This window comes from Helianthus annuus, chromosome 15, assembly GCF_002127325.2.
Source record: "Helianthus annuus cultivar XRQ/B chromosome 15, HanXRQr2.0-SUNRISE, whole genome shotgun sequence".
In the NCBI taxonomy this organism is placed as follows: Eukaryota; Viridiplantae; Streptophyta; class Magnoliopsida; order Asterales; family Asteraceae; genus Helianthus; species Helianthus annuus.
The window spans coordinates 15929681-16001769 of NC_035447.2; the positions used below are offsets into that span (position 1 = coordinate 15929681).

General features: G+C 35.6%; 3 long non-coding RNA genes across 4 annotated transcripts; 1 reads left to right on the forward strand and 2 right to left on the reverse strand.

Annotated features, from left to right (window-relative positions):
* The first annotated feature begins 9519 nt into the window (after positions 1 to 9519).
* On the forward strand, positions 9520 to 30513 carry LOC110911081. 2 transcript variants are annotated; one of them, XR_004881728.1, is made up of 21 exons: positions 9520 to 9800; positions 10472 to 10851; positions 10934 to 11035; positions 11273 to 11362; positions 11529 to 11634; positions 25851 to 25898; positions 26666 to 26738; positions 26809 to 26905; positions 27112 to 27239; positions 27346 to 27377; positions 27730 to 27905; positions 27977 to 28053; positions 28184 to 28266; positions 28368 to 28447; positions 28545 to 28602; positions 28754 to 28903; positions 29089 to 29153; positions 29388 to 29521; positions 29619 to 29632; positions 29776 to 29877; positions 30205 to 30513. It is a non-coding gene; the product is annotated as an uncharacterized LOC110911081 (long non-coding RNA). The 2 variants fall into 2 exon arrangements; XR_002576714.2 differs by having other exon boundaries at positions 10472 to 10832; positions 29388 to 30513.
* A 6636-nt stretch (positions 30514 to 37149) lies between these two features.
* Positions 37150 to 38087, reverse strand: LOC118487389. Its single transcript, XR_004881729.1, has 4 exons — positions 37922 to 38087; positions 37729 to 37840; positions 37499 to 37580; positions 37150 to 37409 (listed from the first exon to the last, which is right to left on the reverse strand). It is a non-coding gene; the product is annotated as an uncharacterized LOC118487389 (long non-coding RNA).
* Positions 38088 to 39317: 1230 nt separating this feature from the next.
* LOC110909500 lies at positions 39318 to 43175 on the reverse strand. The gene is made up of 3 exons (XR_002575405.2): positions 43031 to 43175; positions 40958 to 41350; positions 39318 to 40875 (listed from the first exon to the last, which is right to left on the reverse strand). It is a non-coding gene; the product is annotated as an uncharacterized LOC110909500 (long non-coding RNA).
* Between the last annotated feature and the right edge of the window lie 28914 nt (positions 43176 to 72089).

Consider the following 72089-nt stretch of genomic DNA (forward strand, 5'->3'; position numbering starts at 1 on the left):
CGTTGGTACATTTGCATGGGAAGGCAGTGGTTGTTCGGATGGCGTCCCTTTTCACTCTGCAAAATGTGCGTACTATTCTAAAGGATTTGAAGTTGCATGAAGGCAAGATTCAATGCTTGGGGGGTTTGGTGGTTTTAATTGAATTCAATTCTAAGGACCAGGCGTCATTGGCTAAAGATGAACTTGTTGGTGTACCGGAGCACTTTGTGGCTCCGGAAATTTGGGAAGGACAGTATGTGGCTTTTGAACAAATAGCATGGTTGAAAATTTATGGTACTCCGATGTCTTTATTGGATAATAAGGTTGTTAACGATGTGGGGGGTTTGTTCGGAAAGGTGGTTAAAGGTGCAAGGGTTGAACGTATAGGGTTGGATAATTCGTTCCAGTTCATCGGTGTTTTAGTCAATCATGGAAACCAGATACAAGAAGAGGCATTCCTACGATGGAGAAGGAAAACGTTCAAGGTAGAGGACAGTAATGATTGGTTGGAGGATTTTGTCATTGATGTTGATGGGTATAACAGTGAAGAAGAGTCGAGCAAGGCACCGAAATCTGCTGCTGAAGTTGTTCGGCCGGTGGTTCAGTCGCCGGTGAGTGGAGTTAATGTTCAAGAGAATTTTATGGAAAACGGAAATTTGGGAATCAATTTCGTCAACGTTCCCGAAATTAACGGAGACTTTCCTTTCGTACGTAAGGAATGTATGGGAACGGGAGTTATGACAGAGAATCTTCAGGGGAATGTTATTAAAGAGGATGGGAATTTGCTTAAAAGAAAAAAGTCTATTAAAAAAGTGGTGGATATGGGCCAGGCTAGCTCAGGGGGCTATCCAAGTAGTAATGAAAGGCCCCATAAAGAGCCCAAAAAGGTTAATGATAAAGAGACCAATTTGTTGGGGGATGATCCTTTTAATTTGGCCCCATTCATTTTGGGCTCAGATGTTAATGTTGTCAAAACTAGAGGTGAAGGCCCTGTGACTACTTCCAATTCTTTTCAAGCTCTCATCGTAGAAGACGACAACGTTCTGCAAGACATGGAGGTCAATCGGGTGGATGAAACTGAGAGGTAACTTCCGGTTCGATCTCTGATGCTGATGTCCCCAAAGAAGTTGAAGTAACTAAAGTTATTGGAGGTAAGCTGGGAGTCCAATTACAAGGATTCGAAGTTTTGCTAGAGAACTCCATTCAAGGTGCAGGGTTACAAGCAGGTTTGAAATGAATTGTTTGTCCATAAATATAAGAGGCTTAAGGGTTGGGGGTAAGGTGAAAGGGGTGAAAGAGATGATTCGTAAATATGTGATTGACTTTGTAGCGATTCAAGAGTTTTTACTTACGACTGATTATAGATTTGATTTTGATTCTCTTTGGGGTACGGGGGATTATGGGGTGGACTCGGTCTGTGCTACTGGGAGATCGGGTGGGTTGATTAATATGTGGAATGCTCGTAAATTCATTAAGGTGGGATCGGTGGAGGATAGGAATTTTTTGATTACTAGAGGGACATTGGTTGAAGATGGTTCGGTTTTGAACTTGGTTAATGTGTATGCGCCTCAAAAGGCTATCGAGAAAAAGGCCCTATGGGAGCGTTTGATTGGGATTATTCAGGGGGGAGAGGGGACGTGGGTGTGTATTGGTGATTTTAATTCTGTCAGGTGGAAGGAAGAGAGAAAGAACTCAAAATTTAATAAAGGCATGGCAATCGATTTAATTGGTTTATTGAGGACTCTAATTTGCAGGAATATGTTATGCAAGGGAACAAGTTCACTTTTTCGTCTGGCAATGGGAATGAATGTAAACTGAGCAAAATTGATCGTGTGTTGGTGTGTCAAGAGTTCTTTAACAGATGGTCTGGGGCTTGTTTAAGGGCTTTACTGCGGTTTTTGTCGGATCATAGCCCGTTGTTGCTTTTGGTGCATGATTCTAACTTTGGAGCTAAACCTTTTAAATGGTTCAACTCTTGGTTAGAAAGGGATGGGTGTGAGCAGGTGGTTATTGGGGCCTTACAGGGCTCTTATGGTATTGGTTCGGCGGATGTTATGCTTCATAGGAAGTTGGGCGCGATTAGAAGTGGGTTGAGAGATTGGTGGAAAAAGGTGTCTAATAAAGAAGAAGATCACTTGGAGCTGATTAAAAAAGATGTTCAAGATTTAGAGCGCTTAATGGAGACCCGGGATTTAGAGGAGGAGGAAGTTTAGGTTTGGGAGGAAGGAAAAAAGGAATTGGAGAATATGTTGATTTTAAAAAATCGGGATCTTCAGCAGAAATCTAGAGTTAAATGGGCTTCTTTAGGGGATGAGAATTCGGGGTTCTTTCATCGGTGCATCAAAGGGAGGAGGGTTGCTAATGCTATTCCGGGGTTGGTAGTAGATGGTTCTTGGATCTCTAAACCGCCTCTAGTTAAAAGGGAGGTTTTGAGATTTTTCAGGAATCATTTTAAGGAGCATTGCTTTCACAGACCCATCTTTGGTTGTGATTATTTGAAACAGGTCTCGGAGGAAGGTATTGGGGAGCTTACGAAGCCGTTTTCTAAGGAAGAAGTTAAGGCGGCGGCTTTTGATTGTGGTGCAGATAAAGCGCCTGGGCCGGATGGTTTTAACTTTAGGTTTATTATGCACTTTTAGGCGTATCTGGAGGAAGACTTTATGAAGGTGTTTGAAGAATTTTATCATTCTGGGGAAATAAGCAAGGAGTGCAGTTCTTCTTTTATTACTCTTATTGCAAAAACTAAGACGCCTTTGGGATTGAAGGACTACAGACCTATCAATCTTATTGGGGTAATTAGTAAGATTATTTCTAAAGTGGTTGCGGCTAGATTGAAGAAAGTCATTGGGGAGGTGATCTCGAAATCGCAATCGGCTTTTGTGAAGGAGAGATACATTCTTGATGACCCTTTGGTGCTTAATGAGGTTATTGGGTGGGTCAAGAAAAATAGAAGACAAGTATTTCTGTTGAAATTAGATTTTGAAAAGGCTTATGACAACGTGAGTTGGGAATTTCTGTTATCTGTCTTGGCTCGTATGGGTTTTCCCCCGAGGTGGTGTATGTGGGTGAAAGGGATTCTACATTCTGCTCGGTCTGCGGTCTTGGTAAATGGCTCGCCTACGTTTGAGTTCCAATGTCAAAAGGGGCTTAGACAAGGAGACCCTTTATCGCCGTTCCTTTTCCTTGTTTTTATGGAGGCGCTGGCTTGCTTGTTTGCTAAAGCTAGCGATTTGTGGATGTTGGAAGGGGTGAAGCTCCCTAATGGCGGCCCGGTTGTGTCTCATATGTTCTATGCCGATGACGCACTAGTTTTGGGAAATTGGAATGCCAATAATTTGTGTGTGACGAATCGTATTCTGCGGATATTCTACTTATGCTCCGGCTTGAGAATTAACATTCACAAGTCGGTGTTATTTGGGTTGGGGGTGGCGGAAGAGGAGGTTAGTTATATGGCGAACTTTTTGGGATGTAAGATTGGGAGTTTGCCTTTTACGTACTTAGGCGTTAAAGTGGGAGCGAATATGAACCGAATTTCAAATTGGGATCCGGTGGTGGAAACGATTCAAAATAGATTATGTTCTTGGAAGTCTAAGCTTCTTTCCATAGGCCGGCGGCTTACTTTGTTGAAGGCAGTTTTAGCTAGTTTACCGGTGTACTACCTCTCTATTTACAAGGCCGCGGTTACTGTGGTTGAAAAGATTGAGAAGATGATGCGAAAATTCCTTTGGGTGGGGTGTAAGGAGGGTAAGGGTATGCATTGGATGTGTTGGGATATCGTTACAAAGCCTAAGAAGGAGGGAGGTTTGGGAATCTCTAAACTTGTTGAGGTAAATACGGCTTTGCTCGCTAAGTGGGCGTTTAGATTTAAATCCGACGTAGAAGGTATGTGGAGGAGGGTTATTGAGTGCATTCATGGAGGTAGAAATCGGTGGGTGTTCCTTCCGATTAAAAACTCGATCCCAGGATGTTGGAAGAATATTGTTAGTCACTTGGATAAGGTGGTTATAAAAGGGACTTCGCTGAAATCCCAAATTCGGGGTAAGCTTGGGAATGGGGATTCTATTCGTTTCTAGTTGGATGTATGGCTGGGCACGGTGCCGTTAAAAGACAGATGGCCAGGGCTGTTTGAAGCGGATAAGAAGAAAAATGATAAGGTGGGAATGCGATTGATGCAGGTCGATAGTAAAACTGTGCTGGCAGGCACGTGGGTGATGGAAACGAATACTGTTCAGACCATTTCTGAAGCGCAAGAGGCTGTATATTTGCTTTCTCAGGTTAGTTTCGCTGGGGGAATTGATAAGTGGGTTTGGGAACCGGATAAAGATGGGTTGTTTAGTGTTACGGCTGTTAAAAAATGGATGGGAGAGGGCGGTTCTACAAGGCTTAATTCGGTTTTGAAGTGGGAGTCTTGGGTTCCGGTTAAAGTTAATGTTTTTGTTTGGAGAATGATCCTGGGTCGTTTGCCGACCCGTGATGCGCTGGTTAGAAGGATGATTAACATTTCGGACGTGTGTTGTCCTTTATGCGACACAGGATACGAAACATTGCAGCATTTGTTAGTTGATTGCGGTGCTTCTTTTGGAGTTTGGACCTTTATTTGGAAATGGTGTAGGATAAATGGAGGCATGTTTCGAACTGTTAAAGATATTATGAATATGGACTTTGTGGCTAAGGGTACTAAGTGGAAGATGAAGACTTTAAGAGGTATCTTGATGGTCTCTTGGTGGGTTATTTGGAACGAGAGAAATAAGAAGGTTTTTCAAGGTTCGTCTCCCCGGGTGGTGGACATGGTGGCGAGGGTGAAAGTTTTATCCTTTTTTTGGTTTAAACATCGAACTAGGTACAATAATGTGGTTTGGAACGATTGGGTTAAATACCCTTTGTATGGTTTGTAAGTTCTGGGTTCGGTCCTTGATTTGAGGTCCGGCCTTTTTGTTTTAATGAAATTTTCTGTTAAAAAAAAAAAAAAACCACCAAGCAGAAAATAACAATTTGAAAAGAAATTAAAAAGAGCTATTGTTACTTTTGATTAAATGGCTTCTTATTCGGATATGTTACTTATTCGGATCAGAATCCAAAAAAACAAAATGCGAATTGAACCGAATTACTTGAATTTTGAAGTTTTGGATCGGGCTAAAATCCAAATTCCGAATTCGGTTTTCAATTTGAATTCAAACGAGTTGATATTAACCCGCGCGTTGCGGCGAGAAGTTGATTATAGTTTCTCATTTTCTAAACTGAAACCAATTAACCTCTAGTGTGAACTGGAATTGATTTTATTATAATCCAAGTACTTGTATTGCAACTGTCATGTACAAAGGATGTAAGATGCTCATGTACGGAAGCTAATCACATTTTGCATGTTAAAAATATACATTTTTTGATAATCGATTCAACATGTAAATACATTTATTTTTTGAATAGCATGTAAATACATTTATACAAAATATATTAAATGATTAAAGAAATTGGTACATTAATCGGCAGATTAATGAATATTTCCTACAGAACTTCAATTCTACAATGGTACGAATACGTAGAATTCAGATGAACCCCTTAAAATCAAAGAAATGAAGTAGAATTCATTCTTTTAACTCATTCATATTCTCAAAACATTATTATAGTTTAAACATCAAAACGTCTAAACTAGGTATGAGCTCGGTCCGGTTCGGTACCGAACCGGTACCGGTACCGAAAGAACCGGTACCGAAAATCCTCAAAAGTGGGTACCGGTACCGGTACCGAATATACCCGGTTCGGTACGGTTCGGTACCGGTACCGGTTCGGTACCGGTATTTGAGGGTAAAAACGAGCAAAATACCGGTCCGAACCGGTACCGTACCGGACCGGTACCGAACCGGTACCGAAAATGTCAAAAGTGGGTACCGAATCGGTACCGAATAGGTACCCGGTTCGGTAAATTCGGTACCGGTACCGGTTCGGTACCGGTTCGGTACCGGTACCGGGTCCATTTTGCTCATCCCTAGTCTAAACCCAAAAAAATTGTCAATTTTTTTTGCCAAAACGCCTTCGTACTCAACCACATGACAATCCGAAGAGAGAAACCACGTTATATATCGTCGTGAAGACAAAGACGCATTCGCAATACGTGCACTCGTTGTTGCCGATGTTGACTTGTCATCATAGAATGTATTCAGACGTCTATCGGGCGGTGTACAAAAATTGTTGTACGGAGATATTGTTTCATACATAAACGTGACGGTTACGCAACCATACTTCACTCGTCGGTTACGACGGTTAAAAAATTCAATGATAGAATCAGAGTTTTATCTTTCTTGGAGAAGGCGATGAAAATCACGACATTCCTTCTTGTTCCTAACGTGTTATCAATCACAATAACAGTCAAATCTTCAACGCGTTTGAGAACGCATCGCTGGATTCTGCCTTTAGACGAACGGCATAACAAAAGCCTAACCGTTCGCTAAAATGAACCGGAGACAACGGAGAAGAAATACAACAGTTGATAATCGATTTAGAGTGGAAACACAATAATACCAAATATATCCGATGAGTAAGAAAATCAGTACATTAACATAGTGGAAGATGAGGATTAAACAACATAAATATTGGTAAAAAAATGCAAGTCTACATATGCATGCTTACTTGAAAATGTCCTCCGTACGTGAATATTCTGTTGTATGCTTACATTAAATTCATGTCTACATTATTGAAGATTCATAAATTATGTATTCTTATGTGAATGGGCTTCTTGGTGAAAATTCTATCGCAAGAACCGGTGAAACTATGGAAGACGGTTATGAATGGAGTAAATGGCCTATTTTGGGAAAAAAAAGAGAAAGTGGCAGTTAAATTATAAAATATTAAATTAGTCAAACGTTAATTGAAAGTGTTGTTGGAAGGAGGTGAGATTTGTGAAATGGAATAATAATTATCTCTTTTCAAAGGGCATTTGCTGAAGGTTTTGTTGGAAGGAGATGACGTTTCTGAAACGGTATTGTAACCGTATCTTTTCAAAGGGGCATGTAGGTTTAGGAGTAAGATTGAGGCGTCATGTCTTAAGTTACTATTTGTATTAGTATATCATTTGTGATTTTCAAACCGGTTCGACTTCGACCTTAATATTTTATTTCAGTTAATTATTTTTTATTTAATACAAAAAATACATACTATTCTTAGTTATTAAATTAAATATATGTTATGTATTACCTATGTTTTCCTCTAATTCGAATTATTCGAATCAACCAGAATTCAAATTGTTGAACTTGAATCAGTTTTTTGAGTTCGCTTACCAAAAAAAAAAAAAAACTAAAAACGAATTCGATGGACACCTCTAGGTCAATACAGTCCAAAAACTTCTTCAGTCTTGCATATTATATTATGGGAAAAGATCAAATAAGAATTTTATTTTCACTAGAAAGGATAGGAAGCAATAATAGAGTGACAAATGGCAAAGATAAAAAACATAGGAAAGGGCATTTTAGTCAAACATAAATTAGTCATATAACTCATAACCCTACTTCTAAAAAAACCCAGATCATAGTTCAGCCCACCACCAAAACCACCACCACCACCACATCTCCGCCACCCACCCCTCCGCCACCAGAAGCGGCACAACCACCATCTTGCGCCGTACCTCCGTACCACCACCACGAGCGTCCACTTCAATCTTCTCTGATGGCGTTTTTCCGATGAACATTCCGATAAGCAATACTAAATCTAAAAATCAAAAAGTGATTTTAACCCGTGAAGCGATACTAATCTTCGTGGATATTGATGAGTTTAAAATCGATGAATTTGAAGTTTTGTGATCAGGATTTTGCAGGTGAGGTGGGTACAATAAAATAATAAATACACATTTTACGTTTGTCTGTGAGTTTTGAATCAATTTCCACATTTTCCTTTTTTATTTCTTTATTGCGTTTAATGGTCATACATGTGAGTGTTGAGTTTGTTTTTATTTTACTTTTTGATGAATGGTAGTATAATTTTTTGAATTCTAAAAGTATGCTCTGCACATGTGAGTTTTGAATCATTTCCACTTTTATCTTTCTTATTTGTTTCTTTGTTGCGTTTTAGCACCTGTGAGTTTTGAATCATTAATTTCCACCTTTTTCTTTTAATTATTTTTTGATTGCATTTTATGAAAATGAGTAGAATCTTTAGTAATCGGGTTTTACAAAAATAATTCATAGTTTTTGTTTCATTGCGTTTTATATTTGATAACTTAGATATCATTTCTTCATTTCTTTTTTCAGTTGCAATTATTATTGGTGAGAAGCAAAGATGGTTTTTTATGATTAAATCATAATTTTAATTGTCATTGCGTTTTACTAAAAATACATTTTTATGTGTTTTTTGGTCTAATGCGTTTTATAAAAACATATTTTGAAGTGTTTTTAGTTTATTGCGTTTTAGGTAAAATACATTTTAAGTGTTTTTAGTCCATTGCGTTTTAGAAAGAACACCTTTTTTTGTGTTTTTAGGCCATCGCGTTTTAGAAAAAAGACATTTTTATGTGGTTTTTGGTCCATTGCGTTTAAAAAAAAACACATTTTGAAGTGTTTTTAGTCCATTGCGTTTTAGATAAAACACATTTTTATGTGTTGTAAAACACATTTTTATGTGTTTTCAGTCCATTGCGTTTTAGAAAGAACACTTTCTTTTGTGTTTTTTGGCCATTACGTTTTAGAAAAAAGACATTTTTATGTGTTTTTTGGTCCATTGCGTTTTAAAAAACACATTTTGAAGTGTTTTTAGTCCATTGCGTTTTAGGTAAAACACATTTTTATGTGTTTTACCTCCATTGCGTTTTAGAAACTACACTTTCTTTTGAGTTTTTAGGCTATTGCGTTTTAGAAATAACACATTTCTTTGTGTTTTCTGGCCATTGCGTTTTTAAATAAGACATTTCTTTGTGTTTTTGGTGCATTGCGTTTTAGAAAATGTCATTTTTTAGGTTTTTTTTCCATTGCGTTTTACGTAGCTGGGTTTTTTCCATTGCGTTTTACGCAACTGGGTTTTCAAAAAAAAATTTCGAAAATATAGCAATAGTATACTCGTTTTAAAGATAAAAAAACGCTCGTTTTTTTGGTGCAATTTTTATAAAAAAAATAATGTCGTATGAAAGAGTTATTAACGTTTAAAAAATGGGGGGAATTGGAGGAGAGAGAAACTATTACCTTGGATTGACTAGAATGCCCCTAAACAAACTCACGCGCCTCTTTTTTTCCCTTTAATTTCCATCATTTAATCTTAGCCCTTGATTAACTAAATGGATGGTCAAGATCACTTCCTAGCCTTCTTAGCCAAATAAACTTCCTATTGTATCTCCACCCATTATATTATATCTCTATATATATATATAAATGAGATGTGATGTGGGCTAGGTGGCATTGAATTTGGGACAATTTTGCTGATGTGGCAACTTATTTTATTGAGTTTAGGAGGGAATACACAAACAAATTCAGTGGACGCGGGATCCGTTTATGATTCGGGTCAGGCATCTCTCAGTTCGGATATAATATAAAAACCTAATTGAGATCATAATCTCAATACCCTATTGACATTTCTCTGAAACCCTAGCCACCATGTTCCTCCTTCTTCATTACGATTCAACTCAATAGCAATCGTGATCCTCTTTTTTCTTAGTTGTTCTACGATTCAAACCCTAAATCGATTTCCCCATTCATCTTTTTCATATATACAATCAATGTCGTCGATCAATTGAATGGTTGAAGAAAATACTAGGTGCCTCTACTTTCAGTTTCTCTCTCAAAACCCTAGATCAACAAGTGCAAGTTCGTGTTCTTCACTTTCATATTCATCAATTAAGAACATAGGTATGTTTATCCCTTTCTATCTTTGATGTTTTTGTTATGTGATTCCAATCATAAGAATCCTGTTTTTTGTTTTTGATTGTCAAAACCCTAAATGGTCAATGTTTACAAATGGTTGTTATTTCTGATTGCTGTTGTTTTTTATTGATTTTAACATTGAAGAAGAATGAAGGTGTGTTTGTGTGACGGCTGAATCTGATACAATTTTAGGGTTACACATGAAGGAGAGGAAGAAGAAAGATGAACTGTTAAGGGTCGTCTAACACAAAAGGTTTGGGTTTAAGAATGATTTTAGGGTTTCGCATTGTAATAGAATTTAAAAAAATCATCATTTGTTAGGTTCAAGATTATGTCAGCATTGTAATAGAATTTAAAAAAAAAATCATCGTCAAGTTTGTTAGGTTCAAGATTATGTCGGCTGATGTAGTTCTGAATCTTTTTTACCTTGCAAGATTATGATTGGTCATTGTTTTCTTTGTCGACCTGGTTGTGTATTTGTAGTTGTTTGGTATCAATTATATTTGTTATTCAACGTTTTCAGATTCTAATTACATGCTGGAAATTTGGTTGTTGATGTTCGGTTGTTATTAGTATTGATTTGGTTTTTTTTTTTTTTTTACTTTGTTCATCTTGGATGAAGCAATTATTGTTAGTTTTTTACTTACGTTGTTCAGTTTTGAAGACTTTCGTGGGACTTGGGTAAATGTGAGGTTGGAAAATCGAGTTCTTTTCAATTGGATAGCAATTGATAAACTTGGTCTACACATTCAACAAGCTATGATAAGTTGCTCCAACGGATTTGCTCTCGATATCTTCCGGGCTGAAATTGCAATATATATCGTATTTATTTGTTATTGATTTATTTTGTGATTTTGATTGTGGGTTTTTGTTTTTGTAGCAATGCTAAGAAGGGCGAGATGTTCATCTTGATCAGGTTAACGGTGCTGCTGGAGTGTGCAGGGCTTAAGTGCAAGTGTGAAAGTGAAGGGATTAATGCTTGGCTATCTTAGTAAAGACAAAGTGTTGAAACAACAGGTCACCAAGATAACCGTTGGTTCATTGATTCTACCTGCAACTGTTTTTTTTCTTGTCATTTTTCACATTTTTGATAGACGATCAATGCTTGGCTATGTCAGGGATTGTTACAAGGAGACCTTTGGTGTTGCAATTGCACAAGACAGAGGGCAGACAAGAGAAGTATGCAGGAAACATTGTGCTTGCACGAACTTATGATAAAGGTTCAATATTAACTCAGCTGCAATAAATAAATTGATTTAATTCCTTAAATTTTTAACCCAGCTGTCCTAATTTACTAAATACCACTAAATTTATTAAATACCATTACAAAAGATTCCAATTTACTAACTAACTTTATTTGTTAAGAGGTGCAGGTTGGTTGGGTTGGCTTTTAAGAGGTGCGCCTTTCATTGACTTTCCACCATATTTTATAAATCTCTTTTTAAATGCCATTTTAGGCATTGAATAAGCAACTTCTAAAGATGGATGCAAATGGGGTAATGTCATGAAGAAAAGCTGTTGTAGTCAAATTATCTTCTATTGTACAGGTACTCCATTGTCCCTTTCTTCTATCTTTTGGTTTGCTGTAGTTAAACTATTGTACAGGCTAATTTTGTGTTTATTTGCCATAATGATACTGGTGGTATGCGACTGCTTGCATTTTTCCCATTTAAAAAAAAAGTTGCTAAAATTGATAGTGATTTGGGTTTGAAGTGCAGGGATGATTTTTTGAAGAGTGTGGTACTAGAATTTACAAGCAAAACATGATGAAATTGATAGCCTGGCCCACAAGCAAGTTTGATGGATCCTCTATAACACGGTAAGATCCTAAGTAGCCCAGCTTGGGTTTTTTTTCGGTTTAAAATTTGGGCCTTCTCTTGGATGTTATGGGTAAAATAGTCAAAAGTCTGACCCCGATTTGTACAAAATTTATATATTCTAACCCGTTAACAGTTAGACATGTTTACTCTTGATTTTTTTTCTCTTCTACATGAGTAAATTTTGAAGATACAATAGTGTAACACCTCGAAAATTTACGTCCAATAATGTATTGACACGTGTCATAGGCTTTGCATATGCGAAAACAAACTCTAGAGGGACTAAAGTTGACAAACGGTGAAAACTATGGAACGTAAGGGTCCAAAGTGTCAACAATGGATAAATAGACTCTATGATAACCCTACATAATGTTTATAACCTTAAACGGATGGATCATGGATCATACGAAGCGGAAATTGCACGAAAGTGAGGAATTACAAACTACAGGGGCCAAAAGTGTCAACATGTTGAATTTATACCTCTGAGTGATCTTTTGGCAGACCCGAAGGTTGGTAACGCTAAAATATACTCACTAGAATATGTGGTAAAAATTTCACGAAGTTTCGTTACCGTATGAGGAAGTTATGGCCAAAACCGTACTTGAGGGGTTAAAAGCGTCAACGTCGAATTTCATGGCTTTTCGGTTGAGCGCAAAGTTAACCAAGGACATTACCATGTTGGTAAATGTCCCAAGGTTCTTAAAAACCAAGTTTGAGGGTTTACGAGTCAAAATAAATGGCCAAATCATCGTAACCGAAGAACAGGGACCAAAACTGCAACTTTTAAGCAAAGTTTGGGATCTGCAGACCTTAGGCGGCCCGCCTGGGCTGCCTTAAGCGGGCCGCGTGACCCTGCCAGCATCAGAAAATCGAGAAAATTGGTTTTTGGGTCTGTTTTGTGAGTGCTTAACAGCTATCATCACCTCCCATTTGCACCAATTGAAGGACATGCAACATTGGACACCTGGAAGCCTCTCCAAACACCTGAATTCCCATTTATATCAGATCAAAGCTTCACATTTTGAGGGTCTTGGGTAGTAAGCAAGAACACAAGCAAACTTTCATAACTCACAAGGCAATTCCAGGAGCATCTGATCGACAAGGCAACTTCCTAGTGTTATCTAGGCTTCATTAGGACCTTTGTAAGCATTCATATCATCCTCTAATCCGTTCTAGCATAGATTATTAGTTAAAAGTCAAACCGTTGTTCATATAGTTTGACTTTTCGATTAAACGAAATTGGCTCTGTTATTTCTCAAATTGAAACCACTTATAAGTTGGTATTTATGTGGGAAACAAACCCTCAAAAGGGTATTCTCTGATTCCCACTCTAAGCATGCTATTTGTCGAGTCAAAGATGTTCTTAAAAAGTCAACAGAAATCGTTTTTGCGAAATATAGCATAAATGGTAGTGTAGATGACATGCAATCAGTTTGATCATCAAAAATAACTTATAATGAATATAAGAATGTGTTTTACCATAATCAACTCGACAATCTTTAGTATAAACTCGGATCGGAACCGAAAGTCTTATAAAACGACTTTTTCGTTGACTCTCGATTCGGATCCATGCATGCATGTTTGAGATCTGTATTAGAGTTTATTTTTGACCATTTTCATTTAAGTTTAACTCTCTGGAATTTTTACATCTTGAGTCTATGCTTAACCGATTCATATGCATGTTTCCGATTCATGCTTAAAGTTGACTATTTTGCCCTTTTTGATATAAAACGTGATTTTTGGAAAAGTGAAAGAGTAGAAATCTTTATTACTGATTTATAAACTTGCACCGAAAATTTGAGATCAGTTGGTGGTCCAGATTTTGAGTTATGGCCGATATCGTAAAACTATATCTTTATGTTAAATAAACGGCGCATTTCGCATATAACCTATTTGAGGCCACTTTTTGATATAAAACTTTTTACCCACTGATGTTATATAATATTTTGGGATTTTTGAAGATTTTTATTTAATTTTTTGGCTGATCGTATCATAGGTCGCTAAGTTGATTCGGTTAATGCCGGTTTTGACCGTTTAAGCCATAAAATGAGTTTTATAAGTCTTTTTGACCCCAAACCTTTTTCTACTGATTTTATTTGTTAAATAAATTATTTTGAGCATTCTGGAAATATAAAAATCTCAGCGTTCTTTTAAAAACCCGGAAACGGCTCTAAATCGCATTTTTAGCGTTTTTTAACGCATAGTAAGCGTTATACTCATATTAAACATATAAGACTTATACCTACTGATGTATTTAGCATACTTTCATATAATAACAGTAAGTATAAGACTTTGAACTCAGATTTCCAGTTTTGACATTTTTGGCCCTTGTGAAATTACTAAAATACCCCTACGGTGCATAGTTTGAATTTAAATGATAAGTTTTTATACGGGTCATACCCTACTGTTATAACATGTCAAACTAAGTATATTTACTGTATAAATCAGACCCGTAACTCAGATTTCCAATTTAACTCCTTTATAATCTTTTAAATGACCAAAATGCCCTTATGAGGCATAAATTGAGTTTAAATTTATTCGGGGCATAATAGAACATAACTTGCTGATATTATATCATATTTAAAGCATATTATCTCAGGGAACTTGCATATGACTCTTTTGCCTACCCGTAACGCTCTTTTAGCGCTCGGTTCGGTTTATGTAACTAGTTTGCATAAATTGACCGAAACGGGTCAAACGTTATCATTTTTGTCTCAAAATCCAGAATGTATTTAGTATACCCATATTATACAAGTATTCAAACTTGTCGGGTCTAAATCACATTCTATCTGGTCTTCGCTTAATCGTGCGCTTGAACCGTATCATCCTTAAACTAACCGGTCTAAGCTTAAACTTAATTAAAGACCCGTTAGTATTCTAATTGGTTATTTATACCATCGTTCCAGACTAGAGCCTTCCGGTAAATTGTACCTACGCTTACTTAAGTTAATACGGCTGAGTTATTATAATTCTTGCTATATAAGACAGGAGCTAGCTCAGGTAAATACTCTTAACTTATTTTCCCTATTACGGGCTTGGGATACGGTAATATAAATACCGCATGGTCAGGTATGGGATTCGAAGACCAATGAGTCGGGAAATCCAAATAACCTGTTTTAATTCGTATTGCTTGACTGAAACATTGGGGGTTAATGCGACCGTGTCCTGGATATCCTTGACTCATTAAATGCAATGGCCACGACCTAAGCACGGGGTGTAGGCATACACCTGACAGGTTCTTTATGCTTATTAATTGATTATACCCAATAAGGGATTCCCAATAGGGGAATAGTGGTGTGTCGGTTAATCTTGAACTGGCATAGAACCGGGCCCCGTATGTAGAGCAAGTTATGTAAAACTGATAACATGAGATATAGTTTGTCCCAAGTATAAAAGATTAATCTTGCCTTGTGCATTTTAATCAAGTGTCAAAATAGTTTTGTGCCTTGTGCGCCTAAACCAATTTTCATAAACTCTTTTCAAATGAGTCAGTTGAGTGTATTTACTAGTGAAAACTGACGTATTTTCCAAAGTCTAAGTGACAGGTACAAGTACGTATTAGGCTGGAAGCTGCTCAGGGCGTTAATAAGGAATCTTGCAAGTTCTAGGCGCCTAAAGTCTGTTGAACAACATTTAAGTTTTAAGATCCGCCTGTGGATCCTCTACTTTCCGTTGTAATACTTGATATTACTTTATATTCGGATTGTAATATATTATCTTTTGCTTCCGCTGTGCATTTATAAATTGTGTTGTTTGACTATGATGTTATCAACTACGTCACGATACCCCACACCGGGCCCACCGGTGACACGTGGAGATCGGGGTGTGACAGGTTGGTATCAGAGCCAACGCTGAGTGAATTAAACATTATCATAATGTGTTTAATCTCAGTGACACAATTGCACATACTTGAGTCTAGACTTAACATAGGAATACCCTCATCTCTATTCGGAGAATTTTTGTTTTCAATTCTATATATTCTTGATATGTCGTCAAGCAAAGAAGCTATAATGGAAATTCTCCCCATTAGAAGCCTAGGGAAGGCTGAGCTTCGTACCGCGACCAGGATTAACGTACGACCAAGGAGAGGACATTCAGAACAAAAATGAAGAAAAGACTCCTTTTACTGAAGATCGTTTTCTTAAAAGTCTTTATAACGATATTTATCTTCTGGTCCCTTTGAGGACAACATCATTTCTTTTAAGTCCCTTTTTGGGCAATTCTATACCTCTTTTAAAACCATTGGGATGTTTTATCTAAATTTCATTTATATCATTTTATATGAATATAATATATGAAGTAAATTAAAATAACAATTCTGTTATAAGATCTACCATTATAATAAAATGGCAAAATCTAAACAGGGACAAGACCTAGCTCAGGTGTCATTTAAGACAGAGCCAAGATGGTATCTCCATAATTAGATTCAGATCCATAAGTAACGTCTCAACTTAGGATTGATCTGCGTTATGTTAAAAAGAGAATCTTAGGGGTGAAACCTAGCCACGTATCGTCGCAGACATGGCCAAGATGGTAGAACCTGTCAAAAAGATTCCAAATTTATGTTAACATCTGAAAGTGTGTTAACATGCTGGGCAAATTGTGATGCAGTATAAATCACACAGGCCATCTTTGAAAATTGGGATTTATTTAAAACTCCCTGTAAGTAAAACAGCCACCCATTAAGGATGAAGTGCCTACGGGTAATAAATTTGAAAATTGGGATTTATTTAAAACTCCCTGTAAGTAAAACAGCCATCCATTAAGGATGAAGTGCCTACGGGTAATAAATTTGAAAATTGGGGTTATTTAAAATTCCCTGTAAGTAAAATAATCATCCCTTAAGGATGAGATGCCACGGGCTATAGTACACTGTCCGATTGCGACATCGACAGTTGTGATCTTTTGAGATTCCCCGTCCTAAGGGGGTGAGCTATGCTGAAAGCCCTCTAGGCGATAATCTGGTCGTCATGTCATTGTTATGACCGCTGAACGACAATTGATTCAAATTAAAGTACTAATCCTGTCGTTATGTCATTATTATGACCGCTGAATGACAGTTGATTTAAATTAAAGTACTAATCCTGCCGTCATGTCATTATTATGACCACTGAACGACAGTTGATTAAATTAATGGCACTGATCATGTCGTCATGTCATACTGTGACCGTTGAACGTATCATCAGTGCAATGACTACATGTCTTAACATCTTACGAAATGTTAATTGATAGGCCCACGGGCCAGAAATTTTAATAAAGACAGTCGTAACCTATGACTCCCTGTCAGAAAAAGGTAATGAACTAAGTTCAAACCTCAAGGCTTTGATTCTCTGAAATCCTAGCTTATAATTTATAAATGTCCTTGTGACTAGGCCTTTGTGCCACCTCAATATCCGTAATGTTTTATAACTAGGATAAATTGTAATGCCTCGATTCTCAGAAATCATGGCTTATAAATTAAACTTGTCTACTCGACTAGGCCATTTGTGCTATTACTAACTTATAAATAAGGATTCGTGATAAAAATCCTGAATAAAATAAATATTATTCCTTCTCTGTTAAGTGTATGTATTAAAAGAGAATCTTAAAAGGGTTGACCTAGCTTGAATGTCATTGAAGACCTTGCTAAGATGGTAAAACCTGTATAGAAGAGATTCAGATCCTGATTAACACTTGAAAACGTGTTAACACTCCCGACAGCAGTGATGCGATAAAAATCACGTTTGTCATCTCTATATTAGGAACTTCCAAACCCCTTAATTAGCCTATATGATCGATAGGAATCATGGCTAATAAACGTCGAACATGATGTACACATCTAAACATCCACCTGGGATGTATACCTACGGGCGAAAATGCATACATGAAAACGATAGTTTTATTTCATAACTTCTTGTCAAGACAATGAATTATGAAATTTTCCGATCCAAAGGAATCATTGATTATGTTTTAAAATTTCCCTAGTGACAAGGCATCTGTGCCATCGAAAAGTCCTATGGAACAAGCCGTTGTGCTATATAAAATGTCACTATGACATTGACAGTCGTGACTTACGTCCCCTGTCTAGTAAGTATAAAGGATTTTATTCCATTTAAACGCCAAAGATGGTTATTTAAAAACCTAGGCAAAACATGATCAAATAAATTTAATACTATCTATTGGTCCATATGGTTGAGTTACACCATGACTATTTAATCGCCACGTTCGCCAATTCGCTGTATAATTAATCAATTATTATTACATGGTTAGTTAGCCTTCAAAGCTTTGTCACGGCTGACTCCCCTGGGACTCACAATCATCCAGTTAGTCAGAATGATGTACATTGACTAGCCTTTGTGGCAAAAAAAATTATCTTCCAAAAGATGACGGTTGTAGTCTTTGACTCTCTGTCCAAAGGTGAAGAACTATGTTCGAACCTTAAGATCTCTGATCCAATAAGATTGCGGCTTATATATTAATGCCTTATGTGCCATATTTTGTATGTCCTTTGTGACAAGGCCTTCGGGCCTATGATTATTAATGTCCTTCATGACAAGCCTTCCAAGTATCTAAAGATTGTCGTTATGACAAGGGCAGTTGTGACATTGTAATCCCCAGTCAAAAGGTAATGGACTCGGTCCAAACCATAAACACAATTGATGGTCCTTTTTGACCTAGGCTAAATATAATTGACATACTTGCTAGTAGCATACTATAAGGAAGTTATAAACCTAACAGCCATTACGATGATTTCATAATAACTTGCATCTAAGCATACGTTATTTTTGGTGTTAGTACCAAAGCTCCAGAATGGAGGTTTCCGACGAAGCACACAGCAATACAGCGGCTAAAAACAAGGATGCAAATATAAATATAAGTGTTAATGGCGCTACTCTTCAGGCCTTGATTAGCGCAGCAATTAGTGAAGTTGTGGATAAGGTCCTTGAGAACAAAAAGGAGCCGAGTGTCACTCACTCAAAGATCCATACGGAAACGAATACACCAGCTCGTAAGGAGAGCTCCGTCTACTCTTCAGATGAAAAGAGCGAACCTCAGGAGTTAGTACTCTATGATAAGCCCCGTTCAACTGAGGGCGGGTGCACCTACAAATATTTCGTCTCATGCAAACCCAGAGATTTCAATGGCGAAAAAGGAGCAATTGATGCTATGGAATGGCTTGAGGAAATGGAAACGGTTGTGGACATCAGCGATTGTGCTGATAAGGACGTAGTAAAATTTGTTTCACAATCTTTTAAAGGAGAGGCTCTTGTATGGTGGAAGGCCATGATGCAGTCCACGGGGAAAATTCCCCTATACCTTATGGGATGGTCCAAGTTTGTGGACCTTATCAAAGAGAACTACTGTCCACAACACGAAGTGGAAAAGGTGGAGACAGATTTTCTGACTCTCACAATGAAAAACCTAAATTGTCAGCAATATGTTACCGACTTCAACTCCCTATCTAGACTAGTACCCTATTTAATCACCCCGGAGCCAAAACGCATTGCGCGTTTCATCGGTGGTTTGGCACCAGAAATAAAAGGGGATGTTAAGGCTTCAAGGCCAACCAACTACAGATCAGCTGTAGATCTATCCTTATCTCTCACCCTAGATGTAGTGAGACAAAAGTCGTTCATGAATGAAACTAATGACAAAAGACAAAGGGAGGAGGATAACTCTCAGAATCCTAAGAAGAGCAAATCCAAGCTCAACAATAACCAACAGGATTCCAACAAAAAGCCTACATGCAAAACCTGCAAAAGAAGACATTGGGGGCAGTGTCGATTAAGCCAAAAGATAAAGCAATGTGGCATCTGTAAAAGAACTGGCCACCAGTCCCACGAATGTAGGGACATGAAGGATGCAAACTGTTTCAGCTGTGGTGAAAAGGGGCACATCAGTACAAATTGCCCTAAGGCTGCCAAGAAAGGAGCAGCTAGGTCGGGAAAGGATAAGAAAGGAACCGCCTAGACTACCGGTTGAATACCTGAGACAGTGCACATCGATAATAGCATTAGGTACGTCCTTTACCATTTAGCATTGATAGTGACTGCCAAGTATTTTTACATTGATGCAAGGGATAATAAACCTTTAGCAAACCATAAGATTAGCAAACTCTGGATTACATTCATAAGGACTTCATATATTAAATATGAGGTATAATTTACCAATGGAATCTTTAATGACCTCTCTCCCATCCTCGGAGATAATCCTTTCATAAGAATCTGGAATACTCTTCCCTAAAAAGAGTACGACAATATATATTATTTATTTTATTTTATTATTTTTCTCATTGTTTTCTATCGTCTGCGAATGCCAAACTATGTTTGATAAGAGTACCATATGAGGATTTGCGTATCCTAGTATGTCCCATAGATTGCTTCCATGCCTGATCAGTATGGAGGTTTAATGCATGGGATCCCCGAAGATATCCCAATGATCATATTGTACTAAAGTCGACTAGTAGTATTCAAAGAAGATATCCAATATAAAATGTCCTTATAAGTATCTCTACTTAGGACATCTTTGCAACGATAAAAGGAATGTGTCATTTATCTGACACTGACAGCGATAGATGAGCCAAAGCCTGAGAATACGGAAATCTCTGACATCTCTATGTGTCATAATTAGCTTCTTTATAAGAATTACCATGTTTACCTTCGGAGAGGCAAGAGGATGTTAGGACAAACATCCCGCTTAGGGCTGCAGTTATGGTAAGAATCTTATATCTGATATTACCAACGAAATAGGAAGAACTAAGAGCCAAATAAATAAGTTTTAGATAAGGTTTCGTAAAGCCAAAATTCAAAGTTCTAAGAACTCCGATTTTTAGTAAATAAGAAAGACGGTTCATCTTGCTTACGCATTGATTACCGCAACCATATTTAGGCAATAACTAGGAATCCCCAATTGCTGCCAGGATCGTCGATTTATTCGACTAGCTGTAAGGAGCAACTATTCTTTGAGATTAGTCAAGCAGCGGTTGGAATAGCCAGATCGCCTTAAGATAAGCTTTTTGGTAATGGTTGTTATATAAGTATCAATGCTGCTCCGTTGGGAGACCTTGTTTAGATAAGATGTTAAACATCTATTGCTAGACAGAAAATTGGTAAGTCCAATTATCAGGATCTAAAAGTTGCCTTGGAAACAACGAATAAGATCGAGCAAATCCATAACCATCTATAAGTTGCCAGTATTCGGCAGAGAATCAAGGATCCATGGAAATAGCAAACCTCCTAAGTTCTTGTTAAGAAATAAGGTTCAACAAAAGATATCACCCTGAAAGGTGTACCAGTTTGTTAAATTGTCAGGCTAGTAAGCTCTGAATATAGGAAATCATTCGAAGTAATCGAATATATCAAGATCAAATAACTTATGAGCTAAAACCTATTTAAGGAGCTTGGTGGAGCTCACAATGTATTACACCCTAAGGATTAAAGGATATGTTTCGCCAATAAGTCAAGAAGCACTATCACATAACGGTTGGCAGACAGACGGACAAAGTGAGCGTACCATCCAAACATTGGAAGACATGCTTCGAGCATGTGTGATGGATTTAGGTGGCAGTTGGGATAACCACCTACCCTTGATAGAGTTCCCCTATAAAAATAGCTACCATACTAGTATTAGGGCTGCGCCTTCTGAGGCCTTATATGGTAGAAAGTGTAGATCGCCCATCTGTTGGGCAGAAATTGGAGATGTCCAACTATCAGGACCAGAAATCGTTTTTGAGACGACGGACAAGATCGCTCAGATCTGCGATCGTTTGAAAGCTGCCAAGGATAGGCAGAAGAGTTATGCGGATCCACAGCGCAAAGATTTTTCACTTCGATGTAGGTGATAAAGTGTTACTTAAGGTATCGCCCTAGGAGGGGGTGATGCGATTTAGTAAGAAAGGCAAGCTAAGCCCGAGGCACATAGGACCCTGCGAGACTGTTGAGCGTATCGGGTCAGTTGCTTATAAGTTAAACTTGCCTGAAGAACTTAGCACTATACATAATGTGTTCCGCATCTGTAATCTGAAGAAGTGTTTCGCTGACGAATCACTGGTTATACCGCATACAGATATACACATAGACGAGAGTTTGAAGTTCGTGGAAAAACCGTTGTCGATTGAGGATCGACAGGTGAAGAAGCTTCGAAGGAAGCATGTACCTATTGTCAAGGTCATGTGGGATGCCCGTAGAGGTCCCGAATATACGTGGGAAGTGGAATCCACGATGAAAGAGAAATATCCTCATTTATTTCAGTAAATCTCAAGGTCGAGATTTCTTTTAAGGGGGTGAGGATGTAACACCTCGAAAATTTACGTCCAATAATGTATTGGCACGTGTCATAGGCTTTGCATATGCGAAAACAAACTCTAGAGGGACTAAAGTTGACAAACGGTGAAAACTATGGAACGTAAGGGTCCAAAGTGTCAACAATGGATAAATAGACTCTATGATAACCCTACATAATGTTTATAACCTTAAACGGATGGATCATGGATCATACGAAGCGGAAATTGCACGAAAGTGAGGAATTACAAACTACAGGGGCCAAAAGTGTCAACATGTTGAATTTATACCTCTGAGTGATCTTTTGGCAGACCCGAAGGTTGGTAACACTAAAATATACTCACTAGAATATGTGGTAAAAATTTCACGAAGTTTCGTTACCGTATGAGGAAGTTATGGCCAAAACCGTACTTGAGGGGTTAAAAGCGTCAACGTCGAATTTCATGGCTTTTCGGTTGAGCGCAAAGTTAACCAAGGACATTACCATGTTGGTAAATGTCCCAAGGTTCTTAAAAACCAAGTTTGAGGGTTTACGAGTCAAAATAAATGGCCAAATCATCGTAACCGAAGAACAGGGACCAAAACTGCAACTTTTAAGCAAAGTTTGGGATCTGCAGACCTTAGGCGGCCCGCCTGGGCTGCCTTAAGCGGGCCGCGTGACCCTGCCAGCATCAGAAAATCGCGAAAATTGGTTTTTGGTTCTGTTTTGTGAGTGCTTAACAGCTATCATCACCTCCCATTTGCACCAATTGAAGGACATGCAACATTGGACACCTGGAAGCCTCTCCATACACCTGAATTCCCATTTATATCAGATCAAAGCTTCACATTTTGAGGGTCTTGGGTAGTAAGCAAGAACACAAGCAAACTTTCATAACTCACAAGGCAATTCCAGGAGCATCTGATCGACAAGGCAACTTCCTAGTGTTATCTAGGCTTCATTAGGACCTTTGTAAGCATTCATATCATCCTCTAATCCGTTCTAGCATAGATTATTAGTTAAAAGTCAAACCGTTGTTCATATAGTTTGACTTTTCGATTAAACGAAATTGGCTCTGTCATTTCTCAAATTGAAACCACTTATAAGTTGGTATTTATGTGGGAAACAAACCCTCAAAAGGGTATTCTCTGATTCCCACTCTAAGCATGCTATTTGTCGAGTCAAAGATGTTCTTATAAAGTCAACAGAAATCGTTTTTGCGAAATATAGCATAAATGGTAGTGTAGATGACATGCAATCAGTTTGATCATCAAAAATAACTTATAATGAATATAAGAATGTGTTTTACCATAATCAACTCGACAATCTTTAGTATAAACTCGGATCGGAACCGAAAGTCTTATAAAACGACTTTTTCGTTGACTCTCGATTCGGATCCATGCATGCATGTTTGAGATCTATATTAGAGTTTATTTTTGACCATTTTCATTTAAGTTTAACTCTCTGGAATTTTTACATCTTGAGTCTATGCTTAACCGATTCATATGCATGTTTCCGATTCATGCTTAAAGTTGACTATTTTGCCCTTTTTGATATAAAACGTGATTTTTGGAAAAGTGAAAGAGTAGAAATCTTTATTACTGATTTATAAACTTGCACCGAAAATTTGAGATCAGTTGGTGGTCCAGATTTTGAGTTATGGCCGATATCGTAAAACTATATCTTTATGTTAAATAAACGGCGCATTTCGCATATAACCTATTTGAGGCCACTTTTTGATATAAAACTTTTTACCCACTGATGTTATATAATATTTTGGGATTTTTGAAGATTTTTATTTAATTTTTTGGCTGATCGTATCATAGGTCGCTAAGTTGATTCGGTTAATGCCGGTTTTGACCGTTTAAGCCATAAAATGAGTTTTATAAGTCTTTTTGACCCCAAACCTTTTTCTACTGATTTTATTTGTTAAATAAATTATTTTGAGCATTCTGGAAATATAAAAATCTCAGCGTTCTTTTAAAAACCCGGAAACGGCTCTAAATCGCATTTTTAGCGTTTTTTAACGCATAGTAAGCGTTATACTCATATTAAACATATAAGACTTATACCTACTGATGTATTTAGCATACTTTCATATAATAACAGTAAGTATAAGACTTTGAACTCAGATTTCCAGTTTTGACATTTTTGGCCCTTGTGAAATTACTAAAATACCCCTACGGTGCATAGTTTGAATTTAAATGATAAGTTTTTATACGGGTCATACCCTACTATTATAACATGTCAAACTAAGTATATTTACTGTATAAATCAGACCCGTAACTCAGATTTCCAATTTAACTCCTTTATAATCTTTTAAATGACCAAAATGCCCTTATGAGGCATAAATTGAGTTTAAATTTATTCGGGGCATAATAGAACATAACTTGCTGATATTATATCATATTTAAAGCATATTATATCAGGGAACTTGCATATGACTCTTTTGCCTACCCGTAACGCTCTTTTAGCGCTCGGTTCGGTTTATGTAACTAGTTTGCATAAATTGACCGAAACAGGTCAAACGTTATCATTTTTGTCTCAAAATCCAGAATGTATTTAGTATACCCATATTATACAAGTATTCAAACTTGTCGGGTCTAAATCACATTCTATCCGGTCTTCGCTTAATCGTGCGCTTGAACCGTATCATCCTTAAACTAACCGGTCTAAGCTTAAACTTAATTAAAGACCCGTTAGTATTCTAATTGGTTATTTATACCATCGTTCCAGACTAGAGCCTTCCGGTAAATTGTACCTACGCTTACTTAAGTGAATACGGCTGAGTTATTATAATTCTTGCTATATAAGACAGGAGCTAGCTCAGGTAAATACTCTTAACTTATTTTCCCTATTACGGGCTTGGGATACGGTAATATAAATACCGCATGGTCAGGTATGGGATTCGAAGACCAATGAGTCGGGAAATCCAAATTACCTGTTTTAATTCGTATTGCTTAACTGAAACATTGGGGGTTAATGCGACCGTGTCCTGAATATCCTTGACTCATTAAATGCAATGGCCACGACCTAAGCACGGGGTGTAGGCATACACCTGACAGATGCTTTATGCTTATTAATTGATTATACCCAATAAGGGATTCCCAATAGGGGAATAGTGTTGTGTCGGTTAATCTTGAACTGGCATAGAACCGGGCCCCGTATGTAGAGCAAGTTATGTAAAACTGATAACATGAGATATAGTTTGTCCCAAGTATAAAAGATTAATCTTGCCTTGTGCATTTTAATCAAATGTCAAAATAGTTTTGTGCCTTGTGCGCCTAAACCAATTTTCATAAACTCTTTTCAAATGAGTCAGTTGAGTGTATTTACCAGAGAAAACTGACGTATTTTCCAAAGTCTAAGTGACAGGTACAAGTACGTATTAGGCTGGAAGCTGCTCAGGGCGTTAATAAGGAATCTTGCAAGTTCTAGGCGCCTAAAGTCTGTTGAACAACATTTAAGTTTTAAGATCCGCCTGTGGATCCTCTACTTTCCGTTGTAATACTTGATATTACTTTATATTCGGATTGTAATATATTATCTTTTGCTTCCGCTGTGCATTTATAAATTGTGTTGTTTGACTATGATGTTATCAACTACGTCACGATACCCCACACCGGGCCCACCGGTGACACGTGGAGATCGGGGTGTGACAAATAGATGTTGTTATATACGTATTTGAAAAACTAAATTTATGTTTTATCTTATGCATTTGTTGTGCCATTTCTTTTCTATTAAGCAACTACAACAACTTTGGTAAAGAAAGTGAAACATGGTTGACCAAATTGTAATCAAACTAAATTAGAGTCAGGGTGTTTCGTGTCAGATTGTGTCGGGTAAATAGTTACAATAGTTTTGGATTTTTGCTCAATTATAAGTAAAGTTTAGTTTGAAGTACAACTCAGTTACGGGTAAATTGACATATTTGGATTGGATATAACATTTTATATTTGATTATTTCCACTTTTTATAGGTTATCAACAACTTATCAAAGACAAAACACAAGGATCTGGTTAAAAAGGTGAAACTCGATTACAAGTAGCCTCAAAAATTATATATACACATATAAAAGCGGGAAAAATATATTAACAGTCTTAAAAGATCAGCCAGGTTACATGTTTCTACGAAGGCCACCTGGCACTTAGGGAGGGACAATTTGAAAAAGCGAAGCCAACGTGGAAAGTTGTATACAAATCTTTGACCTAATAAGCAGTGTCATATTGTCATTAGCCCACTAATATGAGGGTTCCCAGTGGTCTAACCCACTCAATAAAAACCGGCCTATAAAAATTGTAAACTGATGAAAGCTCAAATATACAAGCTTACACACATCATACATACATTAAAATTATCTCAGCTGTAATTGTCAATACAAAACAATTATAAAACAAAATAATATTTCAAAACATGTCTTTTTATTTTATTTAATGACATAATTCGATTAATCTAAATTAAATTTTCCTGCCCGCGAAGTTCGCGGGTGATAACCTAGTGTATATATATATATATATATATATATATATATATATATATGGAACCCATTAAATGGAAGTTACTTTTCAAATCATTCTTGTCCATTGGATCATGCTGAAAATAAATCTTGACCCTTTAAACTCCTATTTTTAACTGCTATTGTGGCAGTTCTGGGCGGTTCTGTACGCCCCTCATTTTCCGGCCCATCTTTCCCACTAAACACGGTTGCTACAAAACTGGGACATGGGTAAATGTAGTTGCCAACCGATCTTATATAACATATTCTCCTCCATACATGCTATCATATATACACAGAAACACAAAGATGCTTCCGTCATTAAATCCTTTATCTCAAACCTACATTCAAGCGTTCTTCATTCGCGATCTGGTAAGTATCTAGATTTTCGTTAGGGTTTCTTGTGATTATAGTTTTTATTGTTTGAAATCGGATGAAATAGGGTAAAATCGCTAACGGCTATTATAATTTCATCGAAGTCGGTACCTAAATTTCCCGCTGTACCTAAATTTACACGTCGCCGGTGCCGCCTCCGATCGGTAAGCCTCTTCAAACCCTAAAAATCTGTCCATATAGTTGTCTAAAGCTTGATTTCTACAAGAAGCAACTAAAATATTATTGTTTACTGGTGATTGACAATGTTCTCCTATAAAATTTGTTAATAACCACTTTGTTGATCTTTTTTTGTTTCAATATAACAATTTATGGTATTTGTTTATGTTTTTTGCACATTGAAAAATGGAAGAAGAGAGAGAAGAAGTGAAATCATTCAAAGAACTTGGAATTGTTGACGAACTGATTGAGGCTTGTGATAGTTTGGGATGGAAAAATCCTTCTAAAATACAAGCTGATGCCATTCCTCATGCCTTGAAGGTTTTATTTGTTTATGTTTGCATTTTAAAATTTTATATAAATATTTAAGTTGTGTACTTTGTATATTAAATGTAGCTTATGTTGGTTGTTTGTATGTATTGTTTAGGAAAGGATTTGATTGGCTTAAGGTGTGCAGTGGTGAGTTTTTGTTTAGTTGCATTTATCTAATTTGTTTCTAGATATAAGATGATTTTTTTTTCATTCATTGTATTGTGGCACTAAAGATTATTCTACGGTTGAATACTACGTGGCTAATGACTAATCATAAAATGTTATAAAGATTATTCATTGTATTTGTAGGAACTATATATATATATATATATATATATATATATATATATATATATTTTAAACCCATTAAGTCTAACCACCCTTCAAATCATTCTTGTCCATTGGATCATGCTGAGGGTGTCTGATATTAGAATATTTGATTCATATGTTGGAAACATTTCCAGTTTACGAAGTTAATGAAATTTTTTTGGCTGTGTAGGCTGAACAAAATACAGATGAAGTTCATATGGTGGGTTCTCGCTTATTTCTGAAGTTGATAAAATCTTAATTATTTTCATCATACAGGCGGACCACAAATGCAAGCCCTGGTGCTCTCCGTAGGGTCACAAGCACCGGTCAAAGGAGCTCACTAGTTGTATCCCCAGACAAGTAACGGTTGTATATATAAAAAACACATTTGATATATGGCTAACTTATTTATTTAACTGACACTGCCTCATTGATAGGTTGTGGTGGAGAAAAAACTAATGAGAGAAAGAAATTGACCCGTCATGATGTGGGCCGAGAGAATTTTGTATCGGAGGTGAGTTTGACTTTCTTTATACTACATCATTCTATAATAAGTGATACTTTATTTATCTAGCATCAAATGGGACATTATAATGGTTTGATTTACTTCTGAAAAGTTTCTATCTTTTTGGTATTGATAAAAGGTATGGAAGTGGAAAGATGAGTATGGGGGCACGATACTAAAACAACTTCGACGTTGGGTGCATCTCTAGATTGGTCACGTGAGGTAAAAACTAATAAACTTGTACTGTAAAGTCTTATTTCTTTCATTTGTTTGGAAACTGGCCTCATTATGAGTTCTAAACTTTATGTTTTGTTTTATGGTAGTGTTTTACAATGGATGACAAAAGGTCAAATGCTGTTACAGAAGCTTTTGTCAGGCTTTATAAGGAGGGTCTTATATATAGGTATTGTTATTTTGCATGTGTTTTATTTAATAATGACATTAGTTTTCCTCAAGTTATCGTTTGACTAAAAGAGGATTATCTTTTGCCTTCACCTCAGAGATTTACGGTTAGTCAACTGGGATTATGTGTTGCGAACAACAATATTTGATATCGAGGTATATCGCCAGCTTTTCTTTCTTCACATTTAGAAGCAGCAGTTACTCAGTTAGTTTTACTTTACATTTTACTGATGTGTTTGTAGGTTGATTACTCAGTTAGTTTTACTTTACATTTTACTCAGTTATATTTTGTTATTGTTGAAACCAGAGGCAGGGGTATTGTTGAATAGTGGGTCGAAACATGTTCAGGGGTCAGGTGGATGTAGCATGAGCACGACTCGAGGCTGAGTTGGTATCAACTATGGATAATCTTTTTAGAGTCACTCACAAGATGAAAGATATTGACATCGACATCCAGGTACTACTAATTAGAAAATAATTTTCTTATTAAACATGTCAGTTCATCTTATCTTTGTTTTGTTTATTGGTATTTCTTTATCTGAGCTACATATAAAGATATACGAGAAGTTCTTCATAGCTTGTACGTTTAGTTGGCTACTGATGACCTCTTTAATTCATGTACAATCAACTTATTTCTTGCAGAGTCTGAAATTAGAGCTAGAAAAGGCTTTTCCTTCTTTGGGACACAGTGAGTTTACAATGGTCAAGTAAGATACTTTTCCTCTTTGAAAGCTAGCTTGATGTGCAATTTCCACAATAAAAAATGAAAGATTTATTTTCAATTTGGTGGTGTTTTTGTAGCTTGATGTTATATGTTCAACAATAGGAACTGAAACATGGGTTAAAAAGCTCATGTAAATTCATATTTACTACCCTATATGATATTGGTATGCATCCAATAGAAAATTACAATTTTTGTTTTGTTTTCTTTCATGACAAAGGTGGGAAGGTCTAAAGGCATTCTTGAGCATTGACAGAACACCGTTATATTGTGGAGATGTTTTAATCACAAAAGGGTTCACCAAGTCTTATCAACATATACACTTCTGTTGGATTCTTGGAACCGGTCACTTACGTAAGTTTTACATTGGTACCTCATATAAACATTTTATGTTTTTTTTATTTGTTTAGGTGTGCCAATGTGTTGCTGACAATTCCTATATGGGTAGTAGTTCCACGTATGCAGGTGATGATCCGTTTCATTACTTATCATGTCTAATAACTAAACTGTGGAATTCTAAGTTTACATGTCAGTCCGTCTTCCTGGTGTCACTAGCTGCTCAAAATGGTTTCCCAATAATATGGGTTTTAATGTTACTCATTTTGCAGACCCACACAAAGAAAACTCTATCTGACCAGATTTCGTATATTGTTTCAATGCATGCAACTGTAGGTGGATTAGAACCACCACCTTATGCAACAAGCAATGTTGTATGTGCTGATGAGCATCTCCATTTTTCTTCTATGGTGTTATGATTTGGGTGCATAAGATGGAAACGTGTCAAATGGGTCGGAATTCACCCAAAAGGCATAAATCCTCATAAGTTGTTTTATTTCAAAAACTTAGATTATTATTCTAATGATATACTTTTTAATCAGAATTTTTTTTTTTTAAATCGATTGAATCTGGTCACACATAGATGCAGCCCAAAGTACCTGGATAACCACCACCTCTTGATAATTCAGAAGTTGATCATCGTATTTTTCATTTTCATTTAAGCAAAATGATTTTTATTTAAGCGATACCTACTTTGTCAGCTCTGGTTCGAAGAGGTGTTCATAATGCTGATATCAGCTGCCCGTTATGTTTGAAAAGAAGAAAAGGAAAAGTTAGATGGTTGTGAAAATGAGAAAGAGAGAGAGAGATCGAAGGAGAAAAGGAAAAGGAGCAGCGATCCCAAACAGCCTCAATATAGATTATCTTTGTTTGTTACGCTGTTAGCGTAACCAGTCCACCGGACGGGTATTAAACTAGTTATTATTAAAACCTTACAAGTACTGTATATGAATTTTTTCAGTAAATTGATTTAAGACGTATGCATTTAAAATACATTTTGGGTGTTTTGACCTATTTGACCCGTTTTCTGCTAGCAATACAACAAAAGCCCAAATCAACCCGCTCAAAAATCATTCGTCCTCTTTGACCCGTTTTCTTCGTAACAAATAAAAGGAAAACTAAAACAGAATGAACTTCAAAAGAAAGTAAGTAGAGATACCTGGTAAAGACCATGATCACATAGGATTAGCGGGAAAAGAGCATCAGCTGCACCTCCTACAAGACCCATGCTGCAACCACACAAATTTAAGATTTAAATCATATAATTATGAAAAAGAAATATAAAATTAAAAGATTGTATTTTGCAGTTTACACAATCCGTCAAAAAGGTCAACACTACAGAGTTGCATCTTACCTGTAATCCTCAAAGAGAATTAGTTGCATTAACGATCGCAAAAATTTACTAAGAATGCCATCCTGAAAATTCTGTATAGCTTGTACCATGTGGACCTAGCCCATCTCTACCGCCCTCTCTTTCATTACAGTGGTAAAATGCAAGTGCTCTCAGAGATCTTAGACACTTTATGTTGGTGTTCGTTCGTTAAGGAAATGAAGGTGTTCGTGTTCCTTTGTTAATTTTAGGCATCGAACACAAACGAACGTTCATGAACAAACATGGAAAAAAACGAACACAAACAAGCGTTCATGAACATAATATATAATACACCAATACTTATTAAATATTTTACTTGACAGAATTTCAAAGTATTTAAATAAAATATAAAAACTGAAAACACTAATTATACTATCGAACACAAACGAAGATGTTACCGAACATTCACAAACATAAACGAAGGAGCATGGCCTTTGTTCATGTTCGTTCATTTAACTAAAGGAACGAACACAAACAAACTTCCCGCCGAACGGTTCACGAACTGTTCGCTGAACGTTCGGTTCGTTTGCAACCCTAGATAAAGTCATACAGATAAAAAGTCAGTGACAGAGAGGATGTTTTAGCGGTTTAGCATACCTCTTCGTCTTTATCAGGAGCAATAAAAGCAAGCGGTTAGACAACATTCACTAGTGTTATTGGAGAAACTTGCATGATTTCATCAGGCATGTTAGCAAAAAACGGGTCAAGTTTTGTGTACGGTATATATCAAGAAGTTTTCCCCTTGGATAAAGAAACACGCCAGCAGAAACACCGGGCTTGCCAGGTACACTATCATTATTCTCAGTAGGTCCACTAGACCTGCCACGTCCAATAGTAAAGCCGGTGGTTAAACCGTTAGCCCGTCCTTTCTCTAGCCCGAATCCAGGTGCAGCCCGAAATGAACCCGGTCCGGTAAAATTTGCCTCCATCCTGTGGCGGGGTCTCCATTTATCACGGGGTTCTGGATCACGCTCAGATGTTAATCTTGTGGTGGTTGAATGTGTTTGAGTTTCATTATGGTTATGGTTATCTTCCTTTTCAACATTTGTTCGCTATTCGGGTCGGGGTTCCTTGTCTTTTTCATCTGGGCCCCACCTAGATGACCATTTGCTATCACGCCGAGCCTCGAGACCAGGAGTAGTTTTCCCAGCATCATGCCACCTGTCAGGAGGCGAACCTCTAGTATCAGTAGTCTCTCTACCAACATCAACACGTCGGTTATCGGCACCTCTGATCATGGGTCAACATCGTCACCTCTGATCATGACATGAGACAAGTAGAGGTAAGTTACCAGCTACAGAAGCTTGAAAGTATTCTTCCTTCTCTACACTTGCTGATGTAGCTGAATTATTCGCAGTACAATATCAAACTAAACGATACTTATGACAAACAAAAAGTAAACGCTGCAAAAAGTAAACCCTTTAGTTCTGATTCTACAATTAGGGCAAAAAGATTGGCGGCATCATTTATTCCTTCTGGTGGAAGCAATGATGTCACACTAGAAGTGTTCGTCTCCTGTAAGACAATGGTAAAACATAGCAAAACACGTCATGCATTATATATAGGATTATTGGATTTTATCACCCCCAACTATTGGCCTTTGGCCCTTGCCACCCCCAACTAACACTTTAACACCCGACACCTCTAACTTGACTTTTAGTTTGTGCTGGCACCACTCTGTTAACTCGTTACCAACAGAGTTAGTTTCTAATCCTACATGTCACAACCAAGCTTACGTGTGTTGGGGAAATTTCAGAAACCGGACGATCAGAGAGGCGTGTAATCACTCTCAGATCAAATTATTTCGGTGGTTCACCCGAATAATTCAATCGGATACAACTCTGATTTTGAGAAAATTGAACCAGGGTATGTATTTCGTGAAATTGTATGAACCAGAAGAGAATGATCAAAACTGTCTACGAATTTGGTTTTGGGGTTGTAACTGCCATTAGGCAGTTACCTCTATTTTTCAGACGAAATTTGCCCAAAAACTGCCGTTTTTTATCATTTCAAAAAACGTGATAAATTCCAAAAAATAAATTTTTCTGATACAGCTCCACCCCAGCCAGGGGCTCTGCCCCTTGGACCCCGCCAGGGGCTGCCGCCCCTTGGACCCTGCTCCCAGGGGCGCTGCCTCCGGACCCCCGCCAAGGGGGCACTGCCCCCTTGGAACCCCGTAGAGTACGGGCTCCGCCCGTACACTTCGAATTATAATAACTCAAACAAGCGTGCACTCCCGCACCTCCTAACTTGCTTGGTGTGTAGTATAATTCGCTTTGATCACCAAGTCAATCCCCGATTACACTAAAATATCTAACAACGTGGACAAGATGACATGGCGAATTCGTGACACTTTATCAATTACGTGGACATGATGACATGGTTCCATGGTATCTACTCTCTTTTACGCTAATCCACACAAAACAAAACGTTCCATATGCGAGGTCACGTTGGTACTACGATGAAGACTCCGGAGTTCGGTAACTAGTTCGTTGAATCGATCTCAGTTTCAGTTAGGTCACGTTGGTACTATGATGAAGATGATGATGATGATGATGACGTCATAACAAACGAACGGATCGAGAATCGAAACATAGAGCAGATCGATACTCAGATCTTCACAATAAGAGTAGATCGGTTCTGTAGCGCTTCAGATTCGTTGATCATAAATTTCATCGAATAGGTCCAGTTAGGGTTTGCGTCTCCGTTGTTATCGACCAGAGTTTTTTGTTTCTGGTCTTGATTCTTGGTGTCGTTGATGTAAACGACGGCGCATACGTCCTTTTTTCTGACGAGATTGACTTTGTTGAGGCCTTTTGCGGAGATGAGGGTATGGTGGGGCTTGGGTTGGGGCATTTGTTGACACGTGAAATGAGAGCCCCCCTACCGCCTAGTTACGTGTCCTTGGGGTATGACGGGGCGTGGGTTGGGTGCACTGCGTGGCAGAATATTCAAAAAAAAATTACAAAAAATTTATAAAAATCACATAACATTTATAGAAAAAACCTACAACTTCATTAAAATTTTAAAAATTACATAATCCTAAAAATTAGAGTTAATTGCCATTTTAGTCCCCGAGGTTTGTCCAAATTTGCCATTTTAGTCCAAATAGTTTTTTTTCGCATCTGGGTCCCTGACTTTTCCGATTTGTTGCCATTTTGATCACATACCCTAACTCCATCCAAAAACTCCATTTGTAACCAGAGGTATTTTGGGAATTTTCATTTTAAACCTTTTCAATTGCTATTTTGATCCAATTCTAAAAAATCAAAAAAATTCTAAAAAATTCTAAAAAACCCAAAAAAAATATAAAAAATAAAGAACAATCATAAAAAAAATCTAAAACATCAAAAAAATTCTAAAATATCATAAATTTCTAAAAACTCAAAAAATTCTAAAAAATCAAAAAAAATCCTAAAAAATAAAAAAGATTCTAAAAAATCAAAAAAAATTATAAAAATAAAAAAAATCATAAAAATTCTGAAATATTAAAAAAAAATCTAAAAAATCAAAAAAATCCTAAAAAAAATCAAAAAGATTCTAAAAAAAATCTAAAAAATAAAAAAACACTAAAAAATCCAAAAAATTCTAAAAAATCAAAAGAATTCTAAAAACACAATCCCATGCCGATTAAGTCCCAACTCGATTCTTTGATTCGCGAAGGCTCGTTAGTTAGAATGGAGAAATCTTTGTGAGAATGAAGTTTACATGGCCCGGTTTTCCGATAAACACTTGATCTCGAAACCATTCTGGAAGCCAATTTACGCCCGTTATCGGTCAATCCCGCGAAATCGTTTATCTGGTTTTTCCACCCTGAAGAAGTTGTAGAGCGTAGTTTCGACTTTTTGCATGGCTCGATGTCTTTCGATGTGGGATGAGATTAGTCACGAGTTAGAGCCACAAGTCTACATAGTAAGCTGGAATGACCACTTTTTCGTATTGAAAGTCTACATGAAAAAAGGTTTACTTTCTCACAAAGATTTCTCCATTCTAACGAGCCTTCGCGAATCAAAGAATCGAGTTGGGACTTAATCGGCATGAGATTGTGGTTTAGAATTCTTTTGTTTTTTTTGTTTTTTTTAGAATTCTTTTGATTTTTTAGAATTTTTTGGATTTTTTAGTATTTTTAGATTTTTTTATTTTTTTTAGAATTTTTAAGATTTTTTTTATTTTTCAGAATTTTTATGATTTTTCTAATTTTTTTTTATTTTTTACATTTTTTTTATTTTTTAGGATTTTTGATTTTTTTAGAATTTTTTATTTTATTTTATTTTTTAGAACTTTTTGATTTTTTAGAAATTTTATGATTTTTTAGAATATTTTTTATTTTTAGAATTTTTTTTTATTTTTATATATTTTTTTTATTTTTTATAATTTTTTGGATTTTTTCGAATTTTTTGAATTTTTTAGAATTTTTTTGATTTTTTAGAATTGGATCAAAATAGCAATTGAAAAGGTTTAAAATGAAAATTCCCAAAATACCCCTGGTTACAAATGGAATTTTTGGATGGAGTTAGGGTATGTGATCAAAATGGCAACAAAACGGAAAAGTCAGGGACCCAAAGGTGAAAAAAAACTTTTTGGACTAAAATGGCAAATTTGGACAAACCTCAGGGACTAAAATGGCAATTAACTCTAAAAATTACATAATTTCCTAAAAATTACATTATTTCTAAAAATTACAAAATAACAAACCTAGAGCGTTAAATAAATTTCAAAAAGGTCGATCTTGTCGAACGCCTTTCGCTCCTTGCCTCGAAACTCTATGTTCGCCACCGTCACCCGGTACTCGTGGCTTAACTCGCCGCTCGGAACGGCTTCGTAGTAAGCCTTGAAACGGTCGAGCTTGGGGCCGTAGCTCGCGCCATTTATGTTGGCACGCGTTGAGGTTGTGGTGGTCGTTACCGACGTTATGTCGGTAGGTTGCGAATGCTTCTGGCCAATATTTTGTTTGGCCCGGTGGCCGCCCCTTCATAGCGTCAACGACGCTTGTGACGAGAGCCAATTCTTCCTCGTGGGTCCAGGATGCCATGTTCTTCGGCTTGGGGTAGCGGGTTCGTAGATGAAGTGGGTAGCCGATGGGGTAGCGGGGGATAGCGATGGTTTACGATGGACCACACGGTGGGGTTTGGGATGGACCACATGGTGGGGTTTGGGGTTATTTACAGGGGATGTCGGGGTGACCGCTTGGCCAAGCCAAACGATTTGAATTTAAAATTCAAACTTTTCATATGACCCGCTATGACATGGGGGGGTCAGCGAGAAGCAAGCCTGCTAGGATGTCAAGACCGCCCCACGCCCGGCTTGAAACCCAAGCCCCAAGGGCCACACCCCAACCCAAGCCCACCCGGGGTGGTGGCTTGGGCGTTTTCCCCCAACCCAAGCCCAAACCCCCGCCCCATACCCCATAGTCTTAGGTCTAGTGTTCTGTCCGCCGTTGTTGGCTGCTTGTTTGGAAAATTGAATAACAGAACAATGCAGGGTTTTTATAAGGGTTTTTATAGTGCCACGTGTTCGCCATGTTTTCCTATCCACGTAAGCTAGGTTGTGACACGTAGGATCAGAAACTAACTCTGTTAGTAATCTGTTAATAGAGTGGTGCCAGCACAAACTAAAAGTCAAGTTGGAGGTGCCGGGTGTCAAAGTGTTAGTTGGGGGTGGCAACGGCCAAAGACCGATAGTTGGAGGTGATAAAATCCAATAACCCTCATATATATTATAAATATGCTATTTTGTCACATCAACCAACTTTATCCCCTCAACTTTAAGGAAGACATATTGAATTTGAGCCCCTCAACTTTAATAATGACATTTTAGCCCCTCAACTTTAATAATAAACAACTTTAGCCCCTTAACTTTAACAATAAACAACTTTAGACCCTCAAATTTAATGATAAACAACTTTAGACCCTCAACTTTAATGATAAACAACTCTAGCCCCTCAACTTTAATATGCCTCAATTTTAATAATGACATGTTTAGCCCCACAACTTTAATAATGACATGTTTTACCCCTTAACTAATACAACTTTAGCACCCCAAATTTAATAAGAAACAACTTTAGCCCCTCAACTTTACATGTTTTGCCCCTACTTTTTTTTAAACGGCTAATTTCTTTTAATCCCATGTCGATTGTTGGACACTTGGACTTGAACCTAAGACTTCCCTCTTCCCAACCTACGTGTTTTTAAAGGCTCTGCCTTTGCCAATGGACCACCACCACATTGGTGTATAGTCCCTTGACTAAACATCAAACTTTAACTCTCGCGATTTGCTTATTTTTATCTACGTTTCGAACCCGCTACAAAGTGCGGGTGGTAACCCACTAGTTAGTACAAAGCCACCATTGTTGTAGCAAGTATCATACGCTGGAATTGAGCATATTAACTATTTACTGTTAAAAGTGTCATCCAGGTATCTAGTAATATATCACGTGCAACCCAACTCCAAGGTTCTTCGTCCATATCTTTGGTCATAAGGTCTTTAATAACTTCACACATCAAGGCAAACAACAAACTGAGTGTACCAAAAGGCCTGAACATCAAACAGGTAAAAAACGGTAAATAAATATTTGTAGAGTTGATTAAAGTGCTAATACTATTAGATAAACACATTTAACTTACCTTATGTGTTTCAAGAGATCATCAAATAAACTGGATTGGTAACAGCAGATATGGATAATAGTCCACGGCATCCATCAAGCCACTCATTGAACAAAACGAAATTGTGTAAAGCACAATATCATAGAGAGAAAAAAGTCAGAAAAATTATATTTCAGGTCAACCAAATTCGACCCGCCCTTATATGCGTAACCCCCCCCCCCCCCTGTTTTTGTCACCAGTAGATATACTACCTCTCACTTCCTCCACTTTCAATTGCTTTTGCAATAACATCAGGAGGATGAATCAATTGAACGATTCCAGATAATAGTTGCAGAAGATGCTTCTCTTGAGAAGCACCAGCATCTATGATTAAAAAAAGTGTTAGTTTTAATATAAGCCAAATTAATCAATTCTTTTCAATGTTTAAATAGAAGAAAGGGTTACCAGATGAAAATATAGTTCCTGTAGAGAGCAAAGTTGTACTATGAGTTTGCGAGCAGAAACCGCAAGAGGACAGTCAATCTAGTAGCCTTTACCGGAGAATTTCTCCCTCAATACACCATACAACCCTAATAGCCATTCTATGTGACCACTTGTAAGCAAAACATCACGCCATGAAGGCCAAAGCTTCAAAATAAAAAAAAAAATTAGTTACACACTCATGTCCAAGACAGTTGACTTAATCTTACGCAGTGGCGGAGCTTGACCAAAAGTTTCGAGTGGGCGTAAAGTGATAGAACCCGAAAATTTTTTCCTATCATTATGTTTCGGGCCGGGTCGGGTCAGGTCGGCTATTCAATTCAGGTCAGGTTAAATAATAATAGTTTCAAATAAAACTAAAAAAAATCATTCATTCAAAGGACCTGTTCTTGCAAATAGAAAAACTAAATATTGTATAACAAACAAAAGACCTATATATATATATATATAATGATACGAGATAAATGGAACCTGGACAAAAAATTACAACTCAGCCCGGAATTCATCAAATATGTCTTCCGAATCAAACCTATCAGCAATTTCTTTTTCTATGTAAATCGTGAAGCTATTTGTGAGATATTAATTTTATTGTGTGGTCGGTAATCAAGGGTTAAACAAATAAAATAAGAGTTGAAATATATTTACCAAACTACCCATTATTTAGGAAAAATAATGGGTGGGCGATCCTATATAATTTTTAAAATTTTCAGACGAAAAATCCGACCATATACACTTTTAACCGAAATATTGGGGTGGGCGGGTGCACCCCCGGGCACCCATTACCCTTCGCCACTGATCTTACGTTTTTAATTATTGGATTATTAAAGTTTTTATATCTTTTCCTTGATCTTTCCATGTAAAAATGGTATTAATTCTTTTAATTGTGAACCTTGTAACTCTGACTACTATGAAAGTTCAAGGACTAATCTGGTAACACAATAAACATGCATGATTTAGAAAAGAACTTTTGAAAGTTCAACGACTAGACTAGTAGCAGAACGAAAGGTAAGGTGCAACTTTAAGCAATCAAGTCACATCTAAAATGCATGTCACTTTCAAAATTAGCAGACATTAAAAAGAAAGAACACAAATTTCACCTCATCGATGCAACCACATGCATTTTCTTACCGTAAAACATGCACCCAAACGTTTATTTATGAAAGTTTAGTTCTTTTATGTAGATTTAAAAACTCTGGTGATGAATAGAAACTGAACAGAAGCTTTAGCAATAAAGTCTTCAATATTTTGATGTAAATGTGCCAAATTCGATCCATTTACATATAAACAGGTCAATTTGCATTATTTATGTATTGGAGCGGGTCAAATAAGTCAAGTAAATAGTTCAGCTAAAACAGAAAAGTAGCCAAACAGGTCATTCGGATTGAAAGTTGCCTGGTTCTTAAGGTAATTGTTATAAACATTATATCTTAACTCATACTATTTCTTGACATGCATGATAAACTAATACAGCGAGCCTAAATTAGACAACTAGCAACTAGCATCAAGTTTCAACATCTAACAACAAAAGACGATCTAAAAATTACATCTCTATAGCATGCCTGCTTGACCCTTCGCTGCTCCACCTCCACCCTCCACATGTGCAACGTCAACCTCAACAAATAGACTCATATTTCTATTGGCAGGTTGTGTTCTTGCCATGTTTCTGAAGTAGTTGAACTGGTCTACTGTGCGAATTGTGATAGGTTGCCAGTGGCCGTCTTCATCCCGCCGCCGATATGTCAATCGAAGCGGTGTAACGGTACCATAGTGCACACTATTTTCTCTAGCTAAATTAGCTAGCTCTTCGAATGTGAGATTGAAACTGACAGCGACAGCTTCTCTCACCGTGTATTGAGACGTATATTGATTCCGATTACGAATAACATTCCAAGCGCCATTAGAAAAGATTATTAGGTCAAAATGATGGCCTAATTGAAGGGGGAAGGGTTGAGCAGCCATTGCAACTTAAGACAAATATTAAAAAATGCTAAAATTATTTTTTTATTCGACTAGTTTCTCCTCCTTTTTCGGCCCCCTAGCCCTCTCTGTTCTTTCGCTTCGTAGTGTAAATATAGAGAGAGCTTGACAGCTGTAGAACATACCTCAGCTGCCAAGCTCTCTCTATACTCCCTTATGTACAGATCAGTCACCTTTGCTTTCTTCCTCTTGCTGGTACGTTTTTCTTCACAGTCTGTCTTTTGGAAACATACTGTTCACCGTACCTCTAAATTTTTTATCCTTTGTTCCTCCTCTTTGATTTCCCTTTCCCGTTTCCTTTTTTTCTTCATCCTCCCTAGCCAATAAACGTTGCGCTTTTATCTTTTCTAACTTGTTCTTTTGGTTATTGTGTGTAAATGCACTTCGTGTGATAAGTCTTGGCTCTCCAAAGTTTAAGGGTCTTTTGTGTAATTTATAGAAATTAAAGTTTGGTCAGAACTTATGTATATGTCCGAATTTAGTATTATTTGTAGGAGTCGGGACTTAGGTTTAACCTAGTCCGAATTTAGTCTTTGGTCAGGACTTATGTTTTCATGTTTTGGGCTTTGGGCCCTTTATGTCTTGACTTTTGTAGTCAGGACTTCTCCCTATATATATGTTCTTTAGTGAAATGAAAAACAAAGAGACTTCTTTTGTGGAAAGATTGTGCCTCAAGCAACCCTAATCATTATACTGTGTGTGCATTGGCGGCTGCTGCGTGTGACATCATCTTCATTATCTGAGAATACTTTGTGTATTCTCATATCATTCTCATTCTCTTGTTTCTTGATCCAATATTCTACGATAGTGATTGCTAGGTGGATTCCGCACACCTAGTGATTGTTCGTTGAGTGAGATCCTTAATTAGGAGACCTTACATTGCGTAGAGGAAGAAGAATAGTCTTCCCACCCCTTCTTAAAAGACCCAACAAACCATATCTCTGATAAGAACAAAAAAAACAAAATTAGGAATCAATAATTAAAAATGAGAGAAATAAAACAAGAAACAACACGGTTTTATACCCTCATCACCCTGCAGAGGGTTCTTCTTTGCGAACTTGCAAAGAAAAGAGGATGACGAACTTCACTTTTTAGGACACCCTTGACACAATCCCAGCTTCTTATAGGATTATTTTGATGATCACATATCAATGGGATTTCTAATGCATGCTTTTTTGCAGCACGATTTCGCACTCTTAAAGCCTCGTAAACACACCTGGTTAAAAAAAAACAGACAAACATGTTATCCAACACATACAAAAACTAACATAAAAGTTTAGAAAACCATAGGAATTACCAGGTTGAGCAAAAACGAATGCTATCTACCCTAAACAGCTGACATAAATCTTGATGAACAGTTGATTTCACGAGCATCCTCGTTAGACCTAAATAAAGTTCAACAGTCTCCTCCAAAACCTAAACCCATATTACGAAAACAAAACTTAAATGTAGATTACGAGTGCAACAAAAACCAGATCTGAATGCAGATTATGAAAACTAAACCTAATTAAATATTACAAGACTACAGGTACAACAGCTAAATCTGAATGCAGATTACGAGATTAGAAGTCTAAAAGCTAATTAGAGATTAGGAGTCTAAAAGCTAATTACAGATGAGGAAAACAAAACCTAATGCTGATTAGGATAACAACAAGATCTGAATGCAGATTACGAATTTAAAACCTAATTGCAGATTATGAAAACTAAACCTAATTACATATTACATAACTATATGTACAACATCCAAATCTGAATGCAGATTACGAGATTAGGAGTCTAAAAGCTAGTAAATTGATCGGTTTCACAAAAAAATCTGTCTGGGTATTTCCATCTAAATCTTCAACTTCAGTTCTGAATTGTTGAGAATTTCGATTTTGCTTGACTACCATGTGATGGCCTGACTTCTTCTTGTAACTGTCGGGATTCCGGTGTCATCTTCGTCGGAATCAGCAGTGAAAGCTTGGAACGATTCTAGATGGCATCATTTTTTGGTTGCTGGTGTCACAAAGAAGAAAAAGAGAGAGAGACCAGGGTTTTGAAATGAATTTGAATCTGGTGTGAGAGGATGTAGAGAGAGAGTGGGATGTGAATTTGAAATGTGAGGGTTTGGAAGGATGTAATAATGTGAGGGTTTGGAGGGATGTGAATTTGAAATACGAAAATGGATGTAATAACGTCAGATTTTGGAGGGATGTGAATTTGAAATTTGAAATTCAAATGAAGGGGGTAAAATCTGATTTTTGTATTTTAAATGTATTTTAAAAGATTTTAAATTAAGGATTTATGATGCAATAATGACATAAGACAGGTATTGTTAGACAGCCTATCTAATTGCCACGTGAGCATTCATTTCTTCTTTATAGAGAGTATAGATTTCATTTGCATTTATTTTTAGTCCATCTAAATAGAAAATGTGTACGATTTATTAAGGGTTTCGATCAGTTTTTTTTTTTTTTTTTTTTTTTTTGCAAATGTAAATTGTTTCACTTGAATTCAAACACAACTATAAGGATTATAAGCATACCTGAAATATATACTGAGCAGGAAGGCGAAAGATGAAAATAGTTTCAAACTTTGTATTTGTAGAATTCATATTAAAGCTCAGAAACACGTCGTAATTAAGTCAACCAAACGAAAAAAGTAATGATTTTTTTTCTTTTGGTTTTTCATTGGTGGATCTTATAAGTTCTTGATGATGCTACCTAATCGAGTTTGAGTGGTTTTCACTATTTCAATGGAGGAGTTTGAGCGAAAGGGGGGAGAGAAGGTGTAGATGAGTTTAAGTGAGGTTGTTGAAGGTTCTTGTCAAATAAATGAACTAATAACGTGTTAAATGGGTGAGAAAAAAACAAGAAAACGATTAATACATGTGTTAAAGCACGAACATGATGGAAAACAAACAAACCAAACACAGAAACAACAGTTAGAGAAAGCAAGTTAAAATTTCATTTGTTAATTTGCAATCGATGATCGGAAACCTAAAAAGAATGAACTCACATTCGTTAAAACTTTCAATACGAAGAACATATTTACTCAAAATACGTAAAAATTTATCACGATTCAAGTATACAACACAAACGAGGAATGATGTGGTACCTGATCAAGTGCCGAAGAGTTGCGGAAAACAGAGCTGAGAAGTAGCAGCACCGGGGCACATACCTTCGCTGATCTATACGACCGTGATTAAGTAATCTAGCGATTGTTGACTGCATGGGCTTTGCCGTTTGTCAAAGAATGAAAGAATAGAATATGATGCGAAGGTTTCGGGGATAGGGTTTTGTTTGTGGATATATATAATAATAACCTACAAAAGAATACAAAACAATGTGTACAATAATAACAGACAAAACAATGTGTACAATAATAATAACACACAATACAATACAAAACAATGTGTACAATAGTTGTACCTGGTTGGTACTCATAGGTGGGCTTGCCAATTACCTTGTAGTTCAGTGGTGATGGAAAGTGTTTGAGTTTTTTAAAGAGGCTCAGGTTCAATTTCCACTCACTGCAAGTGAGGTGGTAAGGTTTACCCACCTTGGTGGGGTTCCTGACCGAGGTCACAGGTTCGAGCCTGTCAGTCGAGATTAAGTTTCCACGAGGTGCGAGGAAGGACTCTGCACTGCACTCCCTCTCATTCGAACCCGAGTGGCGATGCTTCCGATAAAAAGGGTTGAAGTGCAGTCGGTAGTGGGTTTCCAATCGATCTACACCTTTCAAAAAAAAAAAAAACTTATAGGTGGGGCATCAACTTTCCATTTTTCTGTTTATTTATTTATTTTTTCTCCTTTCCCCCTAAATGTATATACAACAGTAGGGCTGACAATTTCAGATACGGACATGAAAAATGACACGAAACTACACGATCTTAACAGTTTCGTATTTGACCCTTAACATGTTTCGTGTCTTAAACAGGTCGACACGATAAGACCTGTTGGTTTTCGTGTCGTGTTTGTGTTTTATGGTGTTCTTGTCTTAACAAGTTATGTTCGTGTCTTAACAAGTTCTATTTGTGTCTTAACAGGGCGTGTCTAACACGATATGCTAACCCTAGACTCCACACATCACCCTTCCTAGGGCGAGTTCATGTCATAACAGGTTGTGCACGTGTCTTAACAAGTTGTATGATACGCTTGTAATTTTTTGTGTGTCTTAACAGGTCGTGTTCGTGTAACCTGTGTATTATCAGGTTCGTGTTCGTGTTCGATAAAACTGTCACGATAAGATTTCATGTCGTGTTTATGTCTTATCGTGTTCGTGTCTTAACATGTCGTGTCTGACACGATATACCAGCCCTATACAACAGAACTCAAATTCATATATATGCATTAATTTACAACACCTATATGTAGGGGTGCAAACAAGCCGAGCCGAACCCGAGCTTGACCAGGCTCGAGCTCGAGCTCGATTAACTTATGTGAGCTCGGGCTCGAGCTCGGCTCGATTCGAGCTTTGTTTTCAAGGCTCGAGCTCGGCTCGTTTGTATTTTCTCTAGCTCGAGCTCGGCTCGGGCTCGGCTCGTTTATTATGTATTAATTAATATATTAAATACAAATAATATAAATAATAGACTTTTTAGGCTCGCGAGCTCGATAAGTGAAGCTCGGGCCCGGGCTCGTTTACTAAATAAGCTTATTTTTAGGTTCGAGGTCGGCTTGTAAACAAGTTTGAATAAGCTTGGCTCGACTCGGCTCGTTTACACTAAGGCTCGATAAGGCTCGACGAGCCTAACGAGCTTCACATGCGAGGCTCGAGCTCGGGCTCGATAAACAAACGAGCTTTATTTTAGGCTCAAGCTCGGCTCGGGCTCGATAAGGCTCGGCTCGTTTCGAGCTTTTTCTCGAGCCGATCTCAAGTAGCTCGCGAGCCGCTAGGCTCGTTTGCACCCCTACCTATATGCATTAATTTACAACACCTCGAGAACAGTGATTTTTTTTTGAATGGCTAACGTTGCACTCCATGGGGATTGAACCCCTAACCTCTCATATCCTAAGCTTTATCTAAACTCACCAACACTACTAGGTTATTCCCAAGTGGATAACAGTGATTTTCTTAATTTGAACATTTCACGTGTAATTCAAGTATAATATACAGGGGTGGGGTTCTGGACTGAACACTAGTGTATTTGTGAACTGATGAACAAATCATGACCATTGATTTACATCAACAAATCATAAAATACACTAGTGTATTTTCATTATCAAATCCTGACCATTGATTACATTTGTGTATTGATAATCAAGTGTTAAGATTAGTTCATATAGTTTATTATCAAGTGTGTTCTTCAGAAATGAACCTAAATATTAGGCTCTTGGATAACTTTTATATATAAAGATAACTTCCTTGGATAGAGTAGTAGGGGTGCTTTTGGAATTTTTTTTTTTTTATGTTACCTTTTACTGCCATGGATTAGCTTGATACAAACATACAGTTACTTGGTATTATATTCAAGTGTATTGTTTTTTTTTAAGCACACTCTTTATTATAAAGGAAATTTCAATTATTAAAACGACTGAAAATTTCTATATCGTTTATTTTCAAATGTTAGATAAACACATTCTTTATAATATAGAAGTGCCCGTAAACATTTGTTGACATTCTTTTGAACAAAATATAATTTTAAGTTATACGAGTATTAGTAACATAACTAACCAAATTATGACGATATTCTTTTAGGTATATCACAATTTTATTTTTTAGGTTTCCTCTTGCAATTTTTATAGCGAATACCACAGAAAATCTATATAAACTTATTTAACAAACCGTTTTTATGTAAAAGTTAGAGCTTGTAATATACATATTTTCAAGCAAAAAAAAAGGCGTGTAACAATTAACAACATTTACTACATATACATTACTAAGTTGAGGGAAAAGTGCCAGATAGCTTGCCACTTCCCTATTGGACCAACCTATTTTTAATTTTATTTTATTCCCAGTTTAAAATTACGCTTTCATCCTTCGTTTAAAATTACATTTTTGCCCCCAGCTCAAATTAAAATTATAATTTTGCCCCTAGCTCAAAATTACGCTTTTGCCCTTAGGTCAAAAACTCATTTTTTATTTTGTTCCCAGTTTAAAATTACGGTTTCGCCCTCCGTTTAAAATTACGATTTTGCCCTCAGTTCAAAATAAATGTTGTTTTTCCCTCTAGCTCAAAATTACGATTATGCCCTCATCTCAAAATTACGTTTTTGCTCACAGTTCAAGTATTTTCAAGTTGAGGGAATAGTGCCATGCAGCTTGTCTGGCACTTCCCTATTGGACCAACCCAATTTTTATTTAATTTTATTCCCAGATGAAAATTACGCTTTCGTCCTTCATTTAAAATTTCGCTTTTGCCCCCAGATCAAAATAAAATTATAATTTTGCCCCTAGCTCAAAATTACACTTTTGCCCTCGGTTCAAAAACTCATTTTTAATTTTGTTCCCAGTTTAAAATTACGGTTTCGCCCTCCGTTTAAAATTACATCCCCAGTTCAAAATAAAATGTTGTTTTTTCCTCTAGCTCAAAATTACGATTCTGCTCTCAGCTCAAAATTACGTTTTTGCCCACAGTTCAAAATAAAATTATGTTTCCCTCCTAGCTCAAACTTATGATTTTGCTCCCAGTTTAAAATTATAATTTCGCCTCTAGTTTTAAAATATAATTACGATTTTGTCCTCTGTACAGACATACATGTTATAAGAGAGAAATATTCGGCTTATTGCCCCGCAACACGGGCGGGGCAAAAACTAGTTGTTATTACATATATAACAAATGACCTTACTTTTATTTTCTAAAAAAAAAAAAAAAATCATTTGGTGTTTTTTTTTAGGCTCAACACACTTAAAAATATGTATATCACATGCCTTAATTTGTGTTTATAAAAAGTGAAATTTCATTCTAATATTCTCCGATGTAGCATATTTTAAAAAAGTTAGTCTCAATTGTATAAAAAAAAAACAAAAACTATCTTCAAATTTATTTGATAATTTGTACATATCATCCTAAATCAGTATGTAAAAAAGATTACAATGGTCAAAAAGGTAGTTGTGGTGTTCTCGATTGGGGGGATGACACCGAAGCCCTCCCCAAAACCATATTGTGCATCATCTTTAATGAATGACACTAAGGGTTACGCATAACCAATCCTCATGTACCACGTCAACTCCTCTAACACCCTAAATTGATGGCGGCACTCCCCTCTTAGGTGACTTGGTTTTTTATTTAAAAAAAAGTTTTCATTGGTTGATTGAATGGGGCCCACCTTCTCTCTCCTCCCCTCTCTTCAATGCCTCCTCACCGATCATGCTCCCCGATTTTGGCTCCCCGCTGGACGGCGGCACCTCCCCGATCAGTGAAATTGGTCCCCACACGGGGTCACCGAGGGTGCCCCACTCCCCCTAATGCATATCTTCAACAGTACTTTCTTTTATGGTCCATTTAACATATTTTTTAATTATATTTAAAGTGAATTGTATGATGTCTATTGAATATTTTTAGGTTTAGGTTTTTTATTTTTTATTTTTATAGTTATTTTTTAATATAATTGTTATAAAATTTGGTTTTATGATTTTTTCGATATGTAGATATAAAAATCGTTGAGTTTTTTTGTATATAGTTATACCGTTTATCTTTTCTGTTATTTGAATAACATAATATAAAATTTTGAATACACTATTACTACATGTTTATTTTTATCTACGACTCGATAAATCTTTCAATCAAATGGGTAAATATAGTTGATTCTTTTTGTTCTTTAACTTGACGAACCGAAATAATATTGTTCGAATTATACCAGTTTGGTATCATCGTATGTGTTTTGATTTTCTCGACGTGGCATTATAAAAGTGATTGAAAATAAGGTTGTATTGGCAATATAGTATTTTTTAGTACCGTGTGCTATAGCAAGTGTCGGTAACCAACTGATGATATAGTGGTAATCGAGCCTATAGTTAAACGTTTGCGCAAAGATGATGTGGGACATAAACTGGTATGGTACGGTAACGGGACTGGCGAGAACACCGGCTCGCGTGCCGTCGTACCACGCACAAGCAACCCTGGGCAAGAATTTAATCCCCAATGCCAAGCCGCGAGAGGAGAGGACTTTTATATAGAATCTTATTTAGATATATATGAAGAGAATCTTATTTAGATAAAAAAAAATATATATAATGAATAAGAAATATGAATTCGTTTTGAACAATAGATGTCTTTCACATCCAACTATAACAATGAGTAACTTTTAAATGGCAATTCCAAAAAAACGTACTTCGATATCAAAAAAGCATATTCGTAAAAATATTTGGAAAAGGAAAGGATATGGGGTGGCGTTAAAAGCTTTGTCATTAGGGAAATCTCTTTCTACCGGGACTTCAAAAAGTTTTTTTGTACGACAAACAAATAAGTCCTAAAATATCGGAATAATCAGATCAAAAAATCGGCTCATTAATTTGTTAATATCAAAGTGAATATAAAATGAATAATTGACAGTACCTATTCTAATCAATATGAACTCAATATGAAATAGACCCTTAATTTGAATTTTATAAAAGAATTCTTCTGTTTTATGAATTCTAAAATCTAAAAAAAAAGAAGAAAGAAAAAAATACAAATTTTTTTATTGATTTTATTTTTAGATTTTTTATTGATTTTATTTTTAGTATATTTTCACTCAAATTTTGGTGGTGGGGAGTCTTCTTTTCCCCATCGACCTTTACAACAATGACAAATTCTTATGTTTCTCGGGAAGGCCAGATATAATATTTTTAGTTCAAATTAATGAAGTGTTTAAACTAATTGATTCTGTGTTAAAAATTTTTGGATAACTTTCTGACTTCTTAATTTATTTACTATAATTTATTTACTATATGGAATGAGTTTTCTATGTATCTTCAATTTTCAGCCCAATCAATATCAATAAAAGAACTTAATTGTTGCAATGTTATGTACAAAAAATGTATCAATTTGGAATAATCCAAAGTTGACATATTTTAAATTAATTGATCAAATTAATTTTTTTGTTTCAAATTTATAAAATCAGATAAACCAGAAAGAATGACAATAAAAGTAAAAAATGAAACTAATGAACCTTCAAATTGACTTTTGAACTCATTTTTTTTATGAATTTGAATCTTTACTAAAAAAACTTATTTGATTGAATTGACTTGTTCAATTCGACGATTGAACATAAATAGGGTATTATGAGTTCAAGCAAGCCGCTATGGTGAAATCGGTAGACACGCTGCTCTTAGGAAGCAGTGCTAGAGCATCTCGGTTCGAGTCCGAGTGGCGGCATGCCATCTTCTAAAAGAGATCCACTACATGTTTATTTTTATCTACGATTCGATAAATTTTTTAATCAAATGGGTAAATATAGTTGATTCTTTTTGTTCTTTAACTTGACGAACCGAAATAATATTGTTCAAATTATACCGGCATTGGTATCGTATGTGTTTTGATGTTTTCTCGACGTGGCATTATAAAAGTGAATGAAAATAAGGTTGTACTGGCAATATAGTATTTTTTTAGTACCGTATGCTATAGCAAGTGTCGGTGACCAATTGATGCCCTGCCCGAAAAACATCGCTACTGTTATCGATATTTGTTTCCATAGTTTCCGATCGATTTAAAACAAATGCCAATATTCTTTTAAGTGTATTTCTTTTGGCTGCTATAAGAACTAACCCAGTACTTTAAGGAACCGTACCGATATCGACGGAAATCCCGCCGCAGAGCACGGAAAATCCCACTAGTTATTAACATTGACCATAAAAGTATTTCTATCTCGGTATTTAATCTAATTATGAATTTATGATAATAACTACTAGGATTAAGTTATTATACAAATGATTTGAAGTTTAACACACAAACACCCTTAACGTGAAAAGTAAAGGCGGGAATTTTTTTTTTTTACATTTATTCCATCTTAGTAAGCACGCATTTTAATCTCAATATAAAAAAATCGTGATTTTACATTAGTAAAGTAATTATGTAATTTTGTAGAATAAAAAAAACGTGAAAAGTAAAATCGTGATTTCCTTTACATTTTGCATTTAAACATCATTCTTAAGTAGATGAGAACAAATTCAAAAAAAAAAAAAACAAAAAAAACAAAACAAAACAAAAAATTTCTTCACTTCTTACGTTAAGGCCATTTTTTTTATGTTAAGACCCATTTATATTTGATATCTACACATAACTACTAATAAGTTAATTTAGGTCGAGATTCATTAAAACCCTAGAAGCTTATGCACGTTGCTTAAAATGTGATAAACAAGACTACTTAACCACCCGTGGCGGCTATGATGATGTGCGAGGAGGACCTCCGAACAGGGCTCGAGATTTCGAAAGGCACATGATTTTTTTTTAAAAAAAATCAATATATATATATATGTTACTTTTTTTAAATAATAAACACATACCAATTCTAATATAGGCCCATTTACAAATCATTTTTTATGGTTAAGAATTTAGCTCACTTGACATTAGGTTTATTAGGCCCAATACTAATTTGATTTTAAAAAATAAAACATAATTGTAACTTGGGCGACAATTGTTCACCATGGATACTAGATAGACGTACGAACAAAATCAAGTGAACAACTTTGAGCGGCCAGTGATTATTGTACAAGAACGAACAAGTTGAACTCTTGAACAAGAACAAGTGAACAACTCATCAGTGGCGACAAGCGAACAAGAACAAGTTGATTCTGAACATCAATCAATCGATCGGCCAGTGATTATCGATTCCGAATATCGATCGATGGAACAGGTCAGTGATTAATTATTGTTGATATATTGTATTGAGCATTGATTCTTCAATAGTATTGAATATTAATTGAGTAAGATTTTTTAATAGTATTGAGTATTGTATTGATTAATGATTCTTTAATAGTGTTGATTGTACATCAGAACAAAAGGTTTACTGTTAATTGTATTGAATATTGATTAATTATTGTTGAGTATTATTGAGTATTGATTCTTTAACAGGCATAGTGATGTTATTTATAAAAAGATACTTAGTTTTCATCATTCGTTCATGTATGATATAGTGAAGGTTTAGTGTTAAATGTTAATTGAGTATTGATTAATTATTGTTGTTAATTGAACATCGATTATGAAATGTAATTGTTAATTGAACTCGGTTATTTAGGCGTTAATAGTCCTAAGCAAGCATCCAGATAGCAAAAACGTCAAAAGAGGAAACGGGCGGAAGAATTGGTGAAGTTTCAAAAAGGTGCTATACGGTATGTAACTCATTCCAATGATATGATTTTCTCATTTTTCGTTATTGCATTGTTTATTGAATACTACAATTTTATCATTTTCGTAATTGCATTGTTTATTGTTAAAGCATAAGGACATATTTTTTTAGGTCAAACAAAGTACATGAATTCTTAGAAATGCCACTGTTAACCACCTCTATTTCTCACTCAACTACATGTGATTATATTCTATAAACGTACAAGTATGGATGAGATTGGTACAGGTAGCGTACCGAATCGGTACCGTACTTCATAGTACGATACCATAACTTAGCTACAACCAAAACTGAATACCACATGGTATATGTTCGGTCTATACAGGTATAGTATGGTACCACTAAAAGTCCTGTCCTGAACTACTAGTACCGATATAGAAATTGAACCAAGTTCAAAACAGATACCGTGCAATACATCTTTGGTTGGCACTAGTATGATACAATATCGGTACCGGTAGCAAATATTCGATACGAAATTTCTCATCCCTACGTACAAAATGTTTATGTGATCCTGATGGGCTCTAAAACCAATTATGTATTAAACACGTCTTAGTAATACTTGGGGTTTAAATTACTATGATAGAAGATCTGATCATATTAATACTCTAAGACCAAGCGTAATGGGGCGTTTTTTTTAAAAAAAATTGCGCGAAAACGCCCGAAAACGCCCGAAAACGCCCAACCCCCAATTACAGGGGGCGTTTTACGGCGTTATTTTCGAAAAAAATCCCCTCCGGCGTTTTTAATATAACGCTTAAATCGTGTGGGGGCCACCATTTTCGACCGTTTTCAAACGGTCAAATTCTTTTATTTTTTTTTTAATTTAAAATAATCCCCACTATATATATTTACCCCACATTCACACCATTTTTTATACAAAAACTCACTATCTCTCCCACTTTCTTCCAACTTTTATAAAAAAAAAACCCACTTTCTTCTAATTTTTATACAATCATGCATCCATTCCGCCCTCCTTTTGGTGTCTCCGCTAGACCCGCAAACCCGAACACAACCCAACCGCAAACCCCATACAACCTTCAAGACATGGACCCGAGCTTTTTAACTTACGCGGCTTACTTGAGTGGCGCCCCTTCGTTTGTTCCTCCCACTTTCGGCTATGGTCAAGCCGGCGGGTCTCAACCGTCACAACCCGAAGCCGAACCCGATGTGGAAGTCGTACCGGAGACGCAACCCGAACCGGTGCAAGAAACATCGAAACACGGCAAAAGGTCGCATAAAAAGAAAGATAAGGACGCACTGCGGCGTACAAAAAATATAATCAAATGGACGAAGGAAGAGGAATACGCGTTGACTCGGGCGTATGTCGACATTTCGGAGGACTAAGAGACCGGTAACTATTTTCTATAAAGATTATTTTACTTATTTTGTTACTTTATTTTTTAACAAACAACTTTTTTTTTGTAGCAAACTTTCAAACGGGCTCGGTTTTTTGGGATAGGGTTCGTGCACTCTTCTTTAGCACGTGGGGTCAAGGCGAACATCGGGACAAAGACTCCATTTCTAGCAAATGGACCGACATCAACAACAAGTGCCATGCGTTCCAAGAATGTTTTCAACGTAACTACGATAATCGGCCGAGCGGTGAAGGTGACGTGGGGGTTTTAACGAAGAGTTTGGAGGAGTTCGAGAGAACAAAATGCCCTTTCACGTACTACAAGTGTTGGGAGCTACTACGAAAAAGTTCAAAGTGGGCGGTAGTTAACCCAATGACGTCTAGTAGTAGACGTCGGGCTAAAAGGTCAAAAACATCATCATCCGTTGACCCGTCAACTCCGACATCGGATGCCCGCAATGTTGATTTAAATGAGGCGGTGGACGAGGGCATTCAAGAAGAGTTGGTCCGACCCACCGGTAGAAGAAAGGGAACCGGGAAAAAAACGGTCGAGTCGTCTTCCGATCTCGAGTTAAAGGATGATTTCGAGGAGATGAACCGTCGTCTCCAAGACATTCGAGATCTCGGCCACCAACGTTATGAGATTATGAAGGAACGAGTGGTCGAAACAAAAAAATTTAACGAGATGCAAGAGGCGAGGCAAATGGAAAAGGACATCGAGTTTTTGTCCAAACCTATCGACCACCTACAAGGCGATGCGTTGATCCTTGCGCAAATGCGTCGCCAAAAAATTAGAGAAAAATATGGACTCTAGATCATGTTATTTTTTTATGTTTTTTTTTTAATTTTTTTCAGCATTTTTTCTGTTTTTTTTTTATTTTCTGCTTTTTTTTATTTTCGGTTTTTTTTTTCTGTTTTTTTTTTATTTTTTTTCAAGTAATGTAATTTTATTTTTAAATTAATGAAGGTTATTTTATGTTTTAAATTAAAAAAATAATTGTGAAATGATTGTAAAATGATTGAATGGGGCATTATACCCACTACACCACTTTTGCTATAATGCCCCCTTGCTGACTAGGACGCCACATGTCGTATAATGCCCCATGGTGGGGGCATTATAAGACCATGTGTAGTGGTAACAATTTATAATGCCCCTACCATGGGGCATTATCTGACATGTGGCATCCTAGTCACACTTGGGCATTATAGCAAAAGTGGTGTAGTGGGCATAATGCCCTATAATGCCCCTACCAATCATTAAACAAAAAAAAAAAAAAAACATAGTATTTTCTCATTGGCTAGTCAAACCCATTCAAACCTTCCACAATTGATATTAGGCGTTTTCATTAAAACGCCAAACCATTTTTTTCTCCCCTATAATGCCCTATAATGCCCCATGTAATGGTGAAGGGGGCGTTTTTTTTGCCCTATAATGCCCCATAATGCCCCACTACACATAGTCTAAGCTTCTACCACTACACATAGTCTAATACTCTCTGTTTCTCTTCTTTTGCAAAATGGAAAGAAAGAAATAACTCATTGCTTCATAATAATATTAGAATTTTGGGTCGATATGTAACGAAGTGAATATTAATCGGATAACACTAGATAATAATAGTCATAGATCAACTGTTCAATTTCTTCATATAGACCTACATAATAACTACAACTTTTGCATTATGGATAACGCATATGCTACTTTTTGTAGAATTAAAATTACATAATTTTGGTCTATAAACCACTCTTATATATTGAGACTAATATCATAAAACTGTGTTAAGTATTAGCAATACTATACCATTGTCAGCGACCACCAACACCGGAAAAGCTCGTAAAATCAAAATAAATAAAAACGAGAAAAAAATAACGTCGAGCGAAAAACAGACGTAAAATCTTTGAATCACGCACGCTCGTTGCTGAGAAATTAAACCAAAACGTAAAACATTGAAAAAAATAACTAAGTCCATCCAAGACCCGCGTGTTGGACAAACTTGTCAAACGCATAAAAATTGATGTGACGCGACGGGCTATTCAAACGAGAAAAAAATATACGAAAAAATGTTGATCCCCACACGCACGTTGCGGTGCATTAACTCACAAAATTTAGAACGAAACGAAAACCTTGTGAAAGATGAAAAGTATGATGGACCAAAATTGAAATAAAAAAGAGTTGGGATTAATTTGCAAATGATGAAAAACTTTGGGTTAAAAGTAAAAAAAACAAAGGGTCTAAAATGTCCGGATAGTCCCTGTGGTTTGCCATTTTTTCAGCTTTAGTCCCTAACTATCTAAAATTATAGCTATGGTCCCAAACTTTTCAATTTTCGTTCTCAGGTAGTCCTTGTGCCTAACACCAGTTAATTTTCTCAGTTAAGAGGGTGTGAAATAACAAAAATACCAATTCCTTAAAAAGGGCAAACCATTGGGACTATCTCGACGTTTAATAAATAAAAAAATAAAAATCTAATTAATAAGTAGTGGGCCCCACAGCCTACCCCTATCATCTTCTACTTCTTCTCAACATCTAGAGTTAATTGCCATTTTAGTCCATGTGGTAGTGTGGTTTGTCCAAATTTGTCATTTTAGTCCAAACAGTTTTTTTTCGTCTTTGGGTCCCTGACTTTTCCCTTTTGTTGCCATTTTGATCACATACCCTAACTCCATTCAAAAACCTCATTTTTAACCAGGAGTATTTTGAGGATTTTTCATTTTAAATCTTTTTTTTTTAAATAAACTTCATTCAAAAAACGAGAGGAACCTCAAAAAAAGGACCCCTCACAAACACCAATTACAACATATACATAGGGTATTTACCCCAATCGTTCCAATCAATCCTATTACAATTTGATCTATATTTGAGCGAAGTAAAAGCCATAGACTTAACCAACGCCACCACTTCCACAACCTTCGGATTCTTATTTTGAAAAACCATGTTGTTTCGTTCTTTCCTAATCGCCCACATCGTTATCATGAAAATGCCGCGCACTATCTTGTTACCCTTCTTAGAACCAACCGTCTGATTCGGCCATTTGTCACACCCCGAATTTCCACGTGTCACCGGTGGGCCCGGTGGGGGAGTATCGTGACGTAGTTGATATCATCATAGTCAAACAACACAAATTATAATGCACAGCGGAAGCAAAAGAAATAGATTTATTTCAACCATCAAATGTAATATTAAAGTATTACAAGTAGTCGAAATAGATCCACAGGCGGATCGGAATAAAAAGAGAAAAAAATTGTTCAACAGATAAATGCATCCCAAAGCTTGCGAGACTCTATGATGCTAAGGAGAGACCAGCCTATTACGTATAGCACCTGCACTTAATCTTTTTGGGGAAAATACGTCAGTTTACACTGGTAAATACAATTTAACTGACTCATTTTGAAAAGGTTTTAAAAATTGATTTAAATGCTCAAGGCACAAAACATTTTATAACTTGGGAATAATTAATCAAAGTTAAACTTGTAAAAGATTTACATGTTTGTTGTGCGTTCAGTCGCCCGAGTCGTGTCGGGTTTAAGGTTAATTGACACACCACTTAGTATAAGTCCGCGGCGGGAAGCCAACGTTTATACCTTAATAATGGACATAATACCGGGTGTACGCCTACACCCGGGTGTCAAGGTCGTGGCCAAAAATGATGCCAAGGATATCCGGGACATGGTCAATAAGCTCCCAAAGGCGTAAAAACAAACAAAACCAAGTTTTCAAACGGGTCACATTGATAATACCCAACTACTAATGAGTTGGGGTCAATTGCCCGACCAAGCGGTATTTTATATACCGTACCCCCAAGCCCGTATAGGGAAAATAAGTTAAAAATATTTACCTGAGCAAGTATAAACCACAAAAGCAACAATGCAAGTGTCTTTTACTGGGCTCCTATTCTGGAACGAAGGTTTATAATAACCTATTAGAATCCTAACGGGTCTTTTAACATAGCCTAAGCTTAGACCGGTTAGTTTCGAAGAATAAATATGGTTTAATCGCGAGGAATGCGAAAACCGGGAAGGAATGTGATTTGGACCCTACAAGCTTGGATACTTGTATAATATGGGTAAACCAAACACATTCTGAATTTAGAGACTAAGATGATATGATTTGACCCGTTTCGGCTAATATGCGTGAACTATTCACATAAGCCGATCCGAACGCGAAAGTGCGTAACGAGTAACCATATAAGTCATATGCAAGTTTCCTGAGATGATATGTACCAAATATGTTGTAATATCAGTAAGGTATGTCCAATTATGTCCCAAATGATTTTAAACACCAATTACGCCTCATAAGGGTATTTTGGAAATTTTACATAAGCTAAAAAGATAAAAACGGGCAATCTGAGTTTTCATCTCTAGTTTACTGTTATAATATGAAATTCTACTAAATATATCAGTAGGTATTAGACCTTTTATATAAAAACTAGTTTTGACATATACTATGTCGTAAAAATGCCTAAAAAGGCGATTTGGAGCCATTTCCGGGTTTTAAAAGAAAAGCTGATATTTTTATAATTCCAGAAGGCTCAAAATATTATATTTAGCATAATAAATCAGTAGGAAAAAGTTTGGGGTCAAAAGGTTTTGTAAAACTCATTTTATGGCCGAAAAGGGCAAAACCGGCATAAGCCGAATTATACTTAAAACCTCTAGTTATGCTCAGCCTAAAAATAAATAAAAATCTTTAAAACTCCCAAAATATTATTACATAACAGTGGGTATAAGGTTTTGGTATAAAATCTAAGTTTAAATAGGCTATGCGTTAATTACGCTAATTATTTACTAAGAAAGCTTCTAATTACGCTAATGAGCAGAACTCTTATTCTAGACTTCAAACTGATGTCAAATTTTGGGGACAAGTTTATAATTCAGTAACTAAGGTGTCTACCCTTATACATTTTCAAAAATCATGATTTTTGGACATTTGGGCATAACGGTCAACATATGGGCATTTAACGGAAACATGCATACGAACAAGATATCTAATGAACCACGTTGTATAATCACAGGAGGATATACTAACATGTTATTAGGTCCAAAAGAAGCTCTAAGGCAATCTTAATCTTAACTAAAACGGGTCAGAACTGAAAGTCAAAGCGAAAGTCAAACTATGCGACTTTCGGTTCCGAACCGGGTCTAAACAGAAAATTGTCGAGTTGAACATGTTGGAACATGTTCTTATACTTATTACCAAGTTATATTAATGTTCAAATAGGTTACATGCAGCCTACATTGCTAATTATGCATTAATTTGAAATTAAGCATTCTATTGACTTTTTATGATTAACTTTGACTCGACAATTGACATGCTTAGAGTGGGAATCTGGAAACACCCTTTTAAGGATTTGTTACCCACTTAATTACCTTCCTAAAGGTACCTTTAATTCGTGATTTGACAGAGCACATTATGATTAATCACGAAGTCAAACCTTAATTACGACGGTTTGACTTTTACTTAATTAACTAAGTTAGAATGGATTAAAGGAGGTTAAGGACACTTACAAGAGTCCTAAGAAGGATTATGGAGCCTAAGAAAATGGGTTGCTGACCAGGGAAGCTCCAGAGAGTCTTGAACCAATGTTCCAAGTGAGCAAGTGCCAAATGATCACACTCAAGTCCCTTATATAGTGAACTAGGAGCCTTAGGATTTTGCCAAGATAGTCTAGGGTAGTTGGGAGATGATCCCAGGTGTCCCTAAAGGCCTAAAAACTGCCTAGCAAGCCCATAGATTCGAAATGTTACATTTTAAGTCGGTTAAACAGGTTAAACAGGCAGCTGTCCAAAAGCTGCTGCCAGCGACGGTCTTACGGACCGTAAGCTTGAGGCCTTACGGTCCGTAAGGACCTCTTGCGGACCGTAAGCTAAAGGGGTTGCGGTCCGTAACCGACCTTACTGAAACAGGTTCAGGTGCCCTACTTACGGACCGTAAGCCTAAGGCTTTGCGGTCCGTAACCGATGGCCAGAGGACAAAAACTTGTGAATTTTTAAGTCTTGACCATGCATTCAACTAACTCCGAAACATGCCTTCTCTTTTCAGTTTGTGGGCCATCTTGACCAGCCATTGCATGCCTAACTTGCTCTTACATGTTCCCCATTCAATTCAACTTATGAGGGCCTTGAAAATTTGACGGAGATTTCCAAGAATGAGTCTTGGATTCTCATAGAAGTTGACCAAGGAATAATTAACTATATTAATTCTCATTTACAAGAATTTCATTTAGATTAGAAGTAGTAACAACCTATAATTCCAAAGTTCTTGATAAAGATGCAACTTTATTTATTTGAGTGCAACCGATTATCATATGAGATGATCATTAATTGATTTAAGGATCTTGGGATTTATAAAAAAAAAATTTGGGTTGCTCAGAGGTGATTTAATAACGTGTCGCCCTTGGGTCGTTCAGAGGTATTTTAAATAACATGACGCCCTTTTTATTGGAAATCCTACCACACATCCTTTTTATTTAATCCGGTTTCTCTGACACGTCTGTCACACATGACACGTGTCTTTATTCTAATGGACAGGAATTTTCGAGGTGTTACACCATTGCAGCACATCTTCAAAGGAAACAAAACCAGCGAAATCCAATTTACACCAATTCCAAATTCTGGCCCAAACTTCACAAGCAAAGGCACATGAAAAAAATAAATGACTAACATCCTCTACCTCGGAGTTACATAATGGACACAAGGAACTCGGCAAACCAACATTCCTTCTGATCAGCTCCACTCGAGTAGGGACTCTACCCTTTTGAATTCTCCAGCCCAAAATATTGATCTTAATCTATCACACCCCAACCGATGGCGGAAACATCGGGATGAGACGAACAAATTGCTCAAAACAACATAACACTAAAGGTGACAATATGAATTAATTCGTTTTATTAAAACTAAGAAAGAAATACAATGTCTCAAATAGTAAACATAAATTCAAACATGGTTTAATTGCTAAAATGGGTATCTAAAGCCATCCTAGCTTGTTTTCTTGATAACTTCGTCTATCAACCTGCAACATGTATTAAAATAAAATCAACAAAATATGTTGGCGAGTATACAAGTTTGATACATAATATAGTAGAATAAAGTGTTTAAATGTGCTCATATCCAACATGAATACAATGATACAAGTTACTACTTTGCCATTCAATATCGTTCAATATCGTTCAAATATCGTTCAAATATCGTTCAACATCGTTCAAATATCGTTCAAATATCGTTCAACATTGTTCAACATAGTTCAACATCGTTCAAATATCGTTCAAATATCGTTCAACATCGCAATACCCCAAGACTCAAGGGCATTGAGATTAACACGTTCAACTTGCATAGCATAAGAGATTAACAAGCATCAAATTGTTTCATGTTTAAATGCGGATAGAGTGTGATTAAAAACAAGACTCAAGTGTTGTGTAATTTGAATATGGAATACATGTTGCACCCAAATGTGTTTAAAAACGAAAATGGGATCGAGTATACTCACATTGATTGTGTTGCGGTTTCTTGTAATAACGCACGAGTAAAGATTGGAAAATCCAAGAGAACGAACAAGAGTGGTTAACCTAAATACGAGAGGCGGTTACTATAAAAATAAATAAATATTATTTTTTATAAATTGCATATTAGGTGTTTATGTTATTATAACTTAACTCGTCATTAATGTTAATAAAATACAATGAAAACGTTACTTATTTACGTTATTAGTGGATTTAAGGGTTAAGTTTTAAGAGAAAAAGAAATTAAAGTAAAACATATTATTTAATAATATTCATATTTGAATAAGGGTCTTATTATAAGAAAAAAAAATAAAGAAAAGGATTATACATAAAATCTAAAATTAGAAAAACGTCCAAAACCACTGAGCTATAACAGTTGGAAAAACACTTCTTAGCAGTTTCATATTCATCGTTTTTAAACATATGCAAAGGACTAAACTGTTTCCTTTTTATTTGTTCTTGCTTTCTCAAAATAAGACATGGACATCCTCTTTAATAACAACAGCGACATACATACATGTATTATTATTATTATTTTTTTCTTCGTTAAACACTATTAATTCATCTCATTATAAATATTTCAGTAATTCATGAAACAGAAAATAAAACGATTTGATTAGGAAAAAAAATGTATACCGAGATGAAAACAATCCTTGTCGCGATGTCCGTAGTTCCTCAGTTGGCTTCCGACGTGAACCAGCGCGAACCAAAAGATGATGTCCGAATTCTCGTCGGCTCCGACGACGTGATATCCGTACGTCGCCTACTCGATCTCCAGCGACTTCGAACTCCGGTGGGTTGTGCAAGTGTCTTTCCGGAGACTTGTTATCGAACAGAGAGGGTGAAAGGGTGTGTCGAGATGTGGTTGGGAGGTTATAACAGAGGTTACGAAGTTGAAATATGTTTTTGTTATCTTTGTTTGGAGACCTTTATATAACGTTTTACGAGCCTCGCAAATTTGGAAGTTGTTATGTGATTGATTTGTAAAAAAGGAAATTTCAATCATCAAGAAATCAGGAATGAAGAAAAAGGCAACGAACAACTGTTTCTCGCATGGCACAGTTGGCGGCAACTTGAGAAAAGAAGTCAACAGCGACTTTTTCGGCTTAATTTATTTTCACGCGGTTTGTTATCACAAACAAGCGACTGGTGGAGTGGTTAAGTTGTGTTTTGTTGATTGCGGGTACCCGAGTTCGAGTCTGGGCATGCCCTTTTTATTAATTTGGTTTTTAATAGTTTCCAAGGATTGAAAAATGTTAAGTTTTCTTTATAATTGCAATAATAGTCCCTTAAGTTTAAAAACTTATTTTTAACTAGGTTAATTTTGAAACCAAAACTAACTAGATTATTATTATTTTTTTTATATAAAAAAAGAATAAAACTTTTAATTGTAAATTTAATTAATTTAATTAATTAAATTAAACAATAAATAAATAAATAATCATAACTGTAATGAATTAAATTAGGATAAAATCTTTCGACGATTATTCATTTCGCGAATTTCAAAAAGGGTCGGATTTTGGATATCCGTTTTTGACGGATGTTACATAATCGGCACCCATTTAACCCACTTAAACTTTTGAGAAGGCAAGCTGTAAATATTCTTTCTTATAGACTCTTTGACTTCAGCAACAGAGAAAATCTTACCTGTATTATTGTCCCATATCCATCTATCGCTGCAATGTTTAAGTTGAATCGCTGACAGCATGTACATCAAGTCTTGCACCTCAGAAATACCTTCGACCGAATACCCACCCACTTTCCATCTATCTACAATCCGATTCTGGATCCCATCAAACCAGATCCTGCTGCTAATAACACAATCTTTATCTTTTTCTTGAGAGAACAGGAGCGGCCATCTGATGTGCAAAGGAGTCTCACCATACCAAGCATCTTTCCAGAAGCTAATACTAATATATATATATATATATAGGGCCGCTAAAATGAAAACCACCTCCAGTTGTAAGAACCACGAGAACCACTTTCAACCAATCACATTGTGCCAACATAAAGGGTATATTGGTCATTTACCCCTAATGTCTAATCTCTCTATCTCTCTTCACTATTCTCTTTCTTTTTGTCTTTTAAATTCATATCATTCTCCCATTTTTCATCTCTGTAATCGGAAGAAGAAAATCAAACATGCAACCCTCCCAAAAACCTCTCATCTACCCCTTTTCGTCCGCCCTGTTTCCGGTGACAACCACCAGCCAAAACATCCCCCACCCCCTCCGTCTCAACAGTAATCACCACCACCCAACTGCCACAAAACCCCGGCCACTGTTCACCGAGATGGGGGACTGAAACGAGATGGGGGAATAATTCCAAGCTCCGATTTGGGGGTAGTGAGTTCCGATTTGATGTTGTGGTGGTGGCAGCGGTTCGACGACTGGGTGGTGGTCGGCGGTGGTTGGTCGGTGGCGGTGGTTCTACGGTTACGGTGGTGGTTGGTCAGCGGTGGTGGATCTACGGTTACGGTGGTGGTTGGTCGGCGGCGGTGGTTCTAACAGTGGGTAGTGGCTGGTATTTTGATATGTGTTCTTGATATGTGTTCTTTAATGAATGGTGAAGATACCGATGGTATTTTGGTACGTGTTCTGGGTTTGAATTTTGTTGATTCTGTGTTCTTGATATGTGTTCTTGAATATTCTAGAATCTGGGGTTTTTTTTGTTTGAATATGGGTTTGAATTTTGTTGATTCTGGGTTTTAATTTTTGTTGAATCTGGTGGTGGGAGTTCGAATTTGGGTTTGAAACTTTTGTGTTTTTGCTGCAGATTTGATTCTGTATGAATATGGTTTTGAATCTTGGGGGTTTGCCTTTCTGGTTTGATTATGTTGAATCTGGGCTTGAATGTTGTTCATGTTGAATCTAGGTATTCATGATGTTATTGGGACCTTTTTTGATCCTGTTGAATCTGCGTTTGAATGATATTCTGTTTTTGAATGATGTTCATGTTGAATCTGGTGGCTTTTTGAATCGGCGGTGATGATGCAAAAAAAAAGGACGATGGCGTGACAAGGATGATGGAGGGTAGGTTTTTGAACCCGCAACCCCACTTTGCAGCCTCTGATGTTCGGAAAATCTGAGCCAAAACTTTTTTTTTCCAGAATCCACTCGTTCTTTTTTAGTTTTGTTTTGTTGGGTTTTTTATATTTTTTTAGGCGTCGATGATGATAGCAAACTATCTGAGACACCTACCGAGTAACGATTTTCTGGGTGCGTTCATTTTTGTGTAAAAAAGTTTTTGTAAAAGAAAAAAAACTTAAACCGTAAACTTTTTTACTTAAAAAGTAAAACATAAAAAGTTTTACGTAAAACGTAAAAATTTTTACGCCAAACTTAAAACGTAAAACATTTTACGTAAAAACGTAAAACGTAAAATGTAAAAATTTTAACGTAAAACATAAAATGTTTACATAAAACGTAAAACGTAAAAAGTTTTACGTAAAACATAAAAATGTAAAACATAAAAATTTTAACGTAAAACGTAAAAAACCGACGCGTAAAACGTAAAAAACATTAACGTAAAAACGGCGCGTTGGAAAAACGACACGTGAAAAAGTCGGGCGTAAAACGGGTCGTAAAAAACGGGCCGTAAAAACGGGTCGTAAAAAACGGGAACTAATAAACGGGGTCGTAAAACGGCGTGAAAAAACGGAGCGTAAAACGGGTCGTAAAAAACGCGCGTAAAAAACGGGTCGTAAAAAAACACACGTAAATTTTTTTTATCCAAAAATCTGATTTCAATATGTTTGCTTAATAAAAAAAACTGATTTTAGGAAAAAAAACATTTAATGCAATAGGACAAAAATGTATTAAAAAACAATAAAACTAATAAGACAAAAAAACAAAATTACCTAAATACCCTTTTTGATTAAAATATTAAAGACATAATAAGACAAAAAAAAACTTTTAATATTAATATTAACTACTTTTAATCTCATCCATCAATCTAGTTGATCTAAGGGCTAAAAAATGGTTCTCATAGTTCTTACAACTAGAGGTGGTTTTCATTTTAGCGATCCCCTATATATATATATATAACATAGTTAGTTTTGGTTAAATAACAAGTAACCAAGTTAATTAAAGTTAACTAGGTTATGTTAGTTAAAATATGAACCCATCTTATTGACAAATTAAGTTTACTTTTATATATCAAAAGTGTATCTATAAAATAGTAGAAGGTTTGTTATGAAATTCCATGAAAGGGGTTGTTTGTACATTCATTTTAAATCTTTTCAATTGCCATTTTACTCCAATTCTAAAAAATCAAAAAAAAAAAAATTCTAAAAAATAAAAAAAAATCCAAAAAATGCTAAAAAATCAAAAAAAATTCTAAAAAAATAAAAAATCATAAAAATCCAAAAAAAAATTTAAAAACAAAAAAATTCTAAAAAATCAAAAATATATAAAAAATAAAAAAATTCTAAAAAATCCAAAAAATTCTATAAAATAAAAAAAATCATAAAATCAAAAAAATTCTAAAAATAAAAAAATTCTAAAAATAAAAAAAAATCAAAATATCATAAAAATTCTAAAAAATCTAAAAAAATCTAAAATATAAAAAGAATCAAAAAACTCAAACAGACATATTTTAAAGTTTCAAATTCAAAAAATGACGATATATTCCTCGTCCATACGAATATATTTTCAAGTTTTATCTATTTTGTTGAGTGAATGAGTGGTCACGAATATATTTTCAAGTTTTATCTATTTGGTTGTGAACCTAGATTTGAAAATTATCTGCATATCTGAATCACCAGGTTGTTATCAGTCCATTAGATAAACTCAGAAACGATTCCATTCGCAGAATTAATTCGAGTCTGTTCGCTGAAGTTGATTCATTTGCTGAAGTTGGTTTGCATTGCAGAATTAAAGAACACTTGTAGAATCTGCATTCGCTGAAACAGTGTTCGTTTGTTGTGAATCTGCGCAGAATTAAAGACTATTAATCACGAATCAGATTTAACGTCTATTTGCAGAATCTGTATAACAACGACATCCGCTAGTTTTTACTTCATTTGCTGTAATCCGGTTCGTACGCTGAAACAAATTGAAATTTGTCCTCATATAGTTTTAGCCGCAGAATCGAGCATTGGTTCATTTGCAGACTTTAATTAGCGCAGAATCAGTTATATTTAGAGGTGCACAAAATAACCGGTTAATTAACCGTAACCGGTTATTAACCGAAACCGTAACCGGTTAATAACCGATTTAGGAATAACCGGTTCAATAGGTTATTTAACCGTAGGTTAGTAACCGGTTATAAGTGTTTAGTATAATAACCGGTTATTAAACGGTTTTTTTTTTAAACCGGTTTTTTAACCGATAGACTGGTTAACCGAAAAAATAACCGAAAAATTCAAAAAAAAAAAAAGGCAAAAAAACCGGTTAATAACCGAAAATAACCGGTTAATTAACCGAACCGGTTAAAGTAATTAACCGGACCAGTTAAAAAAATAACCGGTTAAAGTAGTAACCGGTTAAAGCATTAACCGGTTAAAGTCAAAAAGTCAAATTATCCGGTTATTAAAATTAACCGGTTTGTGCACCTCTAGTTATATTTGTTGAAAAAAATTTGTTCATCAACATTCATAATTGGATTTGCACTAAAATTCAAATCAGATTTGTATTTGGTTTGTCTATGCTATTCACTGCAGTATCATAGTCCGTTCGTTGAAACAAAGCCATCCGGGACATATTAACTCGCCGTTGAATCGATACGTTGCACAAATCGTTGCAGTATTTGTTAAAAACAATTTCGGTTGTAGAGTCATTGCAGACTTTTTTTTATTTTTTAAAGCTTTTTTTTATTTTTTTAGAATTTTTATGATTTTTTTATTTTTTAGAATTTTTTTGATTTTTTAGAATTTGTTTGATTTTTTTGAATTTTTATGGTTATTTTGATTTTTAGAATTTTTTTGATTTTTAGAATATTTTTTATGATTTTTTTTTATTTTTTAGATTTTTTTTTATTTTTTAGAATTTTTTTGATTTTTTAGATTTTTTATTATTTTTAGATTTTTTTTTTATTTTTATGATTTTTTTATTTTTTATTTTTTTTTTGATTTTTTAGATTTTTTTGAATGTTTTTTTTTATTTTTTATAATTTGATCAAAATGACAACTGAAAAGATTTAAAATGAAAATCCTCAAAATACCCCTGGTTAAAAATGGGGTTTTTAGATGGAGTTAGGGTATGTGATCAAAGTGGCAACAAAAGGGAAAAGTCAGGGACTCAGAGGCGAAAAAAAAACTATTTGAACTAAAATGGCAAATTTGGACAAACCTCAGGGACTAAAATGACAATTAACTCCAACATCTATTAAAACAGTCGGTGAAAAATCACCCCTGTAGAGATAAAGTTAGATTTTTCTTTTATTTGAAGGTGACTTTCAATATGTACATGGACCATTGGTCACCGTGTCCCCGTCAAGGACGGTTACCCGTCAGTCCAGCATTCTCAAACGCAATGTTCTATCGGCCCCCGACTGCCGCTCTGACTGACCTTCGTCTGGACACCATACTGCCCCCACACGAGAGACTCGCTGGGTAACAGCCGGGTAAAACCGGGTTGCCATCCGGATCGAACCATACCTCGATAGGAAACGTCCATCATTGGGACGACCCCCCCCCCCCCTCAATACGCCGCAGCCGGGAGTCGAACCTGCAACCTCCAAGAAGAAACCGGCCCAACCAACCATTTGGTAACCAACTGGGCTGGAAGGGGGTTTAGAGATAAAGTTAAATAATTTACCTAAACTAAATGAAAGGGATGGTTTACAAATTTAGGTGGAAGAGATAACCATTGGGTGCTATAAAAACAAATTTACAAAAGAAATATGAAAACAATGTATAGAGTGGACCAACCTCCAAGCGTCCGTTTTCCATGGTCAATGAGAGTGTAGCCTGTCCTTCCTTCTTCTCTCTGTATCACACACACACACGTCCACTTCTCTTACATTTCTTTATTTATTTATTTCTTTCTTTTCATTTGCTGCAAACCTCACACCTCATCGATCGCCACAACTGATATTCAATTGCCGTTCTTCCAATCTGCTCTGTAAGTTCCACTTTATCTCCAATTTAGCTTCTTAATTACTGAATTTTTGTTACAAACACAGCTATTGGTCATTTTTTCCCGTCGTTTATGGATTAGACTTGTGAGTTGCAGGATCTTCATCGATCTAGCTTCTCCAGTTGTGCTGTTAATTTCATTCTAATTGATGTTACATCTTAATTTAACCGTATTTTCTAGATCTCAGCTAATTTAGGTTTTCTCAATTTGCAGGGTGATGGTTGTGGAGAAGAGGAAGATAATAGGTCCGGTGAGGGTGGGGTAGGCTGTGGAGCCTACTACTTATTAATTAGATTTTTATTTTTGAGTTAAATGTCATTTTAGTTCCTGTGGTTTGAGTCATTTTATCAGTTTAGTCCAAAGGTTTCATTTTTAACCTGTGGGTCCAAAAATGTTTCACAGTTGCCATTTTAGTCCACTGGGTTAACTTCATCCATTTTTTCTGTTAACGAGAAGGCCAATTCGGTCATTTTATATGGCTGAATTGCTCTTTTAGTTAACAGGATTACATACAATATGACCAAATTGGCCTTCTCGTTAACAGAAAAAATGGATGAAGTTAACTAAGTGGACTAAAATGGCAACTGTGAAACCTTTTTGGACCCACAGGTTAAAAATAAAACCTTTGGACTAAACTGGCAAAATGACCCAAACCACAGGGACTAAAATGACATTTAACTCTTTATTTTTTTATTTATTAAATACCCAGATAGTCCTGTGGGTTGTCTTTTAAAGGAAAGGGTATTTTTGTCATTTCACACATTCTTAACTGAGAAAACTAACTGATGTTAGGCACATGGATTATCCGGGAACGAAAATTGAAAAGTTGAGGACTATAGCTGTAATTTTAGAAAGTTAGAGACTAAAGGTGAAAAATGTCAAACCACAGGGACTATCCGGGCATTTAACTCTTAATTTTAGATAAAGATAAGGATAAAAATAAGTGATATCCATATATTGGTTATTAATTAATATTAATCAAAAGAAATTTATTAAACAAATATAAATAAAATTTATGAGGTTGAAAGAGAGAATTACATGTGACATTTTTTTGGAGTCTTTTAATTTATTAGTAGGTTATAACCCCGTGTATTACACGGGTCGAATAAATAAATTTTAGATTTTATAACTAAATAATAAAACAATATATCTTTAAAACCCTTCTTTATTGCACTGGTTGAATAAATATAATTTTATATATCTTTCTATACTAATAAATAAAAATCTTTTTATACACGTGTCACTCTCTGGTGCCTTCTCCCTTTTAATAATAGTATTACATATTAATTTTTTATACACAAAATATAATATAATATTAATTAATATAGTTAGAGATAAACGTATAAATTCAAATTTAATTAATAATTATCTATAACAAATATAAATGTATCAAATAATATAATAAGTATAATATTATTTAATGTAGTTAGAGATCAAACGTATAATTTCAAATTTAAATAATAGTAAATTACTTTTTGAGTCCCTATGTTTTAGTGGTTTTAATCACTTGAATATAAATAAAAAAGTTTAACGTCCTGAGTCTCTAACCGCTCATTCACACCCCTTGTAAAAAAATTCAAAAAACCTTTTGTAAGGCCAAGTTCTCTAAGTTCTCACAACTTGTCCTGTAAAAAAATTCAAAAAACCTTTTGTAAGGCCAAGTTCTCTAAGTTCCCACAACTTGTCGAAATTTTCATTTTACCCTAACCATATATATTTGTTAAGATAAAATACATTATTTAGATATAAACAATAATTACTAATAAAGTATCAAATTATCTTTAAAGCGAACACTAAATGGGATTTAAAAGACATATTTTTTTTTGCTACTAAGTATATAACATTATATTTACTTAAGCCGTGTAATACGCGTGTTCAATATTTTCTTCCAATTTTAAATTTATGATACTATCAATCTGTTTTTCATTTTAAAAAATGGTCCAACTTCCTAATAACATTGAGTTTTAAATATTAAACTTAATTTCAACCATATTACGTAACTAAAGACATTATCATCATGCTAAATAAAGACATTATATACTATTATAAAAATTTTAATTTGAACATTTAAATGTCAATTACTAATTAAAAAAGTTGTTGTAAACGCTCAAATTTATAGTTTAAAAAACTTTAGTCCTACTTTTTTAAACGTATACTTTATTTTTAGTATGATTTTTTTAAGATGTAATATTTTCTATATAATGATGATATTTGTATCTTGTCTCATTATCCATATATCTAAAAATAGTATTTATATCAAAGTATTTATTATATCATTAATATACATAGTAGAATTTAATTACAATTCATTTATCATAACCTCATAACTTACAATTTTTTTTAAATACTTACAATTTTATGATCATTGTTTTTTTTTTATTTTTTAGTTGTTACTTCTTTTTAAGACATAATAAAATGGACTATAGTATCTCAAAAGAGAAGTGAAAACTTAGAAAATTATTTTGAATAGCGAAAATATAACTGTTCTTTTGTTTTACTATTTTATCTAAATAAGTCATTTCATTAATAAGGATTATATACAAGTTTATAATTTACATTTCTTCGTCATTTAACCCGTGTAATACACGGGGTTGTAAGCTAGTTAAATAATAAAAAGTTATATCTATTGATTTTTAGTATTGTTTGTGATTTTTTTATTATTTTTAGTATTATCGATTTAACCATTGTCGAAGATCATTCCTCCACAAGAGATTTTTATTCACATATTAAATAAATGTTTAATATTAATTTATTATTTATTTATTTAGATAACTATAGATTTGAGGATACCTTCTATAAATGACACGTGTACAAAACTTGGTTTCTTTTATTCACATATTAAATAAATGTTTAATATTAATTTATTATTTATTTATTTAGATAACTATAGATTTGAGGATACCTTCTAATTTCTATGAATGACACGTGTACAAAACTTGGTTTCTTTTATTATAGTAGATAGATAAGTTTGATTTGTAACATGTTAGAGATTTTTTAAGTAAAACTTTGAAATTTTCAAATATCCTAAATTAGGATTATAATGGGTTTAACATCGAAAAGTTTTAAACTCCCAAATATCTTGAGATTTGTAACATGTTAGAGATTTTTTAAGTAAAACTTTGAAATTTTTAAATATCCTAAATTAGGATTATAATGGGTTCAACATCATGAATTTAGCAATTATAATGGGTTTATATCAAATAAATGGGGTATACACAACAATGAAAATGAAACTTTTAGTAGACTTGAGTTGTGATCGAAAATTTAAATCATTGATTGAACAAATCAAAATGTTAAATCTTCGAAAATAAAAAATTTAAATCAGTGATTGAAAATTATACGTGAAAATTATACGTAGACATATAGTTATGAACATACTAAGAAAAAGGTCGGTGCAAATTTTGACTAACTAGATTTATCATTCGCTGTAATACGACGGGGCGTAAAAGAGGCGTTATTGCATAGCGTGTAATTTAACTTTTTTTAATATAGTTAAAAGAGGCGTTATTGCACACCGTGTAATTTAATGATAAAGCCCTCTGCTAATATGTCGCCTACATGACGCTTACGTGGCGTAATAAAGCCCCTAGAGCATTAAACCACACCCTCTAGCATTATGAATATCACATATCTCATGATTTTATGAACGTTCATCAAAATTATAAGGAGTAATTGACACCACACCTTCTTACGTGGCGTAATAAAGCCCCCTGCTTATATGTCACCTACATGACACCACCCACCAATTCACCATACACCAACAAATCCATATCGAAAACGTGAGAAGTACAACCGGGTAACCCAAACCACACAAAAATGCAATAAACCAAACAAAGAAACGTATAAGACCATCCATAGTAGGGGTGGAATTTGGCATGAAATGCCCCAAAAAGCCCAATAAAGGCCACCACACTGCCCTCGGGGCATTTTTTTGCCTTTTTAATGGCGTTTCCTCAAACACGCCTAAGATAGATTTGATTATTTGAATGGCAAATTAGATCTTCCCACATCTATTTTGAACCCTTTTTTTAACTTTAAAAAAAAAGAAATTAAAAATCTGATTTCCCCACATCTTCACAAATCTCCACTAACCCCCCCCCCCCCCCCCCCCCTAATAACGGCCCATATGCCAAAGGTAAGGCCATTATGTCACTTCCCCACTACACATGGTCTAATGTAGAACAATATATGAAAATAATGAATTTACAAGTGGTGGTGACCCGATATGATTGAAACTTGATAACTAATGTGATAAATATATTTACGACATGACAGTGACGTGAAGTGAAAAAATACGAAAAGATAGTCGATAGCCTTAACATCTATGTTTATTTTCCAACAACTTCCCACAACCCGGTAAACAAAACAAGTTATGAAATCCTTTTTTAATAACATTTTACTTCATTTTTAACCATATGAACACACTTCTTGAAAAGTTGTTATTTCACTTGCATGTACCACACACGTTATAAAACTACAATTCTAGTCACTTTAATCAGTCTTTCCAAATGAAAATCGAGTGTCGATGTCTGGAAGTCAGAGTTGCAATTGATTTTATGATTTGTACAAGTTAGGTCAAAATTTGTGTATAATTACGAAATTACACTATCTTTCTAAAAAATAATTCAAAGACAATACCTAAATTTAAATCTTCCTCTTTTGAGAAGGCGTACACAACTTTTGTAAAGTTTAATTATTCGGTACATAATTGAAATTTCAAATATCAGAGAGGCCACACAAGTTTTCCGTCCTATAGAATTGTTTGATTAAGGGGTTTGTTTACTAAGGTACAATCTACTGAGACCTTGTTGCCATCAAGAAACTGCCACATGTTAAAAGAGATTTGTTTACTTAAAACTATTCACCATCATAGACTCTTTAGCATATCAGGTGTTTGTTAGATATTTTAGTGTAATCAGGATTGACTTGGTAATCAAAGCGAATAATAATACACATCAAGCAAGTTAGGAGTTTGCGGGAGTG